The following is a 72,089-nucleotide window of genomic DNA, read 5'->3' as shown; positions in this document are numbered from 1 at the left end:
CACCGGAGCCAGCCCCCTCAACACTTAGCTAAGGAAGATTTACAAGTTACTCAGAGAGCAGCCTTTCGTATATATTATCAGGCTTGGATTCCACATTTTCACCGTCCTCTAACTTGTGTATTGGCCTAATTTTACACCATCCGTTCTGCTGGAAATATAGCAGCATTGCCAATATAACCACAATTACGCCAATGGTTACGTTGCCATGCTTGTAATATGATTCCACACCCAAATACTCAAATTCAAGCTCGCTATTGGTGGGATTTGGAACAGGATCACTTGCATAATCGTAAGCCTGGAGCACCAGTCTGATAGTCGTGAATCCCAAGTAGTACAGTTTTCTGAGAGGCTTACCTTGGACTCCCCATACAGCATTTCCAATGATTTGTGGTAGCAAGAAGCAATCTTGAACTAGCCCGCCATAGTTTTCCAACTCTGTCCACCATCTTTGCAGCCTTCTGATGTTAGCACTTGCAACACTGTTTTCTGACTGCAATAGTAATGGAATTCCATATATTCTGCGGATGGTGTGAAGGGTGAAAAATCCGAGCATATGAATGAGCAAGAATAAAAGGAAAACCAATTTATCGCTTGGAATTCTTAGATTTAAGTTTATAGCTTGACCTTTCCGTAGCTTTCGCGATTCCCAGACTCTCTGCAGAAGCTTTGCGGTTTCCAGAAGTGCAATCAACATTAGAAACTTGATGAAAAGGTCAAGAGATTGAAATATATGAAAGTTCTGAAATTGATCATATGCTGAGCTTTTGTATGGTGCGAATTCTTTCCATCTGAGCAGCACTTCATCACCTGTGATCAATGGGATGCTGAAACCAAGAGCATGGAGTCCAAGCATGACCAATGATATATAAGCCGTGGTGTGTCCCTGATTCTCAGTGTAACGTAATTGGCCATGAATACAGAGAATTGCCATCACAAGCAACAGGACACGAAGCCCCTCCTCGAAGCCTTTCCGTACCATTAAAAAATCAAACTTCTTGCTATAGGAAAGCAGAAAGGTGTTACTGCTTATTGGAGAGAGATAAAGTGAATCTTCTTTAGTTCTTTGGCTGTTGATTGAAAACTTGATATTGGGATTCAATAACCACCTGGCGTTTTTTGCAGAATATTCCACTTTGATTTCAATTGAGCAGTCCATCCCTCCTTCAAGGTCTCTGTCATCATTATTGAAGCCTTGAAACTGTAGTACATCCCTGCAGCCGATCAGATACATCTGTCCGAGGGTTGGATCATATATCCCCTCAAAGAAAAGAGAAACATTAGAAAATTGACCACCTTCAACTTTGAGATGCCCTGAGACTTCAATTTCTTCAGAAATGGAATGGAAGGCCTTTTCAGCTTCAGGATTTTCTTGATACGAGTGTGGATCATAGCGTCCGAACAATGAACCTATGGACAGAAGCACCATTTTGACATTAGTCTTCGGAGCCTGGCTGTTTGTCAAAGTCTGTGGAGCAGCCCGGACTTCAATTGACAGAACATCAGTTAGGAAAGAGAAACTGGCAATATCTTCGCCCTTAGATGTTGGATATTGGAGAATTGAATTCCTCAAAATTCTTTCCCAATTGGAAGGCTGGCTTCTACTCTGGAACTCCCTTGCCTGCTTTAGCTTCGTGTAGGTGTATGACCATTTAAAGTGATTGTCCCTCGGGTGCGTACTCGTAAACTCAATGGGAGTAGTCAACTTCTGAAACATAAGAGAAGCATGTCCATCTGCTGGATTGATGCTGCTTATGGTACCCACCACTCTACTGTGTTGCTTGATAGAAAAAGTAAGAGGGAAGTATAGAGTGATCCGAGACTTGCAGCTATCTGAAAGATAACCAGCAGGTCCAATGCAACCAACCATGCAGAGCTGCCCATGAGAAGAATGCCACCTTCCCTCTGAAGAAAGTGTCATGGTGGAAAGCCCTGTTCTTTTCTCTTCTTCCCTATAGAGGTATTCTGATTTCTGTATCACTCTGAAAACAGCAGATACCATTGCGGTCTGGAACCCCTCTTGATCAGTGCCAGGCTCGCAGACTAATTCCTGAATCATAAGCCTGAGTTTGTCAGAACTATTATAACTAGCTTCTATCTCATTGCCAAGTAAGAAAGGGCCAATCTTGCTGCTACCATTAGTAATTCTGACAACATTTTTCCAGGTGGATGCAAATTCAAACACTTCGTTCCAAACAAATTGCCTCAAGTCCTCACAGAAATCATGTCCTTTAAACATCTCAACATCTTGAACATCTTGATTGATCAAAGAATCAGGATAAGGATAAGGACTGCAGGCCCTTGCCACAAGTTTTTCAGATCCAAACCTGTACTTCGATCCATCCCCTGGCTGGGAGGATATGTGAACTTTATCAAAGTATGCTGGTTTTCCCCTCTGGTTTAAGCTTTTCAATTCTCCAGAGATGCCTCTGCTGGTCAAAGTGAAGGTCTTGGGATACTCAAGAACAAGAATGATCTGATCATCCTGCAAGGTGGAGGGCAGGTTGTTGACTTTTGGCTGGCATGGACTCTGCAGATCTCCATGGTCACACGAATCTAGTTTCTGAGTAGAATCCTCTGGAATGGTTGCATTCCCCAACAAACACATCAATCTCCTCCCTCCATTCTCCCGGGACTCAAGATAGATACCTTCAAAGATAATTGTGAGCTTATTAATGCCCCGCTCCAGGTAGTGCTTTGGGGACCAATCGTAAGGCTTGTATGAAAAAGAACCACTTCTGATTCTTCCAATTTCCATTACACCACTCACACTAACTGTGTTTTTAGCTCTACGAGCCGGATCAACATCGTTGACCCAAAAAGAGACTAAATTGAGTGGAGGGCCATAGCCAAAAGTGTTACTAGGCATTTCCCTGCTATCAATTGGCAATAATGGTACTCCACCTGGTTCCTGATTCCAATCTCCATTCCTGAAGAAGAGCTCTTTCTTCATTCTTCCGCTTCTATTATCGTCGGGCGGTAACTCTGAAGCAGATGAAATAAGAAACCCGCAATGCTTTTCAACCTCTGGGAAACGAGCATAAGAATATGTGTTTGAAGGATTGTCTAGTGTTGGAAAATCATCACGAAAGTGTGGGTATGAAATTGCAACTGGAACAATGAGAAGCAGCACTAGTAGACCCCATAGATGATGAATCTCAAGGCACAGAATATTGCCCATTAGCTTTTATTTTGCTCCCCTCTCTTGCTGCCTATGTTCAGTATATCACCAAACAATCACCTTGAGGAAAGGATATCTTCAACTAGTTCAAGATAGCTAAAAATGCAACAACAGGAACACAAAACTGAGATATGTCCAAAAGTGGAGATTTGTGTTGGTTTTGCCACTCCTGTTTTTGATCCTCTTCTGTTTTGTTGGTTGACTCAAGATGATAAGAACTCTACTAGTTTCTTTTTTTTTTTTTTTTTTTTGGATAGAGTTGACTTCTTAGTTTCAAGAATTTTTACGGAACAAACAGTTTTAAGACTTAAAGTCCTTAACATACCAAAACTTGAAACATTAAGATATTGCCTCCTAAAAAAATATTAAGATATTGTCAAATTACAATTACATGTGTAATATTTCATAAGCCAAAAGGTGGGTTCTTTTGTAAGGGGAAAGGCTCCTCTGTCTTTTCCCTTCTTGCTCCCAGACATGGAAGTGAAGATTGAGACCAAAATGCAACAATTCTAAAATGCGAGGGATCAAATTTGAGTGACTTAAAATGTTTATATTGATAGTATGATAGTGTGGGTTATTTTCCCAAGTAATTAAGCAGCTTGCTTTTTTTTCTTTTTTGTCAAGCGGAAACATCTACACACCGTTCCCACTTTAATTTATGCTAAGAGGTCCAACTGGGGCAAGAAGACTAGAAGGTACCAGTCCATGAGAGGGATGCACTAATACATTATCTTGCTTTACCGTCAGAACTACATTTTATACTTAATTATAGGCTTTGTTCCAAGTGGGTTATCCCTTCAAACATCAACGGCGTTGAGTGTATTTGAATTGTAGATTGTTTGGGATAATTTTTTGAATAAAAAAAATACTATATTACATTTTTAATGTGATGTATGTGAGATAAAAAATGCAATAGATCTTCTATTTCACTTCCTATGCTACACTTTGTCTCACTTTTTATTCTATTGCTATTTCTCCTTCATAAATATCGTATTTTAATTCTTTTTTGTTTCCTTAAAATCCAACAACTATTAATTGAATAATACACAAAATTTAACAGATTCAAAAAATCAAAATGCACCAAAAATGAGATTTTTCTAATGAATTTTTGCTATATTTTTTATTTTCTATTATATACTATTTTTTTTGGAAACTGTTGTATTAATTTAATGAATTCAAAAAAATCAGAAAACACAAAAAAGAGATTTTTTTAATGAATTTTTTCTATATTTTTTATTTTCTATTATATATATATTTTAAAAACTGTTGTATTTATTTTTTTACTCAATTGATAGTTGTTGGATTTTAAGGAACAAAAAAGAATTAACATACATTGTTTGTGAAAAAAATTAGCAATGTAATAAAAAGTAGGACATAGGATGGCACAGACAGTGAGACAAAAGATTCATTGCAAATAAAAAGGTGGTTGAAAAATTATTTTCTGGCAATCTCAATTATACTTGTTGCAGTTTAAAAAGGTGGTGTTCCCACATAAACTATTAAGTATTGAATTGGTCTAAAGTTTGATGTCAAATTTTGCTGCCCAAATTCAAAAGGAATAAAATATCTTACAAGATTCCCCTAAAAAACAAAATATATCACAAGAAGATCATGGTACCGTGGATCCTGGGTCATCCATATTAAACAATTCATTGATTAAAAGTTAGGGTCAAATTACTACGAAACTACCTAACGCCTAGTTAAATATATAAGCTTATTCCCGAAGACTCCATAGCTATTTGCCAAATCAGGTTTGACTTATTCGAATGATCTGTCTTGGAAGTGAATCAGTGATTAAAGTCAAGATAACGTTCGACTAAAGAGCTTTTTTTCTTTTTAAATTGTCTATTTAAATGCAACAACTGGGCATTTATTTGATCGTGTTAAATTAGTGCCTGCATGAATATATATATATATATATATATATTGTCAAGAACATGGAGGTCTATGACTTTATATTGCTGACCAAAAGATTAGTTTTAATGTGAAAATGAATGATAAGTAAGAAGAAACTTTGCAGTAATTTAGCCACTGACCCTTGAATTTGCTTTATTTGTTTATCAATTAGTATATACTCGAGATTGATCTTTCTGCTGCTAATGGCCAAATTAATGCTTCTTTCATGGTAAATTTTAGTTAGTGTGTGGTTTTTCCTTTCTATTTGCATTAACTTTTATCATTATCATTGTCATTACTCTATAAGAAAAAGTATGATGAGCAAAAATATTCTATAGCACATAAAACATATTAAATATAAAATGAAAGTTCAATAGACTATAATTAGGAACAAGAAATTTTTAAAAAATAAAGAAAAATACATTAAAAAATGTGAAGGAATAGACTCTATACTTTTTAATTTATTCACTATTAATGTGAGGCATTCAAAACCATAGTTGAAACTTTTGCAATTTGTATGATACTTGAATATGAATATATATATATATATGTATATATTCTTTGACTTCCTATATAACATGTGCAATGTTACCTTAGTTGCTATTTCAAAGTTATAGTAATCAAAGAAACGAAGAGTTGATTTGTTATAAGAAATTTGGTAAAAAGAAAACTCAATATTTTTGTAATTGTTATTCAAAAGTAGTACTAATTAATTATAAAATAGATACTAATGGTATACTTTTATAAGAAAACTAATTGTTAGTTTGGTGTAAGATGCTTCATTGAGATAATTTAGACAAAATAATGAAAAGAATTACGGTAATTATGTTTAGAGGGCAAAATAATATAATTTTAATTGACAACTAAAATTATAGGGACGCAGCTGCCCCTGCCCATCCCCTTGTGTCCATCCTTGAGTGTAAACACTCTGTGATTTTAATTTTTATTATACCTAAATTACCCTCATGTATTGTTTATTAAAAAGCAAATTTCATTAATGAGATTGCTACAAATCGTCTAGCTTGATTTAGTTTATATCACAGAAATATGCACTAACTAGAAATAAAAAATCTACAATTTAACAAATATAATACATTTGAAAAATTATGATCAAATCTGAAATATACAAAGAAATTCCAAAATGTCTTGTAATAAGATAAATCAATGCAACTCACTTCTGTACGTGTTATTGTTGTCAAATCTAACTCATCAATTGTTTTAAACTCCAATAATGAAAATGAGATGTGTCAAGATAAACCTAAGATCAGATCTAACAAGCCTATTTGAAATAAGTTCCGATCTAACAACAAAATATATAAGATAACAAAAAAGAAACTACACAAAAATCTCACTAGGAATCTCTAGTAGAAATAGAAATCTCTTGCTAAAAAGTCGTAGGAGAGATTTTATTGGTAATACAAAGTAAAAACTGAGTCAATAGGAGAAAGGCCTTCTAAAAAGAAGAGAAGAAATAGAAAAATGTTAGAGAAGAAGATAGGTAGAGAGGGAGAGAGTGGCCTACCCTCATGTTTTCTAACTTTGTATTTTAATTGTGGTACTAATTAAAAAATGAAACATTTCACTTGATTACATCTCAACAATGTTGGTAATTAAAATTGAAAACTCTCCTTTTAAAACTATTTAAAACCCTCTATATCCATTTATTATTTGTGAAAATTTCTCACTCAAAGCCATCATAAAAAATTTTCATTAGCACAATTTGAGATTGTAAAGAATATCGTATAAAAAATAGATGCTCTAAGGAACAAAGAGAAACGTATGAAAAGAAAAGAGTTCATATTCATCTATATTTTTTCACATAAAAGTCATAAGCCAATTGTACAATTACGTACCTTTTATCTTTATTAGGGAAAAACAAAAACAAAAGCAAAAAGAAAACAACCCAACTATTCTACCAATCTAGTTTCAATTGATAGCTAAACAACCAGCCTAAGATAATTGAACATTATGAATTACTTGCACTCTCATTAACAGGTACAACATTTAGATAAATTTGCAAATGGTTTAAATTCAATGATCATTGCAATTCATTTTATCCAATTCAAATTCATAACAAAACTAAAAAGTTGAACAGCTAGTAGGAAATAAAAGAGAGCACTTAAATGTCAATGCAACCAACGAACATACCAACAATTTAGTTAATTTGAGATGACAATTCATCTCACCCACATTCAAGAAAACTACAAAAACATTTCATATACTTCACCTATAAACAACCATTTGATTCTAATTTAGTTTTTCAAACTTTAGTTTATTCTTTTCTATAAGATTAATAGGAAAATTGAGGCCTTGTTGTTTGTGCTTTATGTGGCATTATCTTCAAACAAAATTATAGGAACAATAAAAGATACATAAAAAAGGAAAAATCCAGGTATCTTTGCCAATGAAATTTCAATTGATGACAAAGAATAGCCATATAGATATAATTACAGCTAAATATGATAGATTATAAGTATCCTAATTAAGTAAACACAATTTTGACAAAAAAAAATTAAGTAAACACAAAGGACACATATACAAAAAAGTATATATTTATATGAAATAAAAAATGGTGCAAAAAAATTAGTGTAGCTCACTTCATAATAAAGAATTTTAGCATAATGCTAACAAATTCAACTCAGATAATATTAACAATTAAGGGTAAGAACAGCAACATTAGTAAAAACATGAGAATATTAATAAGGGATAATTTCAGAATTCTCCCTCGAAGTTTCTAAAAATTTCACATAAATACCTCCCCTTGATTGACATGCTTGATATCAAAGTCAGCCCCTGTCATAAAAATGACTTCAAAGTGAAGCAAAAGTACTTTACACATAATTTCTTTCAAATTTACCCTCCTTATCTCTAGAAAAAATTAATTACACTTTTGGGTGAGAAAAATGCCAATAAAATATAAAGGAAAAAGATTGCCACCAGTCTGATCCTTTCACGACTGCAAAAAAGGAAAAAAAATAATAATCTATGCTTTTAATTGTTATCCCAAGAAGATCCATTGCAAGAGCTATTGGTAATGTAATGGATTTTTCATGCTAGCACGTAAGGCTAATGAAGGTGCCAAAACAATTCGTGCAATTTTTAAATGAAGGTATCTATAAATAGAGTCATCTCTAACCATCATCAAGTAGCATAGAGGCACGTTCATAAGCACAACATATGATCTTCTATGAAGTTTAAATCTTATCCATTGCAAGAATTAACATGATAAATAACAATCAATACTTAGAAAACTTGTAAATAGGTTTAATAAACCAAAACAGTTTTGATCTTTTACTTCTAATGATTTCGATGGAGCCTAAATTGTGGTATATTGGTCACCTTTTTGCACAAATTCTTCACCAGATGAAGAATCACAAATAGCTGAGCCTCTAGTTCTTGAGTTTTTTTTTTTCTAAAAAAAAATTTTTAGTTTTTCTTAGATAATGCTATTATAAGCGCTACTTGGCACATTAAGCATATATACCTCTAGTTATTTCGTGCCAAGTAGCAAAGAAACATATTTTCAAGCAATTTCTTTTTCTCATATTTTCAATATTTTTTGGCACAAAGTTTTGAGGGTAATTTGGTAATTTGAAGGCTCCTGATGGAGACATTTGGTCACATCCACATGAAAGGGAAGGTCAATGCAATATTAAAAGGCGTTTCTATGAAATTATCAGAAACCTTGAGCGAGGTTTCTGAAATTATACATATTAACAATTTTGATCAAAGTTCGATCCGTAATGCATCAAAAAAGTCTCAAGAAAAGCTCAAAAATAGTAGATCAAAGAGTTCAAGTTTAAATAATATTTGTAATAATAATCAGTTAAAGCAACTAAAATTCGTGAAGATATTGTACTATGAGGTAAACAATCAAAATTTCACACCGAATTTTAGTATCGAAAAGATGTTATATTTGGGTTATTATAAGTATTACTTGCGGGGCAAAAAGTAAATGATGTACTCCCTCCGTCCCATTGAAAGTGTCATGCTTTCCTTTTTGGTCTGTCCCAAAATTAATGTCACTTACTATAATTGGCAATAAAACTTTGCCTCATTTCCATCTCATGCCCTTACATATACCAGATTCCTTTTAAGTTTTTGATGGGTCCTATAAAACTACAAGAGTTGCTCTAATATGCGTGAGTCTCACCGCAAATGCAAACAATGGCCGTGCAAGCTACTTTCTAAAAAAAATGGCTGGACACATTTGTAAAGTATGGGTCCCACACATCTTGTCATCCTTGCTTTTTCTTTCTACCACTCAATGGAGTAATGCACGGAAGGAGTAATGCACGGAAGGGCCAGCGCTGGAACTTAGACCAAAATGCGACACTGTTGAAAAGAAGCTCAAGACCCGAAGTGCGACATTCATTTCGGGACGGAGGGAGTATCTATTAGTCAAAAACGAAACAAGCTAGTTTAGTTGATAAGATCGAGCCACTTATTTAACAAAGACTGTGTATTCTAGTCTTATTATCGAAGTAAGGATACGTGAGGACTATCTTGGTAGATAATATGTAAGAATACCTGTAAGCGACTTATAGTCTTGAGAGGATGGTGGTGACTAATCGAACCACACAAATTTTTTTCTACCGAAAAAGTTAAAAAAAAAAAAAAACTACTGGTCAAAATGGCAAAGGGGAGAAATAAGATATCAAGGAAGAAGAAAGTCTGCAAAACAAAAAAAGACTTCTTTAGGAGGAAGGAATGAACTCAAACTTGGGTGTAAATGAAATTCTGATCTACATTATATCATAATCGTTCTTATGAAGTTAACGTTGATAAATCAATCTACTTTTCTACACGAAATCAGAAAGCATACAAAAAGTATTCTAAAATGACTAAAAATTCCACCACTCACTAGAACTTGACTCACTACATAGATTTGGCTGTGACTGTCTCTTGCCGTTGGATGAACTTCTGGTGGCTCCGCTCTTGCTGTATGTACAACACTATCGCTAATCCAGTCATGATGACTACAAATGTAATATTGTGTGCTCTAGAAGTGAAAAGCAAGTCCAAATTCACAAATGCAGCCGCATCAGAGTAGGGATCTATTACTGGATCTCTTACGGAGTCATAAAGATGTGTAACAACCCTCATCAGAGTAAATCCAATGTAGTAAAGTTTCCCCAGGGGTCTAAAAGGAGAATGGGATATCACGTTTTCAACAATTTGAGGAAGCAGAAATAGATCTTGAATGAAGCCCATGAATTCCTGTGTTTTGTATGTCCAAATTTTCTCCAGTTGTGTGTCTCCAATTCTGCTGATCACGTCCTCGTTCTCAAAGATACTCCTATAGAGAAGGAAATAGCTCAGCAACCCAGGTACAAGAATTACAGCAATAATTTGGCGAACCCTTTTATCCTGAGGAACTCCTATGGGTTTGGAAGGGGAATCAGGATGAGGTTGCTTACGAAATTCTGTCACCTTGCGCATAAGAGTTGCGGTCATCACCAATGCAGTTAAAACAAGAAGCTTGGCAGTGTAATCAAGGAGAGTCAACAGTTGGTCATATCCAAGGAGGCCATATTGGAATTGGCACTCTTTTTCTTGCAACAGAAATTTGCTGTTGGAGAGCACTGGGTATGCATAGCCAAGAAATTGCAAGGAGAGCATGATAACAGATATATAAGGAATGCCATCCACATTTTTCTTCATGTAAAGCAGCTGGCTCGAAATGAGTGCAATCGATGCTGTGATCATCAGATTCCGCAGGATCTCTTCAAAAACTTTTCTAAAGACTGCATCTTCTTGGTGTTCGTTATACGGAAGCATAGAGGTCTGGAGTTCTATTGGATGAAAATACAAGGAATCATCTTCATTCCTCAGGCTTGTGATGGTAATTTCTGCTTCAGGATTGACCAACCACCTCAGTGCTTCATCTGGGTACCGAATTTTTACCTCAATCAAACAGTCAAAGCCCCTCTCAAGGTTCAATGTACTAGTTTGAACTGTGACTCTCCTGCAACCAATTAAGTACATCTCTCCTGCAAGTGGATCATATACGCCCTCCAGAAACAACTTTGATACATTCTTGTAATCCTTCTCCGTGAATTTGAGAGGTTCTTGTGTGAACATGAGAGAAAGTGAAACATTCAGGACCTCAGACTTTGAGACTTTGACAGCATTATCGGAAAAAGCAGTATCTTTGTGCAACCAGGGATTACGGCGACCCATGGCTAGAGGACCCAAAGCGAGGACCTCAAGTTCAATGAAAACGTCAGGCTTATGGCTGTTATACGAAGATACAGGAGTTCCATAGCATGAAATACGAAGGTCATAAGAGAGAGAATTTATCTCATAATGAGCAAATACATCTTTGGCTTTCCACAAAGATGAATAACTCAGAACCAACCTTTTGACATCAGCTACCAATCTTGGAAGCTGGATTATTTTCGCAGGATAGGACAGAAAAAATGGTTTGATAAGATTGACCAATCCAACACTTTGGCTTCTTTTCCAGAAAGCTTCAGCCAGTTCAATCTTTGAGTAATTGTATAAAAGAAAATAACTACCATACCAACCATGGACCAATCGGAGATCTGAAGGACGCATTTCCAACTCGAACAGTATTGGATCATATGAGTTGTCTTCACTGCTAATGCTGGATATGCTTCCAAAGATGATGCTCCTCTGCTTGATGGAAAATGAATGAGGAAAGTACAATGAGATCTGAGAATCACATCCTTGAAGTCCAGAACTACTGACTCCAGGACACCCCACAAGGCAAAGATGCCCTTTGGAGGCATCCCATATTCCTTCAACAGCCATTGTCATGTCTGAAATCCCTGTCCTTATACCTGCTATATCTCCCTCCATCTCTGCAGGAAATGCTCTGAAAAGTGCAGCAATCCTGGCGCTGTTGCTCATAGTTTCACATATGAATTTCTGCATGATAAGCCTAACATTTTTGTGAGTACCCCGTCCTAGGAAAAAAGGCCCGAGTCTACCAGTGTTGAAAAATCTCCAGTTTGGTACAATGTTGAAAAGATATCCTGAAAAACTACGCATGACAATACAGAATTCAGTGTTGTTAAATCTGTTGGCGCCATCGTCATCAAGATCCTGCCTAAACAATCTTAAATCACAAGTTCTTGACTTGAGTTTTTCAGAGCTGAACTTGTATTTTGAGAAAGCATTCAGCTGAGAAGATATGTGAATGACATCAAAGTACCTAGGATTCTTTGGCTCATTCAAACTTCTAAGTTCTCCCAAAATTGCTCTCTTTGTCAAACTCAAAATATTAGGATAATGAAGAACCAACAACAAGCGACCATCCTGCAAGAGTCTGGGCCGGTTGTTGCTCAAAGAAACTGTAAAGCTCGACGTACCAGGAGCTGAGGTCCAGAAAGGCAGAGTTGTATTCCCCAACATGCAGAGTAAACGTTGTCCCCCATCTTTTTTGGTTTCAATATAAACTCCTTCAAAGTCAATTTTGAGGACAGACATACCAGGCGCCATATAGAAGTTGGAACGCGGATCATAAAGCAAAGTGCTGTTCCTGGCCATGCCAATACACATAGTCCCGTGGAGACTGACAGCATTTTTCAACTGATGGACTCGATTAACATCCTTTACCTCAAATCCTACAAGTCTTAGAGGAGAAGAGACAGACAAACTATCTCCTGGAAGATCACTGTCATCGAAAGGTACCAACGGTGATCTACCAAGTTCCTGTGTCCAGTCACCTTGGAAGAAGGAAAGCTCCTTTCTAATCTTATAACCTCTAACATCATCAGGTTTTAACTCGGAAGCTGAAGATAGAAAAGGGCTGCATTCCTTTTCAATCTCAGGTAACCGGTTGTATGTATGGACTACCGGAGGATCATCAAAGTAAATGGGCATATCAGATATTGCATAGCTAAACAGTGCAAACAACTCAAGTAAAGTCCAGAGACAAATTTGCAATGATTGATTCATTATTGCAAGAGTCAATTTAACTGCTAGAGTTATACCGTAAGTACGTCTTCCTGGATCCAAGGTATGAGGAAAGATGTTGAATGAAAGGACTAGATGACTAATACTGATGCATTGAAACTAGAGACTGCTGTAGAGGTACTAACCTCAAAGAAGGTGTCAGACTTTCAGCTGAAATTGTGAAGTTAAGTTCTTGTCATGGTAAAATTTGCTCTCGAGACTTCTCCAAGTTTGAGCTTTTCCATGAAACTGAGTACCTTTACTAGAAGACCCTCCCTAAGATCAGAGCTGATATTGCAGATATAGATGTATTGTATCATACCATGAAATTACAAGATTTTTTTTTTCTTCTCTTTCCCCACCTAAAGAAATTGAATTAGAGCCCAAACATGAGAAAAATTCAAAGTCAACTAATACTGTGAGCCAACTTGTATGAATTGAAACAGCTGTCTTTAGAAATCTGGAATAGTTTAACCTATTGGTAGCAAAGAATCAGGAATATTTTGTTGAAGGTCCAAAGTCCAAACCGACTCTAGTTGTGAAATTTGAGTATGCAATATAAAGTGGCGGAGCCACATTTACCCAATTGCACCCTCTCAATTTTTTGAAAACTCTAAACTAGCCTGTAAAAATTTTAAAAATATAGTATTACCCTGCTCTTGTTCCCCCAAATTTTTTTAAAAGTATTTTTTTTAGAATTAATTTTTCTTACACTGACAGTGTATACACTATCAGCGTTGGATGAATGACAATTATGCAAAATTTGAATTTGAAATTCAACTTTTATACATATGTCATGAATCTAACGGTAATAGTGCATGCACTGTCAGTGTATATAAAATTTACTTTTTTTTAAGTGGGAGGTTTTGCATCTAAAACATTCTACTAAATCTACAAGCGCCCACTTTTTTTAAGTATATTATGTTATCATAACGCCCTCACTTTTCCTCCTCTCAAGCCCCATCCAAAACCTTCCCTCTCTATAGCGGCTTCCCAACAACAACAACAATCCCCGCCACAGCCCCCAATTTCGCAAATTCCTCACCGCCCAGCCCAGATGCTAAAACCATCTCTTCTTCCTCAAAAAGCTATATCTGGGTCAACCCCAATAGCTCCAGGTTATCAAAGCTCAGGCGCAATTCCTACGAGTTCAGGTATTAAATGAGATGTTCGAAGCAGGCTTTGAGCCTAATATCTATCTATGTCTTGACTTCACTGATGCAGTGTTATGGGAAGGCCAACCGCAGGGTTTAGGCATAACGCCTGATGAGAGATTCTGTGGCTGTCTTCTTAACGTAATGGCTCTCAATTGCACCAATTCAAGAACTTGATAAGTTGACCAGATGGATTGCATCGAGGAGAACAATACATTGAAGGTGACAATCTTTTTTTTTTTTTCAAAATAGAGTTAAATAGAAAAAGTATATAAACTCAAGGTATCATAACAATTGTCATTAATATTAATATGTGCACTTACACGATATATTAGATGTGATTTAAATATTGTAATGATATTGTCCAACAAGTATTTATTAAAAAAAAATCATAGTTAATTGCAAAAGGGCATAGGATAATTATTATTATTGACTCTTATAGATAACAGTATTGGAAGCGATATAAATATATCAAAATTTTCCATAAATAAAAAAAAGTTTTTTAATCGGTGATAGCAGCAGTTAATTAATTAGCAGGGTTCTCTATCAATTCTTTTCAATATTTGCTCCCCCCCCCCCCACCACAACAACCCCCCCAAAAAAAAGGGTTTATGACAGTGGTTATGGTAAATGGTCTCGAAAAGCTACTTGTTCAATTTTGCTCACAATATTTGTAATCTTTTAGTACATAATAACCAAAAGATTTTTTGTTTTTTTCTTTTTAAGTGAGTAGCTATATATATATATATATATACACATACATTTTTATCTTTCCACTCTATTCTACACTCTTTCCATCCCAACTTAATTAATGTGAGCAGCTATCATTATTGGTCATAGTTTTGATTGTGAGCAGCTATCTTTCCTCGGCCTTCCTCATTTGCTTTTGGCTTTCTTTCATACTTTGTACGATTTACCTTTTTTTTTTTTTTCTTTTGGCTGCCGGTAAAGGTAAATGTAATTTTAGGATCATATCAGGAAACATACAAGCAAAAAGTCTTTGAAGCTAGCTATCTAACTCATACATTGTCTACTTAAAATAAGAATTAATTTTTTATACATTAAAAATGTAGTGGTTCTTTACATTAATAACTTTAAATAGGATAGGGCGTCACTCCTCCGCATGACTCAAAGCCACCGTATATTAATACACCCATATATTATAGTATATTAATACACCCACCATATATTTATGCACCCATCTTACCTTACCTTACCTTACCTTATAGTATACTACTATAAAGCAGACAATCATTTCCACCCTCCTTCCGTACTAGTACTGCATGCTATCCGGTTGCTAACATAAAGTGCTCGCACTTTTTTCTACCTGTTGACTACTCCTATCTAATTCAGCCATTTATCAGCATCGAGTTTAGTACATTGCTGCCTACATCCCTTCCCCACTCCCCTACATCGCCACTGACTGCCTTCCTCATCAACCATGGCTGAGAAGGTAAGCCAATTCTCTTGCTAGCTTTCCAAACCATCCCTCAAATGTTCTTTTTTAGTGTTTGTTCAATCTGAAAATTTTAATTGCAAGTCTATGACAGCACATACAGCGTGAGATATGCTTCTCTTTATGTCAAGATCTCTAGCCACATCTCTCAGCTAAACTAGCAGTACCATATAATTGTGCATCTTAATTTTACATTTCTTGATTGTTATATATATATATATATATGGATGATTAGTTTGCTCCGATAATATACAAACCATACAGGTCACTGTAATGAGACTCAAGGTTGATCTTCAATGCCCCAGCTGCTACAAGAAGGTCAAGAAAATCCTCTGCAAATTTCCTCGTGAGTCTCTTATAATTATCAATTCTATCTCTTATGTTTTCATTACCGGTATACTAGTAGTTCTTTGGAGCAAGTGCAGTTGGTTGGAGGACATCCACCGTTCCACCGACTATGTACATAGGCATATGCACCACCATGAGCTACAAATTTTTTCTTCCCCCTTCTCCATAATTATTAAGCGAGTTGAACAACAAAGGTTAGGTAGTGTGGCTTATGAAACTACTAGTGATCAGTTAGTGGCTTTAATTTGTATGGACAAGAATTTGAGTTTTTCTTTTTTTTTTTTTTTTTTGGGTGATGCTCAATTTTTTTGGACAAGAGAAATCAGAGACCAGGTATATGATGAGAAGCATAATCTGGTGACCATCACCGTGGTGTGCTGTAGCCCCGAGAAAATCCGCGACAAATTATGTTGCAAGGGTGGCAAAGTCATTAAGAGCATTGAGATTGTGGAGCCACCCCCACCACCCGCGAAACCCAAGGAGCCCGAGAAGCCCAAAGAGCCAGAGAAGCCGAAGGAGCCCGCAAAGCTCAAAGAGACAGATAAGCCTAAAGAGCCGGCGAAGCCTAAAGAACCCGAGAAGCCTAAAGAGCCCGAGAAGCCCACAGTGGTTGTGGTTGAAAAACCAAAACATCCCGACAAACCCTCATTTGAACCGATCCTAGTAATCCCACCACCGCCACCACCAGCACCGGTTCCAGTTGAACCGTGCTTGCACCCGCCACTTCCAGTGGGGGTCTGTTGTTTCCCATGTTCGGAAGGGTACGGCGGGGGACCATGCTACTATGGGTACGGGCGGCCCGTGCCCCCGGTACCCAGTTATGATAGCTATGGTTATGAGCACGGGTATGGGTATGGGTATGGGAACGGGTATCCGTATAGCCGCTGCGATTATTTCAGTGAGGAGAACACTGGGGGCTGTACGATTATGTGAGAGGAGTAGAGAATTTGATGAGGTTACCTTACTGTGATCCTACTACAATATGGTATGATATGGCATGAAAACTGAAAAGCATCCAAATTAATCAATTAATTTTGTTTGATGGGTGGTACATGCAATGAATGCATCGAAACAAAATAACAATACTACGTAGTTATGGCCTTAGGCCCCTCATAGACCTATGGAAGGATGAAGAAAATAATAATGTGTATATGATTATGAACTATGGAGGGAGGGAGAGAGAGAGAGAAATGTGCGGGCTTATTCAAGTTGGAGGTCAATTACAATAAGCTTTCGTATGTACCCAAATGAAAGCCGTTACATCAAATTTTCCTTTCATTATTTATAATAATAATAATAAGATAATAAAAGTTTTTTACTATCATCATTATATGCATTAAAAGTGAACGTGCTCTCTTTTTCTTCTTCTTCTTTTTCGGATTTCTCGCTTTGCTCTCTAGCAGCAGTAGTTCTTTGTCAGAAATAAAATTAAAAACAGAATTACAAAAAAAAAAAAAAGGTAGTAATGTGCTAGTGTAACAGGAATGCAGAAAGAGCCAGCTAGTAGTACTTAACAAACAGTTGGTAAAAGTGAAAACGCATATTAATTTGCATGATGCCATCTTAAATGGTCGATGCATTCAGCGGGTGAATTTAGTTAAATTGTGGTTAAGATTAATTGACGTGCAATGCAATGGATGCTTGGTTGAATGTATTTTCGGAAAACGGCATTGGTATATATGAATTATGATGAGAGCGTTTGACGAAATGAATGGGATTTGGTTCGGGACCGGTGGTTGATTGAAGCAAATGAACCGACCGCATGTAATAATAAAATGTGGTCAACAAAAGAACAACGTTAGTATGATCATCATCAATGATCAACCAACCTTCCAGATAAGTATATAGTAACAGACAGCCTCGCTCGCTCACTCTACTAGATTTAATTAATTAATTTAGGTTTGGTTTCGTTGTCTGTAATAAATTGTCAACGGTCCAGAATGCCAATCCGTCCATTATTGCAAAAAATAATTGAGGTGCGACGTAATTCGTTGTTCTTCCAAATCTTAGGCCTGTCAATCGCACCTAATGAGCTGGATTTTCATAAGTTCAAACTCATTTCATTTAATTATGCATTACTAATATTGGCTCTCAAGAAAAGTCTTTAGATATATTTTTGTATTTTGCAATTTATATATATTTAGTATTTAGTAATAATATATGTGGATATATAATTATACATAATATCAAAATATAAATATTATATATCTATAGGTATTTAAAGGGCCGGACCTATATCGGGTTTGAGCCTCATAAGGCCCAAGCTCGGCTCATATTTAATTCGGGCCTAATTTTTAGGCTAAAACTCAGATCGGCTTACTAAAAGGTCGGACTCATCGGGTTTTTTGTCAGGCCGAACGAGCCGAGTTTGGGCTGGCCCGGCCCTATTGACAGTCCTACCAAATCCTTCCATTTTGGTCTAAAAAGGCTTTTAATAATTCTCAAATGCGACTTTGTGGTTGGGGGTTTTGGATAGACATGTCAAAATGGCTGATTTGGATAGGTTTGGGTTGAATAAAATGGATAATGAGTATAAGTGAATCAACCCATTTATACACATTTAATTAGATGGGTATAAATGGATAAGTCAAAAAATGAATTGAGTAACCCAATTATCCAGTTATAACCCATTTATTTTAACTTTTATAAACTCATTTAAATTCATTTTTGCAAACTAAGTTATCAATTTATATCATCCTTTGCATCTAGCATTAGTTTTAAATATTTGCTTATAATGCACAATAAACCAAATTACCAATTTTTTCTCCATCCGTACTCTATAACGCAAAATTATATACTATTTAATAATTGAACAATAAAAATATAGAAATTTGAACTAAGAACTATAAAAGTTAACATAAAAACTTATTCCAAAAATTTTGAACTCCTAGCATTTTTTCTTGTGTAAATTAAAATTTTCATTTTGGAAAAGTAGGAAAAAAGGCTAAAACTTGTCATAAATTGGTAATGCTGAAAAATGAGCAAGTTAATAAACTAAGAGAAAATAAAATAAAATAATAAAATCAATCAATAATAATAATAATAATAATAATAATGAAACAAAAGTAGTTAACATCATGATAAAATGAAGAATCTGAAAAAAAAAAATGGGTGGATGAAGAAAGGAGATTTGGGGAAAGACAATTTTAATGGGTTAATTGAGTTTAAATGGGTATTATTAGGTAACTCATCTATACTTATACGTAAAAACTTAAAATATCCATACCCACCTATTTATGGATGGGTATGAGTAAATTTAATTAAATGAGTTTGATTGCCACTTATGCATAGCATCAAAGTGACCGCCACTGGACTTGCGATTAGTGTGACATAATACTATAACTTGCAAGTCCCTCAAGTTGAAGTCCTTCTACTTGCAGCACTGGTGAAGTCTGATCTCTCTCTCTCTCTCTCTATCTCGATTGGAGTTGGACGAAGGAAAACGACGCGATAGGTGGTGCCGGCTCTCAAATCTCAAATTTTGCTTAAGTCATGCTTTTGTGGGGATTATGAATACGTGAATGATGAGGTAATATAAATATATTTTGGAAGGTGAGGTGGGCTTATCAATTCAAAGGCAGCAACGGAGTGTGGATGTTGTGGAGGGGAGGATAAGCCGTCACTGCTCCGCACAACTCAGCAATTCCAAGCCAGCATATACACCTTATTACCTTATGTACTACTACAAAGCAGACAATCGCATCAAAATTCAACGCCCCCTTTCATTTCATTTCATTTCCACCCTCCTTCCTTCCATGCTAGTACTGCAAGCCGCCCGGTTGCTATCCTTCTACATAAAGCCCTCGCACCTTTGTTCTACCTAATTGCCTCCTACCATCTAATTCTTCAACCATTTATTAGCATCAGTTTCGTTTATTGCTCTGTTTTTAAACTCGGACCGGACCACGTGTCATCCATCCAAAGGATAGACGGTCCGGATTTGATCTTGGAGGAAAGAGAAAGGGCAATTCAGTAATTGGGTTGCAGGGCTCGGGTTTTGACCCGGTTTGACCGGAAAAATGAACCTGGTCTCTTTTTTTTTTTATACTTTTTTGAAAGGGCAGAATGTTTTTAATATGATGTTTTGATCCTTAAGTTGTTAAAAATTATTAACATACCTCAAATATTTCATACTTTATAAATGTTGTCTTAAAATTTGGTGTTATTTTTCAATTAAGTCCATAATTTTAATTCTAAACTTGTTAATGCTTATTAAATAATATAAATTGCTACTTGATTGCTCTAATTTATTTGTATTTTCTTGTTAAATATATTTGAAACATCAAATATATATGAATATACCTTTATTAATATTAACATGTTATTAAGTATTTTACATATAATATTTTAATTTTTAAATAAATTTTATTTATGAAGTCATCCGGTTCAACCCCTATCGAACTCAGTTGAACCCATTGACCCCTGATCCCTGAACTCGATCGAATCGATATCCGGTCCGGTTCTAAAAACATAGGTTTATTGCTGCCTACATCCCTTCCCCACTCTCTCTACTCTTCCCCTCCCCCAGCCCCCACAAAAAAAAGAGGAAAAATTTTTGAGTTTTTTCATTTTTTTTGGACGAGAAATCAAAGACTAGGTACATGATGACAAGCAAAATCTGGTGACCATCACTGTGGTGTGCTATAGTCTGTAGAAAATCAGCGACATATTATGTTACAAGGGCGGCAAAATCATTAAGAGCATTAAGATCATGGCGTCACCCGAGGAGCCCAAGCCGCCTAAGCCGCCCCAGGAATCTAATCCGCCTAAGGATGTGGTTGAGAAACCAAAAGAAAAACCCTGTCAACGGTAGTTGAAAGGCTGAAGATTCTGGCGCCCAAAGAACCTCCTAAGGCACCTGCACCGGCCCCAATAATCCCACCACCACTACCACGAGCACCGGTTCCAGCTGAATCGTGCTCGCGCCAAGATCTTCTTTTTCTCTCCCACGAAAAAGAGGCCAAATCTAGTCTTTTCCCTCAGAGGAGTACATTTTATAATTTTTAGTTTCTTTTGTCTGAATAAATTCTCTTTTAGAATGATTCCTAGGATGCCTTAGTGAGAGTTTTTTTTTTCCTAAATCATTCTAATTAGAGTTTTATTCTCTCATAGATTTTGTCTATGAGAGTTTTTTAGATTTTAATATTTGTGAAATTTGAGATTTTGTAAATTTAGAATCTATTTTCTCAAATTTATAATTTCCTCATTATTGACAAACCTAAATTTCTTTTGAACTTGAATCAGTTTTAATCAGATCTAATTGTCAATAGACAAACTAATGTACTGAGGCATATTAATTCATCTGGATGAAAGATACAACGGAGTATCAATTTTTCTTTTTTTGTGATAAAAGGAGTATCAATGTTACAGTCCAAAGAGCCTGAAAAACCCAAATAGCCGAAAAAGCCCAAAGAGACAGAAAAGCACATACCACCGCCAAAAAGCCTCAAGAAAAACCCCCAGTTATAGTAGTTCAAAAGCCGAAGGTGCCTACACCACCACCACCACCACCACCGGTTCCAGCTAAACCGTGCTTACACCCGTCAGTGTCAGTGGGGTTCTACTGTGTCCCATGTTTACGGCAGGGGACATGCTACTACGGGTACGGGCGGCCCGCGCCCCCGCCACCCTGTTATGATAGTTATGGTTATGGGTACGAGTTCAGGTACCGGAAGGGTTAACCGTACTGCCACTGCAATTATTTCAGTGAGGAGAACACTGGGGACTGTATGATTATGTGAGAGAAGCAAAGAATTTGATGGGTGACCTTAGTTTGATTCTTCTACTACATGGGAAGATATGATATGAAAACTGAAAAGCATCCAAATTAATCAATTAATTTTGTTTGCTGGGCGGTACATGCAAGGAATGCATCGAAGCAAAATAATACTAGTATGTAGTTAGGACCTTAGGAACCACAGAGCTCTAACTCAGTGGCCACCACCTCTCTTGGTGGGGTGGGAGGTCAGGGGTTCAACCTTTGCCTTCCACCAAATTGCTTGCCCCTCATGGGTAACTCGATTGGTCTCAGCAAGCCTCCTTAGGAGCTGGTGTCCAGTGCCCGCAAAGGTCCGAGTCTCGTGGTTATCGTGTTCGGGGGGATGGAGCCCTCCATTTGGGCCGAAGTGGGGTTACCTCTGTGTTCGTTTACATTAAGTGTGTGTGTGTTAATTTCAATTCCGGAAAAAAAAGTATATGATTATGTACGACAGAAATAGAGAGAGAGTGCAGGCCTATTTAAATTGGAAGTCAATTAGATTAAGCATTTGTATGTACCTAAATGAGTGTCGCGCCCCATTTTTAATAAAATAAAAATATGATAAGTGAGTGAAGTATGGTTTGAAAAATGGTGATGTGTGTGAAAATGAAAAGAAAAGGCCATGGGACTTTGAAATGCGACGTTTTGGCCAAAGATAGTAATCTAAAAAGGTTTTGGTAAAATGTAGGAGTCGCCACTTGGTATTGAGTTAGGGTGTACCAAGTCACTCAAAAAATGTGGATTTAAATGTAAAATCTTTTTAGATTGACTCCAAAATCTACGATAAATCAAAGAAAAATCGTTCGGGGGTCACAGTTGAAGAGAGGGAAGGAAAAGACAATGTCTAAGGCACCCTCTCAACCTAGCCTAAGCTAGTTGCATGATTTAGTCATGATTTTCCTAATTTCTAACCAAAAGATGTATCGCATTTGGATGTAACTAATATGAATGCAATCCTAAACTTAATGAGGAATCGGAAAGGACAAAAATCTCTTAGAGGCTCGACCGGACTAAATCACATGAGTTGTGATAGCCAAGGATAAGCCCTCCAAGAGGTCACGAGTAATGCTAATGACAAAAGAATGAATGAAATGAATGTATGCAATGTGAAAACATGAACTTGTGTGAAGTGAAAAAAATAATAATAAAAATAATAGTGTGTAAGTGGGAGTGTGCAAATGGGGGTGCAAGGTGAAGTATGTAAAGTGATAGTATGAAGTGTATGTGTGCTCAGTGGTAGTATATAAAGTGCAAGTGGTATAGTGAAAATGTGCAAAATAAGAGTTGTGTGAAGTGAAAAATGTAGAAAAAGGGATAGAATATGAAGTGAGAGTGCAAAATAATAGTGGATAAATGAAATGCATGAACCCTAGAGAAATGCGAGCAAGATGGGTACGGGGAGACCCTAAATCGTGACTTTTGCTTTTCCTTTTGGTTAGAAAAAGAATGAGCGTGCTAAGGCTATGTGTAGCCAAACTCGTCCATCCCCTTTACCAAAAGAGTAACTCCCTAAACTAATCAAGCAAATGACCCTAATGACTAGAGTGAAATGCAAAGTCCTAAAGATCATACTTAGAATGTGGGAAAAGGGGAAATGATCATGCAAAAATGTAAAAATACTAACAAATGCATGAAATGTAGTGAGGGCATGCGAGTATGTACTAGCGAGGGACGGCCCTATTGGGTCTAGCATTGGACTAGCCCTTTACTAACGCTTTCTCACAAGCATTGGACTTGTGAGCGATCGGGAATAAGTAACCATGACTAGCATTGGACTAGCCACGGTTATATCGTACATTTGCATTCACCATATATACACAAGTAAATGGGCATAGTTAAAACAAGTAGGCATGTGAGCACGTAATTCACATAACACATAAGCATGCCTATCTAGATGCTAAATCCTAGAAAAACGATAACACATAGCAAGTAAGCATGCAAATCACGCAAGGCAAATAAGCCCTAACTATTACATTTGAGGGGGGCCTACTACAATCTAAAAGGGGAAAATGAGATAGAATAAATGATTAAATACCTAACTATTGCAAATTTGGCATTCAAGTGCCTTTCAAATGATCAAAATTGAACTAAAATAAATATACAAAACTAAAGCCAATAAAGCAAATAAATAAATAAATGAAATAAATAAATATATATTCAAGAGGCATGCAATTAAACACGTAAAGTCACATAGGGCACGTAGGGTCAAATAAAGTGAGAAATAAGGAATAGGGTGTACCTCTCGTGCGTTGGGGCCCTAATAGAGTGAAATTACTTATTTACCCTCTAAAATAAAAGAAAATGTCAAGGCATCACTTTAGTTGAGAAAATTAAGGAAAATATACAAACACAAACTCAATTGGTCCTAAAGCCTTTAAAATTATGCATTAAATGCAGTTTAAACGATGTATGGTGGTTAATTGAAGTAAAAAAGCAATGAAGTTGCGAAATTAAAACTGCTGAGGACCAAATCGCAAATATCAGAAAATTTTAGGGCCTAATCAGAATTTTATGAAAATGTAGAGGTCAAATTGCAAATTTCAGATTTGTTCATGCATGCATGCGAAGGCTTTTGGCCACTGCAACTTTCTTCTACCACTTTTGCAATATGCGGCATTTGATAGCCAATCAAATATATCATTGGCAAGCATCAACTTTTAATCAAAACACAAGACCCAATTCATCTCAGAATTACAAAGAACGTGAGCTAACACTCAAAAGAAAGAAAAAGGAATCGTGGAAGAGCAAGAAACTCAACCACGGGCTCTCTGCGAAATCTAAGTTCAGTGCTTCCTAATGGTTTGAAAGTGCGACCATATATGTATATAAAAAAATGCACCGGAGCTATATTTATCATCTATTTGCAACGGCCAATTAAAACTTTCAACAAAAACAAAAGAAACACATGCCACTCTTCAACCTAACACTGAAATCATCATAGAGAAACAAGAAATGGGCTATGCTTATGAGCAAGAAACTTTAGCTCTTCCAGACATTGAACCTAGACAAGAAATGGATACTAAATGCATAGTTAACATTCCCCCCAGGTTCAAAACTAATCGATAGCTGATATGTTTATGACATAACAGTCAAACAACAGACAAAAGGAACATGTTAACCAAACCACAAGTTCAGCAAACCAAAGGGAGCAACAACTGTCCGCATGTACTGCTGCAATAAGCCGAAAATTTTCATGCTTATTGCAGCAGCTTTTGCGCTTGTAACTTCAGCCAAACAAGAGGACCACAAATTCCATTAGCAAATTTAAACAAAGCTTCATTTTCCTAATACTCTGACTGAACATTTCCTAAACTGAAACAAACACAGCCATGATAGTTCAATTAACAACAACAACGAACAAAAAGGAAGAAAAACAATGTAGCCAAGTCGACATGGACGACGCTGCAGCAGATTTTCTGCTATGGACTTTCCAAACCGAACCCATCATTTTTGTCTCATATACCTCAAATCCCAGCATAGCCACCGAAAATGAGACTCAACTAGGTTACCCAAATTTACAGGAAAAAGAACAGATCATTGTATAAAGAATAGACAGAAAGCAAAAAGGGAGAAATGACAAGAAAACAGCAACCATGAGCCTTTAGTTTCAGCCGAATTAGACAAAACATTGATGCATATCGACTCAACAGGGACCCCAACAAAAGACACGAAACCAGGCTTCACTTTAGCAAATCTGATTCTACTTATCATGGCTACCAACATGCTTAGTATCACTACAAGAAGCAAACAGCAAGTCAAAGTTTTGATTTTTATCAATATTTTCGGAAGCAAAAAGGAAGATGTTGAAGTCGGCATTTGCAATTCCAAAACACAAGGGGTGAAAAGCAATGGCTATCAGATACCTAGAAGCTGAAACGGAGATTATCTCTCTTGGCCTGAGATTGGAGGCTGCACTTCGTTGGGTTCACGTTCCTTCTTCCTTGCTCCCCATAGTGGCTGAAGCTCCTTTCTTCTTTCTTTTTTAGTTTTCTTCTCCAGCTCTCCCTCTCACTCTCCCCGTTACTTTTCCAACCCTCAAGCTCTTTCTCACTCTCGGCTCTTTCTCTCTCCGCTTTCTCTCTCGGTTTTTCTTCTTCTATTCCGCCGTCACCCTCCTGCCCTCTCTCCGTTTCTTTTCCTTTCAACCCTCCCATTTCTGGTTTCCTTCCTCTGGTCTCCCCTTTCTTGTTACCCGTAGCTTTTCCCTCTGGTTCTCACCAAAGCTCTCCCTTTTCCGTTGTTCCTTTTTTTCGTTCTTTGCTCAGCCGCCCGCCTCACTCTCCTGATTCTCTCTATCAAAACCTCCCCCCAAACTCTCTCTCAAAACCTAGCCTTTTCTTTCAGCCGTCATCCGACCCCACTTTCTTTGTTTCCCTTCGGTTTCTTCCTCCTGTCTCTCGCTTCCCAGATTTTCTCTGCCGTTACCTCTCTCTCCAAAAACCCCCCTCTAGCCTTCTGGTTTTTTCCTACCCACAGCCGACAACCTCTCCTCCCCTCAAACCCTCTCATTTCTCTCTTTTATATAGGCATCCGAAATCCCCCCGTAACCTAAGACCAAGGGATGAGATTTGGAGCTGCATTTGGGCTCTTCCTATCAAACCATCAGATGGCATTTGATTTTGTACCTTTTATGTTGTTGAATCAAAGCCAGGTGATCATGTACTGGCTTGATCCAACGGAGCAACAAAAATCAATGAAAAATGGGGTGTCCTTCCGTGCATGATTTTTGCTTGAAATGTGATACGGAGAAAGGGTCAGGATCTTGTGCAACTTAAAGTGCATGAGCTTGCTTTTTTTTTTCCAATGAATCAGTTAATTAATAATAAACAATTTTCTTAATAAAATAAGATAAGCAAAAATTAAAACCAAATCAACTAAAATAAAATAAAATAAAATAAAAAATTTAAAATTTAGGTGTCTACAGTTTGCCCCTCTTTGTTTGAGTTTTGAAAAAACTTGAGACAAAGAAATAGACACCAAAATACTTACTTGTGTTATTCGGCTGCAAACTGCTCGAACGACTGATGCTTTTGAAATGAGAACTGACCTCTTTAACAAAAAATTTTAAAATGGGACTGACCCAGGCGAGAAATTTAAACATGGGACTGACCCGAACAAGAAATTTAAACATGAGACTGACCCGAACAAGAATTTAAATATGAAACTGATCCGAACAAGAAATTTAATTCATGGGACTGACCCAAACAAGAATTTAAACATGGGATTGACCCGAACGAGAAATTTAAATCATGGGACTGACCCGAACGAGAAATTTAAATCATGGAACTAACCCGAACAAGAAATTTAAACACGGGATTGACCCGAACGAGAAATTTAAATCATGGGACTGACCCGAACAAGAAATTTAAATCATGGGACTGACCCGAACAAGAATTTAAATCATGATAAAGTAAAGTGAAATGAAGTGTTAGTGGGACTGACCCATGTCTAACGACAATGTAAATAAAGTGCTCACTAGTGGGACTGACCCACGGCAGTGCAAAATGAAATGCTCACTAGTGGGACTGACCCACGGCTAGTGGCGGTGCAAATGAAAAGCTGGTATGTATGAAGAAACTGTATAAGATTTACTTGAAAAATTATCCAAAAATTTGTGCTAGTGTGATGAATTGGTCAGTGAGATTAAACCCGAGCTTGCCGTGAGAATTAGTCAGTGGGATAACACCCGAGCCTGCCTTGATGATCAATCAGTGGGATTTAACCCGAGCCTGCCGTGAGAATCGGTCAGTGAGATAACACCCGAGCCTGTCTTGATGATCGTCAGTGGGATTAAACCCGAGCCTGCCTTGATGATCTTCAGTGGGATTAAACCCGAGCCTGCCTTGATAATCGGTCAGTGGGATTGAACTCGAGCCGCCGTGATGATCGGTCAGTGGGATAACACCCGAGTCTGCCTTGAGGTGGAATAACACCCGAGCCTGCCTTGATGATCGGTCAGTGGGATAACACCCGAGCCTGCCGTGAGAATCGGTCAGTAGGATTAAATCCGAGTCTGCCTTGATAATTGATCAGTGGAATTAAACCTGAGCCTGCCTTGATAATCGGTCAGTGGGATTGAACCCGAGCCTGCTATGACAATTGGTCAGTGGGATAACACCCGAACTTGCCTTGAGAATCGGTCAGTGGGATAACACCCGAGCCTGCCTTGAGAATGTTTCAACAAGAAATTAAATTTGATTTGCCAAGAAACAAGAAATTAAATTTGATTTTCCAAGAAACAAGAATTTGATTTTGATTTTTGACTTTTTGAAATTTTGAATTTTTTCTGATTTTTTTTTATTGATTTTGATTTTTTGATTTTTTTGATTTTGATTTTTGTTCGAGAGAATCTTTTCAAAAATAATTTGCCCCAGTGTAGGGCCCTTTTTCCTTCTTTCTTCTCTTTCTGCGGTATCGGCCTTCCACATCACTAGATGCTTTTTCGTCGATTTCAGCCATGTATACCTGCACAGGGGGCTTACCAAAGTACAATATACACTTAAAATTATTATTTTTTAATTGATGCACTTACTACTCATGTAAAGAACAGTATGATTGATTCAAAGACATCTTATTTGAGTCTTTGGACGAAATCCTCAAATGTGTTACAAGAATTTGCCCCAGTGTGGGCCTATTTTGCAAAATCTCAAGAATAAAAATTTGCCCCAGTGTGGGCCCATTCGATTGCAAAAATTTTGTTCGGATGACTCTCCATTTATTTGAACAAAGTAAGAAACTATGTTTTCTAACATATAATTGTGAAGACAATTAAACGTCTTGCTTAAACCCATACAGAAAATTTCATGATGAATTTCTCAAAATAATACCAAATTACAGAAGATTTCTTCCTCACTTTAGCATCGATAGGGTAATGGATCACCACTTCTTGTTAGCTCGTCTTTCAGGACCAATCGAGTGGGTGTTATTTCTGATTTTGAGGTGGCTAAGGAAAATGAGATGTCAGGATTTGTCTTATTCTTGTGCCCAAATTATATGTAATCCCTTCAATATCACATCTTAGTGAAAGCAAACAGTTTATCACCCTTATTTCTTAAAAAAACTTAGTCAACATATAAGCTTTATAAGCTTGTGACATATGGGTAGAAACGATAGCTAAGCATGTGAAAATTGGTTATGGCCTTATGATCCCGAATGATTGATGGGTTCCTTAGAAGCATAATCTTCACTTCGAATTGTCATGAAGGATAAGCCAGCGATGGACTTTATGAACTTGTAATGTGGCTTGAAAGCGATAGTTAAAGAAATAAGATTTTCAAGGACATTGCACTGAAGATCGCACTTTTTCCAAAATTGCCCCTATTTTGAACTCGAAGATTTTGACTTTTATCACCACTCAACAGGGACTTCACCATCGAATCTTTTGTATTTCATTTACATTTACTTTTCTTGCTTTTTCTTCTTTTTTCTTACTTCTTTTTCCCTTGTTTTTTCAAAGGTGTCCTTATGGGTTTTCAAGATGATGAGTACTGTCGACCTCACAGCTAATTAATTCAGAAATACATTTAAAAAATTTTTTGGCATCAGTATAGGAGCATCACCTGCCAATTAGGAAATTTCTTGACAGAGATATTGCAAAGAACAGAAGTCAGGACTTTAGACTTTTGTAATGGGGTCTAGTGGGGTGCTTAGAAAAGTTAAGGCTTGAAAGCGAATTTTCAAAGGTGGTTTAAATGATCTGAGATAGGATTATTGTATCAACCCTCTTTTAGGGTTAAATCAGAACTTGCCCCAGTTTATTCTCAATTGAGGCTCTTTTTTCTTTCATTTTGTTCTCTTTTCTCTTTCTTTTCTGATCTTGATTTTTCTTCTTCGGCCTTCTTCCATTCCTTCGAAATTTTTAAAATTTGCCCCAGTTTATACTTGATCAAGGTTTTCTTTTCTTTCATTTTGCTTTTGTTGCTTTATCACTTTTCACCTCTTGAGACTTTTCTTTCCTTTTCAATTTAAACTTGCCCCGGTGTGGGGTTTGCGATTTTCAGGGGTTGCCAAACGAAATAATTTATTCTAGGGATAGAATGTTTGATTGAAAAAGAAGAGGGCCTGACTTTTTATTCCGTTCCTTATATTAACTCTGAAAGGAAACTTTCATTAATGCGATTTTTTTTATTTTTTTTTTTATTTTTTTGCATGTATCTGAATTAATTGACTGAGGAAGACTCCTGTTCATCCATCTTATGCAACATAAGTGATCCGTCGGACAATACTCTTCTTTTCAAAATTGAAGCCCAGATAGAACCAAATTTCCCCAATTTGTGGTTCTCTCTTTTTTTTTTAAATTTTAGCATTTTTCCTTTTTCTCTCTTTTCCTTGAAAAATTCTTCAATCTCCTTCCCCGGTGTGGGGTGCGATCTTAGGTGCCTTAAAAAGAACCACCTATTTTAGTTCAAATGAGGATGCAAGAGATGAATAGTATTTAGATTGTAGAAACGATGGCCAAGGCATCATTCTTACGCTTCATGACAACCAAAGTAATGAAATGCTCATTGAGAATTCACTCCCATTTGATATTTGAAAATCTTCTAATGTAGGGTAGTGATCATTAAGGCTCTTATTTGAAACGAAATTATTCTTTGAAGGCTCAAATAGGAGAGCAAATGATGAAATCTATATAGATAGAGAAACGAACGCTTGAAGTATCATTCCAAATTTTTAAAATAAATAAGAATAATGTACATTTTTGCTTTCACTTAGATGTGGATTGAATCGGTTAAATACAGTGGACATTTTCAAGCAAAGATTGCCCCAATTTGCAATTTATCAATCAATGTGACTGATTTTGGGGGGAGCTAATAGAAGTGGGCAAAAAATATGAACTGTACAGTGAAGGAGGAAAAGGTATCTCATTGGGTCTTTTGAATGACCTCTTTTTAATTTTGAGCACTCTTATTGTATAATTCAGATCACTAATCTAGTATATGTAAGGATTTTAGAAAGCATACACTTGTGAATTTTCAGGCTAGAGGTTGAAAAAATCTCACTTTAGTCTTATTTCTTAAAATTTATCATGAAATCCCTCAAATAGCCAATAAAGAATGAAATATACATGATTATACACAAAACAATAATTATCCAAATGAAAACTTTATTGCTGAAAAAGTTTGAAACAAAATTTCTTGTTCAATTATAATACAAATGAGAAGAGAAAAATTTCTAAAGTGCTCCACATAAACACACTTTTTGTCCTCTTTTCTTTTGGAACAAAAATGTATTAACAAATTAGAAATTTTTCTTGACAAACAATTATGAAGTCTCTTAGGTGTTTTAGCCTAGCGCCTCCAGATAGATTCTTCAATTTGTAGGGTTTGCCCAAGAATCAAGTGATAATTGGAATTTTCAAGATTTATTTGATAAAAATCGTTATCAGATATAGAAAAATATTTTCACCTTCTTGAAACATCTTTTATAAATGAAGGGGAGGAGAAAAAATAAAAAGAAAAAAAAATACCCAAAGTTAGTAAGCAAAATTGTAAAATCGGTATACATGTCCTATGGGGGAGCCCTTTTTATGTCAAGGGTAGGCCTAACATGAAAAATGCAATCCTCTGGGGTAGGCACTATACAATACCTGATGAATCCGACCAACTTATTGAGTGAAAAAAATAATTTTAACAAATTTGGTCAATTGGAATGAGAAGAGACATTTGTCCTAAAAATGAGGACAAAGTCCGAATGGATTGCTTGCTTTGATCAACACATAAAATGATGTAAAAAAGAGTCTACTCTTGAAAGGATTGCAATGTCTCGACTAATTTATTCAGTGAATCTTAGACTTAAACCCTGAAGGGGAAAAAGCGGGTCAAACGGATAGGATGAAATTGATTATTTATTCAAAATCGACCGAATTGCACTAAAAATAGGTAGACTTGGTCAACTGAATTGAATGAAATTGATGATCTCTTCAAAAATCGACTCGATTGCCCTAAAAATGGGCAAATTGGCCAAATGAATGAAATGGAGTTGATGATTTATTAAAAAATGATTAGATTGTCCTAAAATTGAATTAATTGACAAAATGGATTGGATGAAATTGATGGTTTATTCAAAAATTGATTGAATTATCTACCCATTGGTAGTTTCAAAAAATCATTGCGATGCATTAGTCTATGAGTCTTCTAGAATCAAGATTTGGTCTCAATATGTTTATCGTCTCAACCATGAGTGACCATTTGTAAATTTCTTCAAATTAATGTCCTTTACGCAAGGGATGTTTACCATGTATGTTAAATGGCCAAAAGATGATTGTTAGATACTTATATCCTAATGTGCCAAAGTTATTGTATTATCAGGAAAAAGTCGGTCTTACCTTATCTCGTGCACTACCCCTTTGGATGATACGAAATGTAAACGTGCCAGTCTTTTGGATTAAGTATCCGAGACACGAGGTGGCTTATTCCTAACACGGGATCCCCTAAATGGCATTCCTTTTCTAAGATTTATGCATGATGCCATTTTATCAAAGCGCGTAAATATGCAGTACACCAATGAAACGTGACCTAAAAGAACCCCTTTTTTTGTATGCCGGGGTGAGCCTAAAATGAAATGTATAAATGTTACAAATGCGAAGTATTGAATTCAAACGTGTCACATCAAACGGGGTAGGCTCCTAGAGATTACCTTACCAGAACTCTTATTTTCTAGGGCTTATGAATGCAATGGAGTCAAAAATCAAGAAAAGTTAGTTCAATCAGACAAATACACATAACACATTTGTAGCAAGGCAATATAAAGAGATAAAGCAATAAAAGGAAAAGAGGGGTTGGATCCCTCCCCTCGTGAATAGTGTCTCTAATAGGGTAAGGCAGACTCTTCCCTAGGTAAACTATCATGGATGCATGAGGTATTGGCTCACTAATGCATCTAGACTCGATAGGTTTTAGGTCCCCGAATCTTCAAACTTGGAAACCAAAGGTCATCAATCCCAAGGTTCTTTGTCGGTGGCTCGAGCGATTCCCAAGACACTGCTACGCACACATCGTGTCACGGCTACATTTCTGAGTGAATCTATCAAAAATCCTCAACCTTCGACTAAAAGTTAAAGGCTATCAACCCAAAACTTAGAATGGAAGATTGAGTGACCCCTCGGATCAAGCTACGCACACATCGTGTCGCGATCACACGACCAAGTGGGTCGCCTAATTCTAATAGGGAGGAGTGGCTGACAAGCCACTAAAAGGAAAATAAATGAGGAATAAAAAATAAAGCGTATGCACATATGCTAGTGTGCCGTTTGGAGGGGAGGGATCGAGAACCAACGCGAGGCCCTAGGGTAATGTCCCCCCATCCAAATGCAATGCAAAGCGCGGGATAGCATAAATAAACCATCCATCCATCAAATCAAACGTACGCAAATGAGTGAGGGAGTGAGTTGATACGCGCGATATGGAAAAATCCTAAAAAAGAGAAAATGCAACCCTAAACATCCAAATGCCATACATGAAAAGGGTAAAAAAGGAAAAGAATAACTAAATCAAGTGCTCGGACCCATTTAGGAAGTCCCCAGTGGAGTCGCCAACTGTCGCGCCCCATTTTTAATAAAATAAAAATATGATAAGTGAGTGAAGTATGGTTTGAAAAATGGTGATGTGTGTGAAAATGAAAGGGAAAGGCCATGGGACTTTGAAATGCGACGTTTTGGCCAAAGATAGTAATCTAAAAAGGTTTTGGTAAAATGTAGGAGTCGCCACTTGGTATTGAGTTAGGGTGTACCAAATCACCCAAAAAATATGGATTTAAATGTAAAACCTTTTTAGATTGACTCCAAAATCTACGATAAATCAGAGAAAAATGGTTCGGGGGTCACAGTTGAAGAGAGGGAAGGCAAAGACAATGTCTAAGGCACCTTCGCAACCTAGCCTAAGTTAGTTGCATGATTTAGTCATGATTTTCCTAATTTCTAACCAAAAGCTGTATAGCATTTGGATGTAACTAATATGAATGCAATCCTAAACTTAATGAGGAATCGGAAGGGACAAATATCTCTTAGAGGCTCGAACGGACTAAATCACATGAGTTGTGATAGCCAAGGATAAGCCCTCGAAGAGGTCACGAGTAATGCTAATGACAAAAGAATGAATGAAATGAATGTATGCAATGTGTGAAAACATGAGCTTGTGTGAAGTGAAAAAAATAATAATAAAAATAATAGTGTGTAAGTGAGAGTGTGCAAATGGGGGTGCAAGGTGAGGTATGTAAAGTGATAGTGTGAAGTGTATGTGTGCTCAGTGGTAGTATATACAGTGCAAGTGGTAGAGTGAAAATGTGCAAAATAAGAGTTGTGTGAAGTAAAAAATGTAGAAAAAGGGATAGAATATGAAGTGAGAATGTAAAATAATAGTGGATAAATGAAATGCATGAACCCTAGAGAAATGCGAGCAAGATGGGTACGGGGAGACCCTAAATCGTGACTTTTGCTTTTCCTTTTGGTTAGAAAAAGAATGAGCGTGCTAAGGCTATGTGTAGCCAAACTCGTCCATCCCCCTTACCAAAAGAGTAACTCCCTAAACTAATCAGGCAAATGACCCTAATGACTAGAGTGAAATGCAAAGTCCTAAAGATCATACTTAGAATGTGGGAAAAGGGGAAAGGATCATGCAAAAATGTAAAAATACTAACAAATGCATGAAATGTAGTGAGGGCATGCGAGTATGTACTAGCGAGGGACGGCCCTATTGGGTCTAGCATTGGACTAGCCCTTTACTAACGCTTTCTCACAAGCATTGGACTTGTGAGCGATCGGGAATAAGTAACCATGACTAGCATTGGACTAGCCACGGTTATATCGTACATTTGCATTCACCATATATACACAAGTAAATGGGCATAGTTAAAACAAGTAGGCATGTGAGCACGTAATTCACATAACACATAAGCATGCGTATCTAGATGCTAAATCCTAGAAAAGCGATAACACATAGCAAGTAAGCATGCAAATCACGCAAGGCAAATAAGCCCTAACTATTACATTTGAGGGGGGCCTACTACAATCTAAAAGGGGAAAATGAGATAGAATAAATGATTAAATACCTAACTATTACAAATTTGGCATTCAAGTGCCTTTCAAATGATCAAAATTGAACTAAAATAAATATACAAAACTAAAGCCAATAAAGCAAATAAATAAATAAATGAAATAAATAAATACATATTCAAGAGGCATGCAATTAAACACGTAAAGTAACATAGGGCACGTAGGGTCAAATAAAGTGAGAAATAAGGAATATGGTGTACCTCCCTTGCGTTGGGGCTCTAATGGAGTGAAATTACTTATTTACCCTCCAAAATAAAAGAAAAGGTCAAGGCATCACTTTAATTAAGAAAATTAAGGAAAATAATACAAACAAAACTCAATTGGTCCTAAAGCCTTTAAAATTATGCATTAAATGCAGTTTAAACGATGTATGGTGGTTAATTGAAGTAAAAAAGCAATGAAGTTGCGAAATTAAAACTGCTGAGGACCAAATCGCAAATATCAGGAAAATTTTAGGGCCTAATCAGAATTGTATGAAAATGTAGAGGTCAAATTGCAAATTTCAGATTTGTTCGTGCATGCATGCGAAGGCTTTTGGCCACTGCAACTTTCTTCTACCACTTTTGCAATATGCGGCATTTGATAGCCAATCAAATATATCATTGGCAAGCATCAACTTCTAATCAAAACACAAGATCCAATTCATCTCAGAATAACAAAGAACGTGAGCTAACACTCAAAAGAAAGAAAAAGGAATCGTGGAAGAGCAAGAAACTCAACCACAGGCTCTCTGCGAAATCTAAGTTCAGTGCTTCCTAATGGTTTGAAAGTGCGACCATATATGTATATAAAAAAATGCACCGGAGCTATATTTATCATCTATTTGCAACGGCCAATTAAAACTTTCAACAAAAACAAAAGAAACACATCCCACTCTTCAACCTAACACTGAAATCATCATAGAGAAACAAGAAATGGGCTACGCTTATGAGCAAGAAACTTCAGCTCTTCCAGACATTGAACCTAGACAAGAAATGGATACTAAATGCATAGTTAACATTCCCCCCAGGTTCAAAACTAATCGATAGCTGATATGTTTATGACATAACAGTCAAACAACAGACAAAAGGAGCATGTTAACCAAACCACAAGTTCAGCAAACCAAAGGGAGCAACAACTATCCGCATGTACTGCTGCAATAAGCCGAAAATTTTCATGCTTATTGCAGCAGCTTTTGCGCTTGTAACTTCAGCCAAACAAGAGGACCACAAATTCCATGAGCAAATTTAAACAAAGCTTCATTTTCCTAATACTCTGACTGAACATTTCCTAAACTGAAACAAACACAGCCATGATAGTTCAATTAACAACAACAACGAACAAAAAGGAAGAAAAACAATGTAGCCAAGTCGACATGGACGACGCTGCAGCAGATTTTCTGCTATGGACTTTCCAAACCGAACCCATCATTTTTGTCTCACATAATTCTCAATTGAGGCTCTTTTTTCTTTCATTTTGTTCTCTTTTCTCTTTCTTTTCTGATCTTGATTTTTCTTCTTCGGCCTTCTTCCATTCCTTCGAAATTTTTAAAATTTGCCCCAGTTTATACTTGATCAAGGTTTTCTTTTCTTTCATTTTGCTTTTGTTGCTTTATCACTTTTCACCTCTTGAGACTTTTCTTTCCTTTTCAATTTAAACTTGCCCCGGTGTGGGGTTTGCGATTTTCAGGGGTTGCCAAACGAAATAATTTATTCTAGGGATAGAATGTTTGATTGAAAAAGAAGAGGGCCTGACTTTTTATTCCGTTCCTTATATTAACTCTGTAAGGAAACTTTCATTAATGCGATTTTTTTTATTTTTGTTTTTATTTTTTTTTTGCATGTATCTGAATTAATTGACTGAGGAAGACTCCTGTTCATCCATATCTATGCAACATAAGTGATCCGTCGGACAATACTCTTCTTTTCAAAATTGAAGCCCAGATAGAACCAAATTTCCCCAATTTGTGGTTCTCTCTTTTTTTTTTAAATTTTAGCATTTTTCCTTTTTCTCTCTTTTCCTTGAAAAATTCTTCAATCTCCTTCCCCGGTGTGGGGTGCGATCTTAGGTGCCTTAAAAAGAACCACCTATTTTAGTTCAAATGAGGATGCAAGAGATGAATAGTATTTAGATTGTAGAAACGATGGCCAAGGCATCATTCTTACGCTTCATGACAACCAAAGTAATGAAATGCTCATTGAGAATTCACTCCCATTTGATATTTGAAAATCTTCTAATGTAGGGTAGTGATCATTAAGGCTCTTATTTGAAACGAAATTATTCTTTGAAGGCTCAAATAGGAGAGCAAATGATGAAATCTATATAGATAGAGAAACGAACGCTTGAAGTATCATTCCAAATTTTTAAAATAAATAAGAATAATGTACATTTTTGCTTTCACTTAGATGTGGATTGAATCGGTTAAATACAGTGGACATTTTCAAGCAAAGATTGCCCCAATTTGCAATTTATCAATCAATGTGACTGATTTTGGGGGGAGCTAATAGAAGTGGGCAAAAAATATGAACTGTACAGTGAAGGAGGAAAAGGTATCTCATTGGGTCTTTTGAATGACCTCTTTTTAATTTTGAGCACTCTTATTGTATAATTCAGATCACTAATCTAGTATATGTAAGGATTTTAGAAAGCATACACTTGTGAATTTTCAGGCTAGAGGTTGAAAAAATCTCACTTTAGTCTTATTTCTTAAAATTTATCATGAAATCCCTCAAATAGCCAATAAAGAATGAAATATACATGATTATACACAAAACAATAATTATCCAAATGAAAACTTTATTGCTGAAAAAGTTTGAAACAAAATTTCTTGTTCAATTATAATACAAATGAGAAGAGAAAAATTTCTAAAGTGCTCCACATAAACACACTTTTTGTCCTCTTTTCTTTTGGAACAAAAATGTATTAACAAATTAGAAATTTTTCTTGACAAACAATTATGAAGTCTCTTAGGTGTTTTAGCCTAGCGCCTCCAGATAGATTCTTCAATTTGTAGGGTTTGCCCAAGAATCAAGTGATAATTGGAATTTTCAAGATTTATTTGATAAAAATCGTTATCAGATATAGAAAAATATTTTCACCTTCTTGAAACATCTTTTATAAATGAAGGGGAGGAGAAAAAATAAAAAGAAAAAAAAATACCCAAAGTTAGTAAGCAAAATTGTAAAATCGGTATACATGTCCTATGGGGGAGCCCTTTTTATGTCAAGGGTAGGCCTAACATGAAAAATGCAATCCTCTGGGGTAGGCACTATACAATACCTGATGAATCCGACCAACTTATTGAGTGAAAAAAATAATTTTAACAAATTTGGTCAATTGGAATGAGAAGAGACATTTGTCCTAAAAATGAGGACAAAGTCCGAATGGATTGCTTGCTTTGATCAACAAATAAAATGATGTGAAAAAGAGTCTACTCTTGAAAGGATTGCAATGTCTCGACTAATTTATTCAGTGAATCTTAGACTTAAACCCTGAAGGGGAAAAAGCGGGTCAAACGGATAGGATGAAATTGATTATTTATTCAAAATCGACCGAATTGCACTAAAAATAGGTAGACTTGGTCAACTGAATTGAATGAAATTGATGATCTCTTCAAAAATCGACTCGATTGCCCTAAAAATGGGCAAATTGGCCAAATGAATGAAATGGAGTTGATGATTTATTAAAAAATGATTAGATTGTCCTAAAATTGAATTAATTGACAAAATGGATTGGATGAAATTGATGGTTTATTCAAAAATTGATTGAATTATCTACCCATTGGTAGTTTCAAAAAATCATTGCGATGCATTAGTCTATGAGTCTTCTAGAATCAAGATTTGGTCTCAATATGTTTATCGTCTCAACCATGAGTGACCATTTGTAAATTTCTTCAAATTAATGTCCTTTACGCAAGGGATGTTTACCATGTATGTTAAATGGCCAAAAGATGATTGTTAGATACTTATATCCTAATGTGCCAAAGTTATTGTATTATCAGGAAAAAGTCGGTCTTACCTTATCTCGTGCACTACCCCTTTGGATGATACGAAATGTAAACGTGCCAGTCTTTTGGATTAAGTATCCGAGACACGAGGTGGCTTATTCCTAACACGGGATCCCCTAAATGGCATTCCTTTTCTAAGATTTATGCATGATGCCATTTTATCAAAGCGCGTAAATATGCAGTACACCAATGAAACGTGACCTAAAAGAACCCCTTTTTTTGTATGCCGGGGTGAGCCTAAAATGAAATGTATAAATGTTACAAATGCGAAGTATTGAATTCAAACGTGTCACATCAAACGGGGTAGGCTCCTAGAGATTACCTTACCAGAACTCTTATTTTCTAGGGCTTATGAATGCAATGGAGTCAAAAATCAAGAAAAGTTAGTTCAATCAGACAAATACACATAACACATTTGTAGCAAGGCAATATAAAGAGATAAAGCAATAAAAGGAAAAGAGGGGTTGGATCCCTCCCCTCGTGAATAGTGTCTCTAATAGGGTAAGGCAGACTCTTCCCTAGGTAAACTATCATGGATGCATGAGGTATTGGCTCACTAATGCATCTAGACTCGATAGGTTTTAGGTCCCCGAATCTTCAAACTTGGAAACCAAAGGTCATCAATCCCAAGGTTCTTTGTCGGTGGCTCGAGCGATTCCCAAGACACTGCTACGCACACATCGTGTCACGGCTACATTTCTGAGTGAATCTATCAAAAATCCTCAACCTTCGACTAAAAGTTAAAGGCTATCAACCCAAAACTTAGAATGGAAGATTGAGTGACCCCTCGGATCAAGCTACGCACACATCGTGTCGCGATCACACGACCAAGTGGGTCGCCTAATTCTAATAGGGAGGAGTGGCTGACAAGCCACTAAAAGGAAAATAAATGAGGAATAAAAAATAAAGCGTATGCACATATGCTAGTGTGCCGTTTGGAGGGGAGGGATCGAGAACCAACGCGAGGCCCTAGGGTAATGTCCCCCCATCCAAATGCAATGCAAAGCGCGGGATAGCATAAATAAACCATCCATCCATCAAATCAAACGTACGCAAATGAGTGAGGGAGTGAGTTGATACGCGCGATATGGAAAAATCCTAAAAAAGAGAAAATGCAACCCTAAACATCCAAATGCCATACATGAAAAGGGTAAAAAAGGAAAAGAATAACTAAATCAAGTGCTCGGACCCATTTAGGAAGTCCCCAGTGGAGTCGCCAACTGTCGCGCCCCATTTTTAATAAAATAAAAATATGATAAGTGAGTGAAGTATGGTTTGAAAAATGGTGATGTGTGTGAAAATGAAAGGGAAAGGCCATGGGACTTTGAAATGCGACGTTTTGGCCAAAGATAGTAATCTAAAAAGGTTTTGGTAAAATGTAGGAGTCGCCACTTGGTATTGAGTTAGGGTGTACCAAATCACCCAAAAAATATGGATTTAAATGTAAAACCTTTTTAGATTGACTCCAAAATCTACGATAAATCAGAGAAAAATGGTTCGGGGGTCACAGTTGAAGAGAGGGAAGGCAAAGACAATGTCTAAGGCACCTTCGCAACCTAGCCTAAGTTAGTTGCATGATTTAGTCATGATTTTCCTAATTTCTAACCAAAAGCTGTATAGCATTTGGATGTAACTAATATGAATGCAATCCTAAACTTAATGAGGAATCGGAAGGGACAAATATCTCTTAGAGGCTCGAACGGACTAAATCACATGAGTTGTGATAGCCAAGGATAAGCCCTCGAAGAGGTCACGAGTAATGCTAATGACAAAAGAATGAATGAAATGAATGTATGCAATGTGTGAAAACATGAGCTTGTGTGAAGTGAAAAAAATAATAATAAAAATAATAGTGTGTAAGTGAGAGTGTGCAAATGGTGGTGCAAGGTGAGGTATGTAAAGTGGCAGTGTGAAGTGTATGTGTGCTCAGTGGTAGTATATAAAGTGCAAGTGGTAGAGTGAAAATGTGCAAAATAAGAGTTGTGTGAAGTGAAAAATGTAGAAAAAGGGATAGAATATGAAGTGAGAGTGCAAAATAATAGTGGATAAATGAAATGCATGAACCCTAGAGAAATGCGAGCAAGATAGGTACGGGGAGACCCTAAATCGTGACTTTTGCTTTTCCTTTTGGTTAGAAAAAGAATGAGCGTGCTAAGGCTATGTGTAGCCAAACTCGTCCATCCCCTTTACCAAAAGAGTAACTCCCTAAACTAATCAAGCAAATGACCCTAATGACTAGAGTGAAATGCAAAGTCCTAAAGATCATACTTAGAATGTGGGAAAAGGGGAAAGGATCATGCAAAAATGTAAAAATACTAACAAATGCATAAAATGTAGTGAGGGCATGCGAGTATGTACTAGTGAGGGACGGCCCTATTGGGTCTAGCATTGGACTAGCCCTTTACTAACGCTTTCTCACAAGCATTGGACTTGTGAGCGATCGGGAATAAGTAACCATGACTAGCATTGGATTAGCCACGGTTATATCGTACATTTGCATTCACCATATATACACAAGTAAATGGGCATAGTTAAAACAAGTAGGCATGTGAGCACGTAATTCACATAACACATAAGCATGCCTATCTAGATGCTAAATCCTAGAAAAACGATAACACATAGCAAGTAAGCATGCAAATCACGCAAGGCAAATAAGCCCTAACTATTACATTTGAGGGGGGCCTACTACAATCTAAAAGGGGAAAATGAGATAGAATAAATGATTAAATACCTAACTATTGCAAATTTGGCATTCAAGTGCCTTTCAAATGATCAAAATTGAACTAAAATAAATATACAAAACTAAAGCCAATAAAGCAAATAAATAAATAAATGAAATAAATAAATATATATTCAAGAGGCATGCAATTAAACACGTAAAGTCACATAGGGCACGTAGGGTCAAATAAAGTGAGAAATAAGGAATAGGGTGTACCTCTCGTGCGTTGGGGCCCTAATAGAGTGAAATTACTTATTTACCCTCTAAAATAAAAGAAAATGTCAAGGCATCACTTTAGTTGAGAAAATTAAGGAAAATATACAAACACAAACTCAATTGGTCCTAAAGCCTTTAAAATTATGCATTAAATGCAGTTTAAACGATGTATGGTGGTTAATTGAAGTAAAAAAGCAATGAAGTTGCGAAATTAAAACTGCTGAGGACCAAATCGCAAATATCAGAAAAATTTTAGGGCCTAATCAGAATTGTATGAAAATGTAGAGGTCAAATTGCAAATTTCAGATTTGTTCGTGCATGCATGCGAAGGCTTTTGGCCACTGCAACTTTCTTCTACCACTTTTGCAATATGCGGCATTTGATAGCCAATCAAATATATCATTGGCAAGCATCAACTTCTAATCAAAACACAAGATCCAATTCATCTCAGAATAACAAAGAACGTGAGCTAACACTCAAAAGAAAGAAAAAGGAATCGTGGAAGAGCAAGAAACTCAACCACAGGCTCTCTGCGAAATCTAAGTTCAGTGCTTCCTAATGGTTTGAAAGTGCGACCATATATGTATATAAAAAAATGCACCGGAGCTATATTTATCATCTATTTGCAACGGCCAATTAAAACTTTCAACAAAAACAAAAGAAACACATCCCACTCTTCAACCTAACACTGAAATCATCATAGAGAAACAAGAAATGGGCTACGCTTATGAGCAAGAAACTTCAGCTCTTCCAGACATTGAACCTAGACAAGAAATGGATACTAAATGCATAGTTAACATTCCCCCCAGGTTCAAAACTAATCGATAGCTGATATGTTTATGACATAACAGTCAAACAACAGACAAAAGGAGCATGTTAACCAAACCACAAGTTCAGCAAACCAAAGGGAGCAACAACTATCCGCATGTACTGCTGCAATAAGCCGAAAATTTTCATGCTTATTGCAGCAGCTTTTGCGCTTGTAACTTCAGCCAAACAAGAGGACCACACCATGAGCAAATTTAAACAAAGCTTCATTTTCCTAATACTCTGACTGAACATCTCCTAAACTGAAACAAACACAGCCATGATAGTTCAATTAACAACAACAACGAACAAAAAGGAAGAAAAACAATGTAGCCAAGTCGACATGGACGACGCTGCAGCAGATTTTCTGCTATGGACTTTCCAAACCGAACCCATCATTTTTGTCTCACATAATTCTCAATTGAGGCTCTTTTTTCTTTCATTTTGTTCTCTTTTCTCTTTCTTTTCTGATCTTGATTTTTCTTCTTCGGCCTTCTTCCATTCCTTCGAAATTTTTAAAATTTGCCCCAATTTATGCTTGATCAAGGTTTTCTTTTCTTTCATTTTGCTTTTGTTGCTTTATCACTTTTCACCTCTTGAGACTTTTCTTTCCTTTTCAATTTAAACTTGCCCCGGTGTGGGGTTTGCGATTTTCAGGGTTTGCCAGACAAAATAATTTATTCTAGGGATAGAATGTTTGATTGGAAAAGAAGAGGGCCTGACTTTTTATTCCGTTCCTTACATTAACTCTGAAAGGAAACTTTCATTAATGCGATTTTTTTTTGTTTTTGTTTTTTTTTTTTTTGCATGTATCTGAATTAATTGACTGAGGAAGACTCCTGTTCATCCATATCTATGCAACATAAGTGATCCGTCGGACAATACTCTTCTTTTCAAAATTGAAACCCAGATAGAACCAAATTTCCCCAATTTGTGGTTCTCTCTTTTTTTTTTAAATTTTAGCATTTTTCCTTTTTCTCTCTTTTCCTTGAAAAATTCTTCAATCTCCTTCCCCGGTGTGGGGTGCGATCTTAGGTGCCTTAAAAAGAACCACCTATTTTAGTTCAAATGAGGATGCAAGAGATGAATAGTATTTAGATTGTAGAAACGATGGCCAAGGCATCATTCTTACGCTTCATGACAACCAAAGTAATGAAATGCTCATTGAGAATTCACTCCCATTTGATATTTGAAAATCTTCTAATGTAGGGTAGTGATCATTAAGGCTCTTATTTGAAACGAAATTATTCTTTGAAGGCTCAAATAGGAGAGCAAATGATGAAATCTATATAGATAGAGAAACGAACGCTTGAAGTATCATTCCAAATTTTTAAAATAAATAAGAATAATGTACATTTTTGCTTTCACTTAGATGTGGATTGAATCGGTTAAATACAGTGGACATTTTCAAGCAAAGATTGCCCCAATTTGCAATTTATCAATCAATGTGACTGATTTTGGGGGGAGCTAATAGAAGTGGGCAAAAAATATGAACTGTACAGTGAAGGAGGAAAAGGTATCTCATTGGGTCTTTTGAATGACCTCTTTTTAATTTTGAGCACTCTTATTGTATAATTCAGATCACTAATCTAGTATATGTAAGGATTTTAGAAAGCATACACTTGTGAATTTTCAGGCTAGAGGTTGAAAAAATCTCACTTTAGTCTTATTTCTTAAAATTTATCATGAAATCCCTCAAATAGCCAATAAAGAATGAAATATACATGATTATACACAAAACAATAATTATCCAAATGAAAACTTTATTGCTGAAAAAGTTTGAAACAAAATTTCTTGTTCAATTATAATACAAATGAGAAGAGAAAAATTTCTAAAGTGCTCCACATAAACACACTTTTTGTCCTCTTTTCTTTTGGAACAAAAATGTATTAACAAATTAGAAATTTTTCTTGACAAACAATTATGAAGTCTCTTAGGTGTTTTAGCCTAGCGCCTCCAGATAGATTCTTCAATTTGTAGGGTTTGCCCAAGAATCAAGTGATAATTGGAATTTTCAAGATTTATTTGATAAAAATCGTTATCAGATATAGAAAAATATTTTCACCTTCTTGAAACATCTTTTATAAATGAAGGGGAGGAGAAAAAATAAAAAGAAAAAAAAATACCCAAAGTTAGTAAGCAAAATTGTAAAATCGGTATATATGTCCTATGGGGGAGCCCTTTTTATGTCAAGGGTAGGCCTAACATGAAAAATGCAATCCTCTGGGGTAGGCACTATACAATACCTGATGAATCCGACCAACTTATTGAGTGAAAAAAATAATTTTAACAAATTTGGTCAATTGGAATGAGAAGAGACATTTGTCCTAAAAATGAGGACAAAGTCCGAATGGATTGCTTGCTTTGATCAACAAATAAAATGATGTGAAAAAGAGTCTACTCTTGAAAGGATTGCAATGTCTCGACTAATTTATTCAGTGAATCTTAGACTTAAACCCTGAAGGGGAAAAAGCGGGTCAAACGGATAGGATGAAATTGATTATTTATTCAAAATCGACCGAATTGCACTAAAAATAGGTAGACTTGGTCAACTGAATTGAATGAAATTGATGATCTCTTCAAAAATCGACTCGATTGCCCTAAAAATGGGCAAATTGGCCAAATGAATGAAATGGAGTTGATGATTTATTAAAAAATGATTAGATTGTCCTAAAATTGAATTAATTGACAAAATGGATTGGATGAAATTGATGGTTTATTCAAAAATTGATTGAATTATCTACCCATTGGTAGTTTCAAAAAATCATTGCGATGCATTAGTCTATGAGTCTTCTAGAATCAAGATTTGGTCTCAATATGTTTATCGTCTCAACCATGAGTGACCATTTGTAAATTTCTTCAAATTAATGTCCTTTACGCAAGGGATGTTTACCATGTATGTTAAATGGCCAAAAGATGATTGTTAGATACTTATATCCTAATGTGCCAAAGTTATTGTATTATCAGGAAAAAGTCGGTCTTACCTTATCTCGTGCACTACCCCTTTGGATGATACGAAATGTAAACGTGCCAGTCTTTTGGATTAAGTATCCGAGACACGAGGTGGCTTATTCCTAACACGGGATCCCCTAAATGGCATTCCTTTTCTAAGATTTATGCATGATGCCATTTTATCAAAGCGCGTAAATATGCAGTACACCAATGAAACGTGACCTAAAAGAACCCCTTTTTTTGTATGCCGGGGTGAGCCTAAAATGAAATGTATAAATGTTACAAATGCGAAGTATTGAATTCAAACGTGTCACATCAAACGGGGTAGGCTCCTAGAGATTACCTTACCAGAACTCTTATTTTCTAGGGCTTATGAATGCAATGGAGTCAAAAATCAAGAAAAGTTAGTTCAATCAGACAAATACACATAACACATTTGTAGCAAGGCAATATAAAGAGATAAAGCAATAAAAGGAAAAGAGGGGTTGGATCCCTCCCCTCGTGAATAGTGTCTCTAATAGGGTAAGACAGACTCTACCCTAGGTAAACTATCATGGATGCATGAGGTATTGGCTCACTAATGCATCTAAACTCGATAGGTTTTAGGTCCCCGAACTTTCAGACTTGGAAACCAAAGGTCATCAATCCCAAGGTTCTTTGTCGGTGGTTCGAGCGATTCCCCAGACACTGCTATGCACACATCGTGTCACGGCTACATGTCTGAGTGAAACTATCAAAAATCCTCAACTTTCGACTAAAAGTTAAAGGCTATCAACCCAAAACTTAGAATGGAAGATTGAGTGACCCCTCGGATCATGCTACGCATACATCGTGTCGCGATCACACGTCCAAGTGGGTCGCCTAATTCTAATAGGGAGGAGTGGCATGACAAGCCACTAAAAGGAAAATAAATGAGGGATAAAAAATAAAGCGTATGCACATATGCTAGTGTGCCGTTTGGAGGGGAGGGATCGAGAACCAACGCGAGGCCCTAGGGTAATGTCCCCCCATCCAAATGCAATGCAAAGCGCGGGATAGCATAAATAAACCATCCATCCATCAAATCAAACGTACGCAAATGAGTGAGGGAGTGAGTTGATACGCGCGATATGGAAAAATCCTAAAAAAGAGAAAATGCAACCCTAAACATCCAAATGCCATACATGAAAAGGGTAAAAAAGGAAAAGAATAACTAAATCAAGTGCTCGGACCCATTTAGGAAGTCCCCAGTGGAGTCGCCAACTGTCGCGCCCCATTTTTAATAAAATAAAAATATGATAAGTGAGTGAAGTATGGTTTGAAAAATGGTGATGTGTGTGAAAATGAAAGGGAAAGGCCATGGGACTTTGAAATGCGACGTTTTGGCCAAAGATAGTAATCTAAAAAGGTTTTGGTAAAATGTAGGAGTCGCCACTTGGTATTGAGTTAGGGTGTACCAAATCACCCAAAAAATATGGATTTAAATGTAAAACCTTTTTAGATTGACTCCAAAATCTACGATAAATCAGAGAAAAATGGTTCGGGGGTCACAGTTGAAGAGAGGGAAGGCAAAGACAATGTCTAAGGCACCTTCGCAACCTAGCCTAAGTTAGTTGCATGATTTAGTCATGATTTTCCTAATTTCTAACCAAAAGCTGTATAGCATTTGGATGTAACTAATATGAATGCAATCCTAAACTTAATGAGGAATCGGAAGGGACAAATATCTCTTAGAGGCTCGAACGGACTAAATCACATGAGTTGTGATAGCCAAGGATAAGCCCTCGAAGAGGTCACGAGTAATGCTAATGACAAAAGAATGAATGAAATGAATGTATGCAATGTGTGAAAACATGAGCTTGTGTGAAGTGAAAAAAATAATAATAAAAATAATAGTGTGTAAGTGAGAGTGTGCAAATGGTGGTGCAAGGTGAGGTATGTAAAGTGGCAGTGTGAAGTGTATGTGTGCTCAGTGGTAGTATATAAAGTGCAAGTGGTAGAGTGAAAATGTGCAAAATAAGAGTTGTGTGAAGTGAAAAATGTAGAAAAAGGGATAGAATATGAAGTGAGAGTGCAAAATAATAGTGGATAAATGAAATGCATGAACCCTAGAGAAATGCGAGCAAGATAGGTACGGGGAGACCCTAAATCGTGACTTTTGCTTTTCCTTTTGGTTAGAAAAAGAATGAGCGTGCTAAGGCTATGTGTAGCCAAACTCGTCCATCCCCTTTACCAAAAGAGTAACTCCCTAAACTAATCAAGCAAATGACCCTAATGACTAGAGTGAAATGCAAAGTCCTAAAGATCATACTTAGAATGTGGGAAAAGGGGAAAGGATCATGCAAAAATGTAAAAATACTAACAAATGCATGAAATGTAGTGAGGGCATGCGAGTATGTACTAGCGAGGGACGGCCCTATTGGGTCTAGCATTGGACTAGCCCTTTACTAACGCTTTCTCACAAGCATTGGACTTGTGAGCGATCGGGAATAAGTAACCATGACTAGCATTGGACTAGCCACGGTTATATCGTACATTTGCATTCACCATATATACACAAGTAAATGGGCATAGTTAAAACAAGTAGGCATGTGAGCACGTAATTCACATAACACATAAGCATGCCTATCTAGATGCTAAATCCTAGAAAAACGATAACACATAGCAAGTAAGCATGCAAATCACGCAAGGCAAATAAGCCCTAACTATTACATTTGAGGGGGGCCTACTACAATCTAAAAGGGGAAAATGAGATAGAATAAATGATTAAATACCTAACTATTGCAAATTTGGCATTCAAGTGCCTTTCAAATGATCAAAATTGAACTAAAATAAATATACAAAACTAAAGCCAATAAAGCAAATAAATAAATAAATGAAATAAATAAATATATATTCAAGAGGCATGCAATTAAACACGTAAAGTCACATAGGGCACGTAGGGTCAAATAAAGTGAGAAATAAGGAATAGGGTGTACCTCTCGTGCGTTGGGGCCCTAATAGAGTGAAATTACTTATTTACCCTCTAAAATAAAAGAAAATGTCAAGGCATCACTTTAGTTGAGAAAATTAAGGAAAATATACAAACACAAACTCAATTGGTCCTAAAGCCTTTAAAATTATGCATTAAATGCAGTTTAAACGATGTATGGTGGTTAATTGAAGTAAAAAAGCAATGAAGTTGCGAAATTAAAACTGCTGAGGACCAAATCGCAAATATCAGAAAAATTTTAGGGCCTAATCAGAATTGTATGAAAATGTAGAGGTCAAATTGCAAATTTCAGATTTGTTCGTGCATGCATGCGAAGGCTTTTGGCCACTGCAACTTTCTTCTACCACTTTTGCAATATGCGGCATTTGATAGCCAATCAAATATATCATTGGCAAGCATCAACTTCTAATCAAAACACAAGATCCAATTCATCTCAGAATAACAAAGAACGTGAGCTAACACTCAAAAGAAAGAAAAAGGAATCGTGGAAGAGCAAGAAACTCAACCACAGGCTCTCTGCGAAATCTAAGTTCAGTGCTTCCTAATGGTTTGAAAGTGCGACCATATATGTATATAAAAAAATGCACCGGAGCTATATTTATCATCTATTTGCAACGGCCAATTAAAACTTTCAACAAAAACAAAAGAAACACATGCCACTCTTCAACCTAACACTGAAATCATCATAGAGAAACAAGAAATGGGCTATGCTTATGAGCAAGAAACTTTAGCTCTTCCAGACATTGAACCTAGACAAGAAATGGATACTAAATGCATAGTTAACATTCCCCCCAGGTTCAAAACTAATCGATAGCTGATATGTTTATGACATAACAGTCAAACAACAGACAAAAGGAACATGTTAACCAAACCACAAGTTCAGCAAACCAAAGGGAGCAACAACTGTCCGCATGTACTGCTGCAATAAGCCGAAAATTTTCATGCTTATTGCAGCAGCTTTTGCGCTTGTAACTTCAGCCAAACAAGAGGACCACAAATTCCATTAGCAAATTTAAACAAAGCTTCATTTTCCTAATACTCTGACTGAACATTTCCTAAACTGAAACAAACACAGCCATGATAGTTCAATTAACAACAACAACGAACAAAAAGGAAGAAAAACAATGTAGCCAAGTCGACATGGACGACGCTGCAGCAGATTTTCTGCTATGGACTTTCCAAACCGAACCCATCATTTTTGTCTCACCATAATTCTCAATTGAGCTAAATTTTTTCTTTCATTTTGTTCTTTTTCTTCTTTCTTTTCTGATCTTGATTTTTCTTCTTCGGCCCTTCTTCCATTCCTTCGAAATTTTTTAAAATTTGCCCAATTATGCTTGATCAAGGTTTTTTCTTTTTTTTTCTTTTGATTTTGTTGCTTTATCACTTTCACCTCTTGAGACTTTTCTTTCCTTTTCAATTCAAACTTGCCCCAGTGTGGGGTTTGCGATTCTCAGGGGTTGCCAAATGAAGTATTTTATTCTGAAGGTTCAAAAGGGATAACTAGGGATAGAATGTTTGATTGGAAAAGAAGAGGGCCTGACTTTTATTCCGTTCCTTACATTAACTCTGAAAGGAAACTTTCATTAATGCCGATTTTTTTTTTGTGTTTTTGTTTTTTTTTTTTTGCATGTATTTCTGAATTTAATTGACTGAGGAAGGACTCCTGTTCATCCATTCTATGCGCAAACATAATTGTGACCCTCCGTCGGACAATACTCTTCTTTTCAAAATTGAAGCCCAGATAGAACCAAATTTCCCCAATTTGTGGTTCTCTCTTTTTTTTTTAAATTTTAGCATTTTTCCTTTTTCTCTCTTTTCCTTGAAAAATTCTTCAATCTCCTTCCCCGGTGTGGGGTGCGATCTTAGGTGCCTTAAAAAGAACCACCTATTTTAGTTCAAATGAGGATGCAAGAGATGAATAGTATTTAGATTGTAGAAACGATGGCCAAGGCATCATTCTTACGCTTCATGACAACCAAAGTAATGAAATGCTCATTGAGAATTCACTCCCATTTGATATTTGAAAATCTTCTAATGTAGGGTAGTGATCATTAAGGCTCTTATTTGAAACGAAATTATTCTTTGAAGGCTCAAATAGGAGAGCAAATGATGAAATCTATATAGATAGAGAAACGAACGCTTGAAGTATCATTCCAAATTTTTAAAATAAATAAGAATAATGTACATTTTTGCTTTCACTTAGATGTGGATTGAATCGGTTAAATACAGTGGACATTTTCAAGCAAAGATTGCCCCAATTTGCAATTTATCAATCAATGTGACTGATTTTGGGGGGAGCTAATAGAAGTGGGCAAAAAATATGAACTGTACAGTGAAGGAGGAAAAGGTATCTCATTGGGTCTTTTGAATGACCTCTTTTTAATTTTGAGCACTCTTATTGTATAATTCAGATCACTAATCTAGTATATGTAAGGATTTTAGAAAGCATACACTTGTGAATTTTCAGGCTAGAGGTTGAAAAAATCTCACTTTAGTCTTATTTCTTAAAATTTATCATGAAATCCCTCAAATAGCCAATAAAGAATGAAATATACATGATTATACACAAAACAATAATTATCCAAATGAAAACTTTATTGCTGAAAAAGTTTGAAACAAAATTTCTTGTTCAATTATAATACAAATGAGAAGAGAAAAATTTCTAAAGTGCTCCACATAAACACACTTTTTGTCCTCTTTTCTTTTGGAACAAAAATGTATTAACAAATTAGAAATTTTTCTTGACAAACAATTATGAAGTCTCTTAGGTGTTTTAGCCTAGCGCCTCCAGATAGATTCTTCAATTTGTAGGGTTTGCCCAAGAATCAAGTGATAATTGGAATTTTCAAGATTTATTTGATAAAAATCGTTATCAGATATAGAAAAATATTTTCACCTTCTTGAAACATCTTTTATAAATGAAGGGGAGGAGAAAAAATAAAAAGAAAAAAAAATACCCAAAGTTAGTAAGCAAAATTGTAAAATCGGTATACATGTCCTATGGGGGAGCCCTTTTTATGTCAAGGGTAGGCCTAACATGAAAAATGCAATCCTCTGGGGTAGGCACTATACAATACCTGATGAATCCGACCAACTTATTGAGTGAAAAAAATAATTTTAACAAATTTGGTCAATTGGAATGAGAAGAGACATTTGTCCTAAAAATGAGGACAAAGTCCGAATGGATTGCTTGCTTTGATCAACAAATAAAATGATGTGAAAAAGAGTCTACTCTTGAAAGGATTGCAATGTCTCGACTAATTTATTCAGTGAATCTTAGACTTAAACCCTGAAGGGGAAAAAGCGGGTCAAACGGATAGGATGAAATTGATTATTTATTCAAAATCGACCGAATTGCACTAAAAATAGGTAGACTTGGTCAACTGAATTGAATGAAATTGATGATCTCTTCAAAAATCGACTCGATTGCCCTAAAAATGGGCAAATTGGCCAAATGAATGAAATGGAGTTGATGATTTATTAAAAAATGATTAGATTGTCCTAAAATTGAATTAATTGACAAAATGGATTGGATGAAATTGATGGTTTATTCAAAAATTGATTGAATTATCTACCCATTGGTAGTTTCAAAAAATCATTGCGATGCATTAGTCTATGAGTCTTCTAGAATCAAGATTTGGTCTCAATATGTTTATCGTCTCAACCATGAGTGACCATTTGTAAATTTCTTCAAATTAATGTCCTTTACGCAAGGGATGTTTACCATGTATGTTAAATGGCCAAAAGATGATTGTTAGATACTTATATCCTAATGTGCCAAAGTTATTGTATTATCAGGAAAAAGTCGGTCTTACCTTATCTCGTGCACTACCCCTTTGGATGATACGAAATGTAAACGTGCCAGTCTTTTGGATTAAGTATCCGAGACACGAGGTGGCTTATTCCTAACACGGGATCCCCTAAATGGCATTCCTTTTCTAAGATTTATGCATGATGCCATTTTATCAAAGCGCGTAAATATGCAGTACACCAATGAAACGTGACCTAAAAGAACCCCTTTTTTTGTATGCCGGGGTGAGCCTAAAATGAAATGTATAAATGTTACAAATGCGAAGTATTGAATTCAAACGTGTCACATCAAACGGGGTAGGCTCCTAGAGATTACCTTACCAGAACTCTTATTTTCTAGGGCTTATGAATGCAATGGAGTCAAAAATCAAGAAAAGTTAGTTCAATCAGACAAATACACATAACACATTTGTAGCAAGGCAATATAAAGAGATAAAGCAATAAAAGGAAAAGAGGGGTTGGATCCCTCCCCTCGTGAATAGTGTCTCTAATAGGGTAAGGCAGACTCTTCCCTAGGTAAACTATCATGGATGCATGAGGTATTGGCTCACTAATGCATCTAGACTCGATAGGTTTTAGGTCCCCGAATCTTCAAACTTGGAAACCAAAGGTCATCAATCCCAAGGTTCTTTGTCGGTGGCTCGAGCGATTCCCAAGACACTGCTACGCACACATCGTGTCACGGCTACATTTCTGAGTGAATCTATCAAAAATCCTCAACCTTCGACTAAAAGTTAAAGGCTATCAACCCAAAACTTAGAATGGAAGATTGAGTGACCCCTCGGATCAAGCTACGCACACATCGTGTCGCGATCACACGACCAAGTGGGTCGCCTAATTCTAATAGGGAGGAGTGGCTGACAAGCCACTAAAAGGAAAATAAATGAGGAATAAAAAATAAAGCGTATGCACATATGCTAGTGTGCCGTTTGGAGGGGAGGGATCGAGAACCAACGCGAGGCCCTAGGGTAATGTCCCCCCATCCAAATGCAATGCAAAGCGCGGGATAGCATAAATAAACCATCCATCCATCAAATCAAACGTACGCAAATGAGTGAGGGAGTGAGTTGATACGCGCGATATGGAAAAATCCTAAAAAAGAGAAAATGCAACCCTAAACATCCAAATGCCATACATGAAAAGGGTAAAAAAGGAAAAGAATAACTAAATCAAGTGCTCGGACCCATTTAGGAAGTCCCCAGTGGAGTCGCCAACTGTCGCGCCCCATTTTTAATAAAATAAAAATATGATAAGTGAGTGAAGTATGGTTTGAAAAATGGTGATGTGTGTGAAAATGAAAGGGAAAGGCCATGGGACTTTGAAATGCGACGTTTTGGCCAAAGATAGTAATCTAAAAAGGTTTTGGTAAAATGTAGGAGTCGCCACTTGGTATTGAGTTAGGGTGTACCAAATCACCCAAAAAATATGGATTTAAATGTAAAACCTTTTTAGATTGACTCCAAAATCTACGATAAATCAGAGAAAAATGGTTCGGGGGTCACAGTTGAAGAGAGGGAAGGCAAAGACAATGTCTAAGGCACCTTCGCAACCTAGCCTAAGTTAGTTGCATGATTTAGTCATGATTTTCCTAATTTCTAACCAAAAGCTGTATAGCATTTGGATGTAACTAATATGAATGCAATCCTAAACTTAATGAGGAATCGGAAGGGACAAATATCTCTTAGAGGCTCGAACGGACTAAATCACATGAGTTGTGATAGCCAAGGATAAGCCCTCGAAGAGGTCACGAGTAATGCTAATGACAAAAGAATGAATGAAATGAATGTATGCAATGTGTGAAAACATGAGCTTGTGTGAAGTGAAAAAAATAATAATAAAAATAATAGTGTGTAAGTGAGAGTGTGCAAATGGTGGTGCAAGGTGAGGTATGTAAAGTGGCAGTGTGAAGTGTATGTGTGCTCAGTGGTAGTATATAAAGTGCAAGTGGTAGAGTGAAAATGTGCAAAATAAGAGTTGTGTGAAGTGAAAAATGTAGAAAAAGGGATAGAATATGAAGTGAGAGTGCAAAATAATAGTGGATAAATGAAATGCATGAACCCTAGAGAAATGCGAGCAAGATAGGTACGGGGAGACCCTAAATCGTGACTTTTGCTTTTCCTTTTGGTTAGAAAAAGAATGAGCGTGCTAAGGCTATGTGTAGCCAAACTCGTCCATCCCCTTTACCAAAAGAGTAACTCCCTAAACTAATCAAGCAAATGACCCTAATGACTAGAGTGAAATGCAAAGTCCTAAAGATCATACTTAGAATGTGGGAAAAGGGGAAAGGATCATGCAAAAATGTAAAAATACTAACAAATGCATGAAATGTAGTGAGGGCATGCGAGTATGTACTAGCGAGGGACGGCCCTATTGGGTCTAGCATTGGACTAGCCCTTTACTAACGCTTTCTCACAAGCATTGGACTTGTGAGCGATCGGGAATAAGTAACCATGACTAGCATTGGACTAGCCACGGTTATATCGTACATTTGCATTCACCATATATACACAAGTAAATGGGCATAGTTAAAACAAGTAGGCATGTGAGCACGTAATTCACATAACACATAAGCATGCCTATCTAGATGCTAAATCCTAGAAAAACGATAACACATAGCAAGTAAGCATGCAAATCACGCAAGGCAAATAAGCCCTAACTATTACATTTGAGGGGGGCCTACTACAATCTAAAAGGGGAAAATGAGATAGAATAAATGATTAAATACCTAACTATTGCAAATTTGGCATTCAAGTGCCTTTCAAATGATCAAAATTGAACTAAAATAAATATACAAAACTAAAGCCAATAAAGCAAATAAATAAATAAATGAAATAAATAAATATATATTCAAGAGGCATGCAATTAAACACGTAAAGTCACATAGGGCACGTAGGGTCAAATAAAGTGAGAAATAAGGAATAGGGTGTACCTCTCGTGCGTTGGGGCCCTAATAGAGTGAAATTACTTATTTACCCTCTAAAATAAAAGAAAATGTCAAGGCATCACTTTAGTTGAGAAAATTAAGGAAAATATACAAACACAAACTCAATTGGTCCTAAAGCCTTTAAAATTATGCATTAAATGCAGTTTAAACGATGTATGGTGGTTAATTGAAGTAAAAAAGCAATGAAGTTGCGAAATTAAAACTGCTGAGGACCAAATCGCAAATATCAGAAAAATTTTAGGGCCTAATCAGAATTGTATGAAAATGTAGAGGTCAAATTGCAAATTTCAGATTTGTTCGTGCATGCATGCGAAGGCTTTTGGCCACTGCAACTTTCTTCTACCACTTTTGCAATATGCGGCATTTGATAGCCAATCAAATATATCATTGGCAAGCATCAACTTCTAATCAAAACACAAGATCCAATTCATCTCAGAATAACAAAGAACGTGAGCTAACACTCAAAAGAAAGAAAAAGGAATCGTGGAAGAGCAAGAAACTCAACCACAGGCTCTCTGCGAAATCTAAGTTCAGTGCTTCCTAATGGTTTGAAAGTGCGACCATATATGTATATAAAAAAATGCACCGGAGCTATATTTATCATCTATTTGCAACGGCCAATTAAAACTTTCAACAAAAACAAAAGAAACACATCCCACTCTTCAACCTAACACTGAAATCATCATAGAGAAACAAGAAATGGGCTACGCTTATGAGCAAGAAACTTCAGCTCTTCCAGACATTGAACCTAGACAAGAAATGGATACTAAATGCATAGTTAACATTCCCCCCAGGTTCAAAACTAATCGATAGCTGATATGTTTATGACATAACAGTCAAACAACAGACAAAAGGAGCATGTTAACCAAACCACAAGTTCAGCAAACCAAAGGGAGCAACAACTATCCGCATGTACTGCTGCAATAAGCCGAAAATTTTCATGCTTATTGCAGCAGTTTTTGCGCTTGTAACTTCAGCCAAACAAGAGGACCACACCATGAGCAAATTTAAACAAAGCTTCATTTTCCTAATACTCTGACTGAACATTTCCTAAACTGAAACAAACACAGCCATGATAGTTCAATTAACAACAACAACGAACAAAAAGGAAGAAAAACAATGTAGCCAAGTCGACATGGACGACGCTGCAGCAGATTTTCTGCTATGGACTTTCCAAACCGAACCCATCATTTTTGTCTCACATAATTCTCAATTGAGGCTCTTTTTTCTTTCATTTTGTTCTCTTTTCTCTTTCTTTTCTGATCTTGATTTTTCTTCTTCGGCCTTCTTCCATTCCTTCGAAATTTTTAAAATTTGCCCCAATTTATGCTTGATCAAGGTTTTCTTTTCTTTCATTTTGCTTTTGTTGCTTTATCACTTTTCACCTCTTGAGACTTTTCTTTCCTTTTCAATTTAAACTTGCCCCGGTGTGGGGTTTGCGATTTTCAGGGTTTGCCAGACAAAATAATTTATTCTAGGGATAGAATGTTTGATTGGAAAAGAAGAGGGCCTGACTTTTTATTCCGTTCCTTACATTAACTCTGAAAGGAAACTTTCATTAATGCGATTTTTTTTTGTTTTTGTTTTTTTTTTTTTTGCATGTATCTGAATTAATTGACTGAGGAAGACTCCTGTTCATCCATATCTATGCAACATAAGTGATCCGTCGGACAATACTCTTCTTTTCAAAATTGAAGCCCAGATAGAACCAAATTTCCCCAATTTGTGGTTCTCTCTTTTTTTTTTAAATTTTAGCATTTTTCCTTTTTCTCTCTTTTCCTTGAAAAATTCTTCAATCTCCTTCCCCGGTGTGGGGTGCGATCTTAGGTGCCTTAAAAAGAACCACCTATTTTAGTTCAAATGAGGATGCAAGAGATGAATAGTATTTAGATTGTAGAAACGATGGCCAAGGCATCATTCTTACGCTTCATGACAACCAAAGTAATGAAATGCTCATTGAGAATTCACTCCCATTTGATATTTGAAAATCTTCTAATGTAGGGTAGTGATCATTAAGGCTCTTATTTGAAACGAAATTATTCTTTGAAGGCTCAAATAGGAGAGCAAATGATGAAATCTATATAGATAGAGAAACGAACGCTTGAAGTATCATTCCAAATTTTTAAAATAAATAAGAATAATGTACATTTTTGCTTTCACTTAGATGTGGATTGAATCGGTTAAATACAGTGGACATTTTCAAGCAAAGATTGCCCCAATTTGCAATTTATCAATCAATGTGACTGATTTTGGGGGGAGCTAATAGAAGTGGGCAAAAAATATGAACTGTACAGTGAAGGAGGAAAAGGTATCTCATTGGGTCTTTTGAATGACCTCTTTTTAATTTTGAGCACTCTTATTGTATAATTCAGATCACTAATCTAGTATATGTAAGGATTTTAGAAAGCATACACTTGTGAATTTTCAGGCTAGAGGTTGAAAAAATCTCACTTTAGTCTTATTTCTTAAAATTTATCATGAAATCCCTCAAATAGCCAATAAAGAATGAAATATACATGATTATACACAAAACAATAATTATCCAAATGAAAACTTTATTGCTGAAAAAGTTTGAAACAAAATTTCTTGTTCAATTATAATACAAATGAGAAGAGAAAAATTTCTAAAGTGCTCCACATAAACACACTTTTTGTCCTCTTTTCTTTTGGAACAAAAATGTATTAACAAATTAGAAATTTTTCTTGACAAACAATTATGAAGTCTCTTAGGTGTTTTAGCCTAGCGCCTCCAGATAGATTCTTCAATTTGTAGGGTTTGCCCAAGAATCAAGTGATAATTGGAATTTTCAAGATTTATTTGATAAAAATCGTTATCAGATATAGAAAAATATTTTCACCTTCTTGAAACATCTTTTATAAATGAAGGGGAGGAGAAAAAATAAAAAGAAAAAAAAATACCCAAAGTTAGTAAGCAAAATTGTAAAATCGGTATACATGTCCTATGGGGGAGCCCTTTTTATGTCAAGGGTAGGCCTAACATGAAAAATGCAATCCTCTGGGGTAGGCACTATACAATACCTGATGAATCCGACCAACTTATTGAGTGAAAAAAATAATTTTAACAAATTTGGTCAATTGGAATGAGAAGAGACATTTGTCCTAAAAATGAGGACAAAGTCCGAATGGATTGCTTGCTTTGATCAACACATAAAATGATGTAAAAAAGAGTCTACTCTTGAAAGGATTGCAATGTCTCGACTAATTTATTCAGTGAATCTTAGACTTAAACCCTGAAGGGGAAAAAGCGGGTCAAACGGATAGGATGAAATTGATTATTTATTCAAAATCGACCGAATTGCACTAAAAATAGGTAGACTTGGTCAACTGAATTGAATGAAATTGATGATCTCTTCAAAAATCGACTCGATTGCCCTAAAAATGGGCAAATTGGCCAAATGAATGAAATGGAGTTGATGATTTATTAAAAAATGATTAGATTGTCCTAAAATTGAATTAATTGACAAAATGGATTGGATGAAATTGATGGTTTATTCAAAAATTGATTGAATTATCTACCCATTGGTAGTTTCAAAAAATCATTGCGATGCATTAGTCTATGAGTCTTCTAGAATCAAGATTTGGTCTCAATATGTTTATCGTCTCAACCATGAGTGACCATTTGTAAATTTCTTCAAATTAATGTCCTTTACGCAAGGGATGTTTACCATGTATGTTAAATGGCCAAAAGATGATTGTTAGATACTTATATCCTAATGTGCCAAAGTTATTGTATTATCAGGAAAAAGTCGGTCTTACCTTATCTCGTGCACTACCCCTTTGGATGATACGAAATGTAAACGTGCCAGTCTTTTGGATTAAGTATCCGAGACACGAGGTGGCTTATTCCTAACACGGGATCCCCTAAATGGCATTCCTTTTCTAAGATTTATGCATGATGCCATTTTATCAAAGCGCGTAAATATGCAGTACACCAATGAAACGTGACCTAAAAGAACCCCTTTTTTTGTATGCCGGGGTGAGCCTAAAATGAAATGTATAAATGTTACAAATGCGAAGTATTGAATTCAAACGTGTCACATCAAACGGGGTAGGCTCCTAGAGATTACCTTACCAGAACTCTTATTTTCTAGGGCTTATGAATGCAATGGAGTCAAAAATCAAGAAAAGTTAGTTCAATCAGACAAATACACATAACACATTTGTAGCAAGGCAATATAAAGAGATAAAGCAATAAAAGGAAAAGAGGGGTTGGATCCCTCCCCTCGTGAATAGTGTCTCTAATAGGGTAAGACAGACTCTACCCTAGGTAAACTATCATGGATGCATGAGGTATTGGCTCACTAATGCATCTAAACTCGATAGGTTTTAGGTCCCCGAACTTTCAGACTTGGAAACCAAAGGTCATCAATCCCAAGGTTCTTTGTCGGTGGTTCGAGCGATTCCCCAGACACTGCTATGCACACATCGTGTCACGGCTACATGTCTGAGTGAAACTATCAAAAATCCTCAACTTTCGACTAAAAGTTAAAGGCTATCAACCCAAAACTTAGAATGGAAGATTGAGTGACCCCTCGGATCATGCTACGCATACATCGTGTCGCGATCACACGTCCAAGTGGGTCGCCTAATTCTAATAGGGAGGAGTGGCATGACAAGCCACTAAAAGGAAAATAAATGAGGGATAAAAAATAAAGCGTATGCACATATGCTAGTGTGCCGTTTGGAGGGGAGGGATCGAGAACCAACGCGAGGCCCTAGGGTAATGTCCCCCCATCCAAATGCAATGCAAAGCGCGGGATAGCATAAATAAACCATCCATCCATCAAATCAAACGTACGCAAATGAGTGAGGGAGTGAGTTGATACGCGCGATATGGAAAAATCCTAAAAAAGAGAAAATGCAACCCTAAACATCCAAATGCCATACATGAAAAGGGTAAAAAAGGAAAAGAATAACTAAATCAAGTGCTCGGACCCATTTAGGAAGTCCCCAGTGGAGTCGCCAACTGTCGCGCCCCATTTTTAATAAAATAAAAATATGATAAGTGAGTGAAGTATGGTTTGAAAAATGGTGATGTGTGTGAAAATGAAAGGGAAAGGCCATGGGACTTTGAAATGCGACGTTTTGGCCAAAGATAGTAATCTAAAAAGGTTTTGGTAAAATGTAGGAGTCGCCACTTGGTATTGAGTTAGGGTGTACCAAATCACCCAAAAAATATGGATTTAAATGTAAAACCTTTTTAGATTGACTCCAAAATCTACGATAAATCAGAGAAAAATGGTTCGGGGGTCACAGTTGAAGAGAGGGAAGGCAAAGACAATGTCTAAGGCACCTTCGCAACCTAGCCTAAGTTAGTTGCATGATTTAGTCATGATTTTCCTAATTTCTAACCAAAAGCTGTATAGCATTTGGATGTAACTAATATGAATGCAATCCTAAACTTAATGAGGAATCGGAAGGGACAAATATCTCTTAGAGGCTCGAACGGACTAAATCACATGAGTTGTGATAGCCAAGGATAAGCCCTCGAAGAGGTCACGAGTAATGCTAATGACAAAAGAATGAATGAAATGAATGTATGCAATGTGTGAAAACATGAGCTTGTGTGAAGTGAAAAAAATAATAATAAAAATAATAGTGTGTAAGTGAGAGTGTGCAAATGGTGGTGCAAGGTGAGGTATGTAAAGTGGCAGTGTGAAGTGTATGTGTGCTCAGTGGTAGTATATAAAGTGCAAGTGGTAGAGTGAAAATGTGCAAAATAAGAGTTGTGTGAAGTGAAAAATGTAGAAAAAGGGATAGAATATGAAGTGAGAGTGCAAAATAATAGTGGATAAATGAAATGCATGAACCCTAGAGAAATGCGAGCAAGATAGGTACGGGGAGACCCTAAATCGTGACTTTTGCTTTTCCTTTTGGTTAGAAAAAGAATGAGCGTGCTAAGGCTATGTGTAGCCAAACTCGTCCATCCCCTTTACCAAAAGAGTAACTCCCTAAACTAATCAAGCAAATGACCCTAATGACTAGAGTGAAATGCAAAGTCCTAAAGATCATACTTAGAATGTGGGAAAAGGGGAAAGGATCATGCAAAAATGTAAAAATACTAACAAATGCATGAAATGTAGTGAGGGCATGCGAGTATGTACTAGCGAGGGACGGCCCTATTGGGTCTAGCATTGGACTAGCCCTTTACTAACGCTTTCTCACAAGCATTGGACTTGTGAGCGATCGGGAATAAGTAACCATGACTAGCATTGGACTAGCCACGGTTATATCGTACATTTGCATTCACCATATATACACAAGTAAATGGGCATAGTTAAAACAAGTAGGCATGTGAGCACGTAATTCACATAACACATAAGCATGCCTATCTAGATGCTAAATCCTAGAAAAACGATAACACATAGCAAGTAAGCATGCAAATCACGCAAGGCAAATAAGCCCTAACTATTACATTTGAGGGGGGCCTACTACAATCTAAAAGGGGAAAATGAGATAGAATAAATGATTAAATACCTAACTATTGCAAATTTGGCATTCAAGTGCCTTTCAAATGATCAAAATTGAACTAAAATAAATATACAAAACTAAAGCCAATAAAGCAAATAAATAAATAAATGAAATAAATAAATATATATTCAAGAGGCATGCAATTAAACACGTAAAGTCACATAGGGCACGTAGGGTCAAATAAAGTGAGAAATAAGGAATAGGGTGTACCTCTCGTGCGTTGGGGCCCTAATAGAGTGAAATTACTTATTTACCCTCTAAAATAAAAGAAAATGTCAAGGCATCACTTTAGTTGAGAAAATTAAGGAAAATATACAAACACAAACTCAATTGGTCCTAAAGCCTTTAAAATTATGCATTAAATGCAGTTTAAACGATGTATGGTGGTTAATTGAAGTAAAAAAGCAATGAAGTTGCGAAATTAAAACTGCTGAGGACCAAATCGCAAATATCAGAAAATTTTAGGGCCTAATCAGAATTTTATGAAAATGTAGAGGTCAAATTGCAAATTTCAGATTTGTTCATGCATGCATGCGAAGGCTTTTGGCCACTGCAACTTTCTTCTACCACTTTTGCAATATGCGGCATTTGATAGCCAATCAAATATATCATTGGCAAGCATCAACTTTTAATCAAAACACAAGACCCAATTCATCTCAGAATTACAAAGAACGTGAGCTAACACTCAAAAGAAAGAAAAAGGAATCGTGGAAGAGCAAGAAACTCAACCACGGGCTCTCTGCGAAATCTAAGTTCAGTGCTTCCTAATGGTTTGAAAGTGCGACCATATATGTATATAAAAAAATGCACCGGAGCTATATTTATCATCTATTTGCAACGGCCAATTAAAACTTTCAACAAAAACAAAAGAAACACATGCCACTCTTCAACCTAACACTGAAATCATCATAGAGAAACAAGAAATGGGCTATGCTTATGAGCAAGAAACTTTAGCTCTTCCAGACATTGAACCTAGACAAGAAATGGATACTAAATGCATAGTTAACATTCCCCCCAGGTTCAAAACTAATCGATAGCTGATATGTTTATGACATAACAGTCAAACAACAGACAAAAGGAACATGTTAACCAAACCACAAGTTCAGCAAACCAAAGGGAGCAACAACTGTCCGCATGTACTGCTGCAATAAGCCGAAAATTTTCATGCTTATTGCAGCAGCTTTTGCGCTTGTAACTTCAGCCAAACAAGAGGACCACAAATTCCATTAGCAAATTTAAACAAAGCTTCATTTTCCTAATACTCTGACTGAACATTTCCTAAACTGAAACAAACACAGCCATGATAGTTCAATTAACAACAACAACGAACAAAAAGGAAGAAAAACAATGTAGCCAAGTCGACATGGACGACGCTGCAGCAGATTTTCTGCTATGGACTTTCCAAACCGAACCCATCATTTTTGTCTCATATACCTCAAATCCCAGCATAGCCACCGAAAATGAGACTCAACTAGGTTACCCAAATTTACAGGAAAAAGAACAGATCATTGTATAAAGAATAGACAGAAAGCAAAAAGGGAGAAATGACAAGAAAACAGCAACCATGAGCCTTTAGTTTCAGCCGAATTAGACAAAACATTGATGCATATCGACTCAACAGGGACCCCAACAAAAGACACGAAACCAGGCTTCACTTTAGCAAATCTGATTCTACTTATCATGGCTACCAACATGCTTAGTATCACTACAAGAAGCAAACAGCAAGTCAAAGTTTTGATTTTTATCAATATTTTCGGAAGCAAAAAGGAAGATGTTGAAGTCGGCATTTGCAATTCCAAAACACAAGGGGTGAAAAGCAATGGCTATCAGATACCTAGAAGCTGAAACGGAGATTATCTCTCTTGGCCTGAGATTGGAGGCTGCACTTCGTTGGGTTCACGTTCCTTCTTCCTTGCTCCCCATAGTGGCTGAAGCTCCTTTCTTCTTTCTTTTTTAGTTTTCTTCTCCAGCTCTCCCTCTCACTCTCCCCGTTACTTTTCCAACCCTCAAGCTCTTTCTCACTCTCGGCTCTTTCTCTCTCCGCTTTCTCTCTCGGTTTTTCTTCTTCTATTCCGCCGTCACCCTCCTGCCCTCTCTCCGTTTCTTTTCCTTTCAACCCTCCCATTTCTGGTTTCCTTCCTCTGGTCTCCCCTTTCTTGTTACCCGTAGCTTTTCCCTCTGGTTCTCACCAAAGCTCTCCCTTTTCCGTTGTTCCTTTTTTTCGTTCTTTGCTCAGCCGCCCGCCTCACTCTCCTGATTCTCTCTATCAAAACCTCCCCCCAAACTCTCTCTCAAAACCTAGCCTTTTCTTTCAGCCGTCATCCGACCCCACTTTCTTTGTTTCCCTTCGGTTTCTTCCTCCTGTCTCTCGCTTCCCAGATTTTCTCTGCCGTTACCTCTCTCTCCAAAAACCCCCCTCTAGCCTTCTGGTTTTTTCCTACCCACAGCCGACAACCTCTCCTCCCCTCAAACCCTCTCATTTCTCTCTTTTATATAGGCATCCGAAATCCCCCCGTAACCTAAGACCAAGGGATGAGATTTGGAGCTGCATTTTGGCTCTTCCTATCAAACCATCAGATGGCATTTGATTTTGTACCTTTTATGTTGTTGAATCAAAGCCAGGTGATCATGTACTGGCTTGATCCAACGGAGCAACAAAAATCAATGAAAAATGGAGTGTCCTTCCGTGCATGATTTCTGCTTGAAATGTGATACGGAGAAAGGGCTAGGATCTTGTGCAACTTAAAGTGCATGAGCTTGCTCTCTTTTTTTTTTTTTTCCAATGAATCAGTTAATTAATAATAAACAAATTTTCTTAATAAAAATAAGATAAGCAAAAATTAAAACCAAATCAACTAAAAAAATAAAATAAAATAAAAATTTAAAATTTTGGTGTCTACAATGAGTGTCGTTACATCAAATTTTCTTTTCATTGTTTATAATGATAATATAATAAAATTCCTTTAAGATTATCATTGATATGCATTAAAAGTGAATGTACTCTCTTCATCTTCTTCTCCTTTTTTGGATTTCATTTTCTCACTTTGTTATCTAGCAGTAGTTGTTGTAGATACCAAATTTTTCTCATTTTTAAATATACTATTTTTATTTTAATTTTTCACTTATAAATTGTTTAAGTAATTATTTTAATTTTGCTTTGTAGGTTTATGCAAAAAGAAAAAGGAAAAATGGATTTTTAAATGGAGGAAAAATAGTAAAAGATTTTCATTTGTTTCTAACCCAATTAAATGACCATACAAAAACCCATCCAAAGTCCAAATGAAATCCAAGAAAAAATTTAGCAAAAGCCTGGAAGTAAAGAGGCCCGTTGGCCCAACTCTTTTGTTAAAAGAAAAACAAAATTGATGTTTCACACGCAAATGTTGTAAAATTAATAAAATAAACTACTATAATATCAAGTAAAATATTGGAGAAAGAAGTAAAGCAATGGAGAGTGATTTTCTTGTATTCCAACTAATACAAAAGTCCACCAAAAAGATGTCAATGTACCTCTATATATAGGTACTATAAGATTAAAGGTACATCAATTATATTAAACACCCATTAGTACAAGAATACGAAAAACCCTATGAAATGGTTTCTCCACTACATGAATAGATTTATGGATTGTAACTTCTATACATAATGTAGCAATAAATCAAGAATTAATTCTCTTAGAAATACAAAGGGACATCCACACTTTTAGTTGTTTCATAACAGCACATGAATTCCTCCTATTTTCGCAGAGGAAGGAACTAGTACAAGCGGATTACGCACCCGTCTGATTCGGTGGTAGTTCAGTCCCCTCCAAATTATCCTTGAATCTCTTTAGGTCCTCTCCCTCTCCTTTAGCGTAGGATAATCTATCGTATTGATAAAAAAAATAAAAATAAAAATAAAAAACTGTACAAGCAAAGCCGTGAGCAGTTGGTGGGCGGTACATACAAATGCATTGAAGCAAAAAAATACTCCTTAGCATTGTGTAGTTAGGGCCTTAGGCCGCTCATAGGACCTATAGTATATACAAGGAAGAAGACAATAATACTAATGTGTATATGATTACGGAGTATGGAGAGAGACGTGGGGACTTATTCAAGTTGGAAGTCAATTACAATAAGCTTTCGTATGTATCCAAATGAATGTCGTTACCTCAAAATGTTTTTTTCATTGTTTATAATAATAATAATATAATAAAAGTCCTTTCCGATCAATGATGTAGTTGCGTTAAAAGTGCATGTAAGAGTCTTTCCTCGGCCTTCCTCATTTGCTTTTGGCTTTTTTCATACTTTGTACGATTTACTTCCTTTTTTTTTTTTCCTCTTTTGGCTGCCGATAAAGGTAACTGTAATTTTAGGAGCATATCAGGAAACATAGAAGCAAAAAGCCTTTGGACCTAGCTAGCAAACTCATACATTGTCTACTTAAAATACGGATTAATATTTTGTACATTAAAAATGTAGTAATTTTTTATACTAACAATTTTGAATATATGTCACATATGTCAGATTTGAATTCATATTATGTAGTATAATCTAAACCTGTTAGTGTAGAAAAAATTATCTTAATTTGAATTCATATTATGCAGTATAATCTAAACCTGTTAGCGCAAAAAAAAATATCTTTAAAATAATAATAATTTTGTGACCATTAATTAAATCTCAGCATGATTAGAGTACTGATTCGTCCGACTACTATTGAAATACGCGTCCTCTTTGAATGTTTGCTTATATAACAAGCGTCCCAATTAAATTCCGCAGCGCCTTGTTTTTGGTGGGGGAATATATATTTTTTTTGATAACCCAAAACATGCCCCGACTCGAATCCTTAGGATCCGAGTCGGCACATCAAACCGGAGTGCTGCACCATGGCCCCACGCAGCGACGCCGGGCGAGTCACAGAGGTTTAAGTAGTCCAGGGTAAGTTTCAAATCCAGGACCTCAAGGGTCCTTAACAACCCGCTTACCGCTGGATCACCCCTATGAGGACTTGGTGGGGGTATATTGTTAACACTAACAGAGTGCCTATTTTTTTGTTTTGAAATGTTTTGTTAACAGTCCGCTTAACAGATATGCAGAGTAAGAAATTAAATCATTTGCACAATTTGCCACACCCCAAAAAACCCAAAAGAAAAAAAATAGTGATAGCACCATGTGGGGGAGATGCATGGATAATTACTATAAGACCTTACGTGACTAGAGTCGTGCTTTTGTGGGAATTGGGAATATGTGAATGATGAGGTAATTTTTTGCAAGGTGAGGAGGTGGGCATATCAAAACCAGCAACGGAGTATCGACGTTGATGGAGGGAGGATACAGTGTCACTCCTCCGCACAATTCAGCAATTCAAAGCCACCATTTGCCTAATTCCTTAGATTATAGTTGAAAAAAAAATCGATCAAATGTTGAAGAAGAGAGTCAAATGCATATACCAATAACTATGTGCCCAGTAAATTACACCTTGTACTCATAGACAATTTACACATCTAATAACTCATGAGAATGATGCTCAAAATGGCAATCATTCCATGTAGTACAAGGAGAAGGAAAAACAAAAAGAAATAAAAAGACAAGCGCTTGAAAATCAGTTGACTCCTACTGCCATCAGAACTACAGTTCAATACACACTTGAACAACCTCCAAAACTGTTTCTTCACCCTCTTCAACATCTGATCTGCTCATAATAATTAAAAAAACACCCCTGCCATGCTGACTTAGCACGGCAAAGGACAGCATTTTTTGTAAAAAAAAAATTCCGATGAAAAGCTACAGAATCGTGATATCCTCTACCAGAAAAGAATCTGTCAAGCCCTTTTTTTTTTACTTGACTTGTTCTACCATGTTGACTAAGCCCGGTAGTGTCAGTCGTTTTTTTTTAAAAATAAACTTTTTTGCCTTGCCATATTTCGTCAGCACACGGTAGGCATAATTTGGTACATCATTCTCATTGGAGCAATGTTTGACTGACTTTTTTTTTCAGATATAATTTAAGGAATTAGCCTTACCATATATAACTAGTGCTATTAATCGAGCCGAGTATTTGACCGCCATCGTGCTTAACTCGAGCTAGACTTGAGCTCGCTTGACTAAACAAACGGGGCTTGGAATGCGTTTGAACTCGACTTACCAAATGGGACATGACTCGAGTTCGAGCTCATGCTCGAATCGTTTACAACAAACGAGCTGAGCTCGCACGAGTTTGAGAACAAAACCTATGATTTCCAGTTTCTATTCTTCTGACTTATAAAATGATATATATGTCCTTCCTTATTGAGCCCAAGTGAACTATTCGAATAACAAATGATTCGAGTTTACTTGGCTCGTTAATTAACTGAATAAATTTCTAACTCAAACTTGACTCGTTTATTAAAATTGATGAGCTGAGTTCGAGCCTTATTAAGTCGAACTCAATAAACTTGAGCTCGCTTGACTAAACAGACGAGGCTTGGAATGCGTTTGAACTCGACTCACCAAATGGGACATGACTCGAGTTTGAGCTCATGCTCGACTCGTTTACAACAAACGAGTTGAGCTCGCACAAGTTCGAGAACAAAAACCTATAATTTCCAGTTTCTGTTTTTCTGACTTATAAAATGATATATATGTCCTTCCTTATTGAGCCCAAGTGAACTATTCGAATAACAAATGATTCGAGTTTACTTGGCTCGTTAATTAACTGAATAAATTTCTAACTCAAACTTGACTCGTTTATTAAAATTGATGAGTTGAGTTCGAGCCTTATTAAGTCGAGCTCATTAGACTTGAGCTCGCTTGACTAAACAGACGAGTCTTGGAATGCGTTTGAAATTGACTTGCCAAATGGGACATGATTCTAGTTCGAGCTCATGCTCGACTCGTTTACAACAAACGAGCCGAGCTCGCACGAGTTCGAGAACAAAAACCTATAATTTCCAGTTTCTATTCTTCTGACTTATAAAATAATATATATATATCCTTTTTTATTGAACCCAAGTGAGCTATTTGAATAACAAATGATTCGAGTTTACTTGGCTCGTTAATTAACTGAAGAAATTTCTAGCTCAAACTTGACTCGTTTATTAAAATTGATGAGTTGAGTTCGAGTCTTATTAAGTCGAGTTCAATCGAGTTTTCGAGCCACTCATTCTATTTACCAGCACTAATACCTACCTTACCTTACGTCATACTACTAGAAAGCAGACATCTTGATGATGGTATCAAAATTCAACGGCCCTTTCAGTTCATTTAGACTAGTACTGCATGCTATCCGTTTGCTATCTTTCTGCATGAAGTCCTCGCACTTTTCTCTACCTAAAAGGCTCCTACTATCTGATTCGGCCATTTATTAGCATCGAGTTTAGTATATTGCTGCCTACATCCCTTCCCACTTCCTTTCTCTTCCTTCTCCGACAACCCCCACCCCCCCCCCCCCCCCCCCCCCAAAAAAAAAAAAAAAAACAAAAAAAAAAAAAACTTCTCTTTTCCAACGTTTAGCATTGGGCTGCGGATTGTTGATCAGATCCACCCATCGCCACTGACTGCCTCCCTCATAAACCATGGCTGCGAAGGTAAGCCGATTCTCTTGCTAGCTTTCCAAACCATCCCTCAAATGTTCGTGATATTGTTTTGCATCCTTCCCCCCCCCCCCCCCCCCCCCCCCCCCCTTTTTGGTGTTTGCTCAATCTGGAAATTTTAATTGCAAGTCTATCACAGCACCTACGACGTGAGATATACTTCGTTTTATGTTAAGATCTCTTGCCAGATCTCTCAGCTTAAACTATTAGTACCATATAATTTACATTTCTTGATTGTTACAAATATACACAGTGATTTAACCAGGATTTTTTTTTTCTAGGGGCCAAAATTTTTCATAATAAAATTATCTCAAGATGTTATGCTCAAAATGATTTCCACGGACATATATATAAACTCTCATAATATAAATTAAAATTATAAAAAATTAGGAGGACCAACTTTAATTTTACGCATATATTTACACGCTATGAATTAAAATTTTCAAAAATTAAGAGGCCACGTCCCCATCAATCCCCTTGGCTCCGTCAGTGTTAATACACATGTGGATCGAGCTTGATTATTTTGCTCCGATAATATGCAACCATACAGTTCACTGTTAAATGAGACTCAAGGTCGATCTTCAGTGCCCCTGCTGCTACAAGAAGGTCAAGAAAATCCTCTGCAAATTTCCTCGTGAGTCCCTTATAATTATCAATTCTATCTCTTATGTTTTCATTACCAGTACACTAGTAGTTCTTTAGTGCAAGTACAGTTGGTTGGAGGACATCCACTTTTCCACCGACTACGTACATAGGCATGTGCACCACCATGAGTTACAATTTCTTTTTTCTTTTTTCCTTTTTGGGGTCATTTTTGAACAGAAGTTAGGTAATGTGGCTTATGAACTACTAGTGATCAGTTAGGGGCTTTATTTTGTGTGGACAAGAATTTGAGTTTTTTTTTTTTTTTTGGGTGATGCTCAATTTTTTTGGGCAAGAGAAATCCGAGACCAGGTATATGATGAGAAGCAAAATCTGGTGACCATCACCGTGGTGTGCTCTAGCCCGGAGAAAATCCGCGACAAATTATGTTGCAAGGGTGGCAAAGTCATTAAGGGCATTGAGATCGTGGAGCCTGGGAGGTCCCAAGAGCCTAAACCCGACCAGAAGCCTTCAGTGCCGGAAAAGCCCAAGAAGAAGCCTAAACCCGACGAGAAGCCCCCAGTGCCGGAAAAGCCCAAGAAGGAGCCTAAACCCGATGAGAAGCCCCCGGTGCCGGAAAAGGCCAAGCCGTGCTCGCACCCGCTAGTTCCAGTGGTGTTCCGCTGTGTCCCATGTTTGGAAGGGTACGGAGGGGGACCATGCTACTGTGGGTACTGGCGTCCCATGCCCCTGCCACGCTGTTATGGTAGTTATGGACACGGGTGCGGGTGCGGGTGCGGGTGCGGTTGCGGGTGCAGGTACGGGTACGGGAAGGGATACTGGTATAGCTGGTGTGATTATTTCAGTGAGTAGAACACTAGGAGCTATATGATTATGTGAGAGGAGAGGAGAGGAGGGGTATGATATGATATGAAAAGCGTCCAAATTAATCAATTAATTTTGTTTGGTAGGCGGCACATGCAAATGCATTGAAGCAAAATAATACTAGAGGCCCCTCTCATGTGTATACATGATTATGGAGTATGGAGAGATTAAACTTTTGTATGTACTTAAATGAATAAGCTTTCTTAAGTGTCAAGTTACATTTTTGTAAAGATGTTTGTGTCAATGTTCAGATATTATATAGTTTTGACATATCAATAAAAAATTTTATCGTTTTGAAAAGAAAAAAAAAAGAATGTCATTACATCAAAATTTCTTTTCATTGTTTATAATAATAATAATAATAAGTCCTTTTCGATCATCATTGATATGCATGCGTTAAAAGTGGATGTACTCTCTTCTTCAATTTTATTTTTTTTTTGGATATCATTTTCTCGCTTTGCTCTCTTGTAGTAGTAGTAGTTAAAGTTTGATGTTCACGCAATAACAAATGTTAAAGTTTGGTCAACAAAAGAGCAACCAACGTTAGTTTGATCATCAATTTTCTAATTCATCAACCAACAACCTTCCAGAACACCATGGCATGGCTGTAAATGGAGTATACAGTAGCAAACAAGACAAGAGACGTCCTGTTGGATTATTACAATATAATTGAGGTCCGTGCGACGTGGAGTGAGTAATCCGTTATCCTTCCAATTCCAAATCTTTTCTTTCTATGGATCCATTCATTGTGGTCTAAAGTAAAAAGGGATTTTACTATTTTCTTTTTTGTTAAAACGGTAACATCTCTATAATCTATTCTAACCTAATTTAGGAAAAGAAGAAATCGACGAAAGTTGAATCATCATCGAAGGAAACCATCGAAAGTGACAGCCATATATAATAATAAATTGGTGGGAAGTAATAATTGAATTATCAACCTTCCACACTACCGAGACTTAAGTTCTTGATGGTTTATCCTCTGAAATTGTATTTTGAAGCTTTTACTCTCTAATTCTCTAAAAAATAAAAAAAAAGTGTCTTTGTGGCTGGGGGTTTTGGTTGGGTGTGGCATGAAAGTGACCACTCGACTCGCAATCAATTAGTGACATACTACTACCGTAACTTGCATTGCAAGTCTCTCAAAGTCCAGCTATTTATTTGCAGTTGCAGCCGGCGAAGTGGATGCGGTGGTTAGTCATAATACCTAACCGTTTTGAGGGCAGGATAGGAAGGAACAAAGTTGCAAAATTGCAACAAACACCCCCGAAAATTATGAAAATGCAGAATCTTTTCCTAGAATTTGGCTCCGAGGATGTTTTTGAAACATTTTACTATAGGTGAAAAACTTTTACTGTAAATGTTTTTAATGATGTTTTTGGGGTTGTTTTGAAAATATATTTTGGAATATTTTTAA

At 36.5% G+C, this 72,089-nt stretch overlaps 3 protein-coding genes across 6 annotated transcripts; 1 reads left to right on the top strand and 2 right to left on the bottom strand.

Moving 5' to 3' along the window:
• Positions 1-318: 318 nt before the first annotated feature.
• LOC113783637 lies at positions 319-2,777 on the bottom strand. The gene is made up of 2 exons (XM_027329830.1): positions 625-2,777; positions 319-518 (listed from the first exon to the last, which is right to left on the bottom strand). Exons 1-2 carry the CDS (start codon positions 2,753-2,755, stop codon positions 412-414), a joined length of 2,238 nt encoding a protein of 745 aa, XP_027185631.1. The 5' UTR covers positions 2,756-2,777; the 3' UTR covers positions 319-411.
• A 7,175-nt stretch (positions 2,778-9,952) lies between these two features.
• Positions 9,953-13,000, bottom strand: LOC113782175. The gene has a single exon (XM_027328083.1). The coding sequence runs from the start codon at positions 12,998-13,000 to the stop codon at positions 9,953-9,955; it is 3,048 nt and encodes a 1,015-aa protein (XP_027183884.1).
• A 2,469-nt stretch (positions 13,001-15,469) lies between these two features.
• LOC113781954 (protein PYRICULARIA ORYZAE RESISTANCE 21-like) lies at positions 15,470-70,882 on the top strand. 4 transcript variants are annotated; one of them, XM_027327838.1, is made up of 3 exons: positions 15,470-15,604; positions 15,872-15,953; positions 70,149-70,882. In XM_027327838.1, exons 1-3 carry the CDS (start codon positions 15,593-15,595, stop codon positions 70,661-70,663), a joined length of 609 nt encoding a protein of 202 aa, XP_027183639.1. In that variant the 5' UTR covers positions 15,470-15,592; the 3' UTR covers positions 70,664-70,882. The 4 variants fall into 4 exon arrangements, with proteins under 4 accessions (XP_027183639.1, XP_027183637.1, XP_027183640.1 ...); XM_027327836.1 differs by lacking the exon at positions 70,149-70,882 and adding an exon at positions 16,275-17,199 and having other exon boundaries at positions 15,478-15,604; XM_027327839.1 differs by lacking the exons at positions 15,470-15,604; positions 15,872-15,953 and adding exons at positions 69,096-69,202; positions 69,759-69,842.
• Positions 70,883-72,089: the final 1,207 nt, after the last annotated feature.

The sequence above is a fragment of the Coffea eugenioides genome, chromosome 9, assembly GCF_003713205.1.
Source record: "Coffea eugenioides isolate CCC68of chromosome 9, Ceug_1.0, whole genome shotgun sequence".
Lineage (NCBI taxonomy): Eukaryota > Viridiplantae > Streptophyta > Magnoliopsida > Gentianales > Rubiaceae > Coffea > Coffea eugenioides.
The sequence above is the reverse complement of the archived record's forward strand: the minus strand, read 5'-3'. Positions and strand labels throughout refer to the sequence as shown.

Bases quoted from the DNA above. Each gene is read 5' to 3' on its own strand.
- LOC113783637 (XM_027329830.1), bottom strand. From the start codon at position 2,755: ATGGAAATTGGAAGAATCAGAAGTGGTTCTTTTTCATACAAGCCTTAC. The intron at 519-624 runs GTCAAGCTATAA...CACCATCCGCAG, and splicing joins ATCGCGAAAGCTACGGAAAG to AATATATGGAATTCCATTAC.
- LOC113782175 (XM_027328083.1), bottom strand. From the start codon at position 13,000: ATGAATCAATCATTGCAAATTTGTCTCTGGACTTTACTTGAGTTGTTT.
- LOC113781954 (XM_027327836.1), top strand. The intron at 15,954-16,274 runs GTGAGTCTCTTA...TTTGGACAAGAG, and splicing joins AATCCTCTGCAAATTTCCTC to AAATCAGAGACCAGGTATAT.